At 45.6% G+C, this 71,630-nt stretch overlaps 5 protein-coding genes across 5 annotated transcripts; all 5 read left to right on the top strand.

Annotated features, from left to right (window-relative positions):
• The first annotated feature begins 17,687 nt into the window (after positions 1-17,687).
• On the top strand, positions 17,688-23,371 carry LOC144175535 (uncharacterized). Its single transcript, XM_077704609.1, has 3 exons — positions 17,688-17,750; positions 18,502-18,786; positions 23,010-23,371. The coding sequence occupies exons 1-3, from the start codon at positions 17,702-17,704 to the stop codon at positions 23,240-23,242; spliced, it is 567 nt and encodes a 188-aa protein (XP_077560735.1). The 5' UTR covers positions 17,688-17,701; the 3' UTR covers positions 23,243-23,371.
• Positions 23,372-37,984: 14,613 nt separating this feature from the next.
• Positions 37,985-39,247, top strand: LOC144175777 (uncharacterized). The gene is made up of 2 exons (XM_077704789.1): positions 37,985-38,126; positions 38,889-39,247. The coding sequence occupies exon 2, from the start codon at positions 38,894-38,896 to the stop codon at positions 39,119-39,121; it is 228 nt and encodes a 75-aa protein (XP_077560915.1). The 5' UTR covers positions 37,985-38,126; positions 38,889-38,893; the 3' UTR covers positions 39,122-39,247.
• Positions 39,248-45,794: 6,547 nt separating this feature from the next.
• On the top strand, positions 45,795-46,561 carry LOC144173540 (uncharacterized). The gene has a single exon (XM_077701919.1). It carries the CDS (start codon positions 45,801-45,803, stop codon positions 46,029-46,031), a length of 231 nt encoding a protein of 76 aa, XP_077558045.1. The 5' UTR covers positions 45,795-45,800; the 3' UTR covers positions 46,032-46,561.
• A 6,532-nt stretch (positions 46,562-53,093) lies between these two features.
• On the top strand, positions 53,094-55,060 carry LOC144175776 (uncharacterized). The gene is made up of 2 exons (XM_077704788.1): positions 53,094-53,226; positions 54,698-55,060. Exon 2 carries the CDS (start codon positions 54,703-54,705, stop codon positions 54,931-54,933), a length of 231 nt encoding a protein of 76 aa, XP_077560914.1. The 5' UTR covers positions 53,094-53,226; positions 54,698-54,702; the 3' UTR covers positions 54,934-55,060.
• A 5,065-nt stretch (positions 55,061-60,125) lies between these two features.
• Positions 60,126-61,708, top strand: LOC144173539 (uncharacterized). The gene is made up of 2 exons (XM_077701918.1): positions 60,126-60,296; positions 61,329-61,708. The coding sequence occupies exon 2, from the start codon at positions 61,334-61,336 to the stop codon at positions 61,574-61,576; it is 243 nt and encodes an 80-aa protein (XP_077558044.1). The 5' UTR covers positions 60,126-60,296; positions 61,329-61,333; the 3' UTR covers positions 61,577-61,708.
• Positions 61,709-71,630: the final 9,922 nt, after the last annotated feature.

The raw sequence follows: 71,630 nt of genomic DNA, 5'->3' as shown, positions 1-71,630 counted from the left end.
GTATACATTGACAGAGCCGATTACCTGAGTCGCGATGCCAAGGAACTTGCGATAGTCAATCGGCAGGATGATTTCATCATCGCCCGGCCGGTCCACATAAGCGAACCACGGGTTGGTGAAGAGGCGGTCATTGCATTGGCACTGACGCCATCCACAAAAATCCTAATCGTGGTTAGTGAGTGGAAGTCTCATATTCTAAATTACGCAAGGATGCCCATCTTCCCATAGGCGTCTTCAATTCTCAGGACTGCAAGGCAAAGTGTTCAGCGGTCTTGACAGATATGTGTAACATGGGCACTGAGCACTCCGGCCAGGCTGGAAACGAGTGCACGCACACCGCTGGACGATTTTCTGACCGAGCTGGTGACGGCCACAGGGCTCATTGACTTCGCTGTTCGGCCAGGGATCGGCTCGTGTCCTACAGGGACATCACTAATCCCTAGAGGCTATAGCAGGGCCGCCCCCTTATGACTCATTCTTCCCTAAGTCAATGGCCATCCGTGTTCGACAAGTTCTGCAAACGAACTGATAGCCCAGCCCGGTTTCGTAAAGTCACTGTTTCCAGGGCAAATGTTTTGACACGTTTTGCTGGTTTAACGACACGGAACACATATAAAATATGCTGGGGGCTCGTCCACAGGCAACGACGTTAGGGCGCAACATTGTAGTGTGGACCACTGGGAGGTCATATCGCTGAGCCCCGACCTAGGGGATCAAGTCTGGGGCATTAGGACGTTCTAAGACGATGCTAGAGCTAAAGGGCTCTTGGGCAACGCCTAGGATTTCTCGTCGTCACAGAGTAAAGTTACCTCTCTCGCCCTCTCGCTCTCTCTCTATCTCCAAAAGTTTGATATTTTGGGGCATGTAACAGTAAACTGTTACAAGATATGATTATCTAAAATCCAGTCTAACTATTCTAACCAATGTAGTGTCGCTGCAAAATTCCTATATTATCATATGGCCATACGCGTAGGCATACGTATTACCTACGCTAAAATAGAACCCCACTCATCAGGTGCATAACTTTTAAAACTAATAATTTACCTTTTCCCCCGCCAGAACAGCGCCAGTAGCCGCGAATGGAAAAATCACAATTCGTGGCTCTTTCAATCGCCATTTCCGGTAAAGCTCTTGTCAAATGCTGCTAATCGCGAGATAAGCCTGGGGTGACAGCTAAGAGGCCGGCTTTTCATGCACACTGCGCTCAGCTTTTTTAACTTCATGCGCAAAGGTCGCTCTTTGGACGCGGTGTTGACGAAGGTTAGCACGTTTTCCAATGCCACTGACTGTACGTGCAGTGACGCAGCGCCTTGGCAGTGTTAATCGAATTACAACGAGAATCTGCTTGAAATTGATCCCGGGATACCCACAGCATCCCCCAGAAGGTGCTCTTGCGATACGAGCGAGCCACCGAAAGAAGTGGCGGAGCCTGCATGCGCATGCGCAGATGTAGTTAGTAGAAAAGGTCCATTGGCATTTACGCCCCACTATAATGGTATATGAGCCGATCTATATGTTGTTGAGACACTCTGCGAGCTAAAAACGCATTGACTCAATTTGGAACTTATCGCTAAGAGCTCGACCGGTGGAAAAGGCAGTGGCTTTGCATATCAGTTTTAAGAGCCGCAGAAAAAAGAATATGATAGCCTTCCTCACCTTTTGGCTATTTGACAAACGTCGAGAGCTGCCATCAAGAGCTCGGTCTTCTGGGTTTATCTATTTCATTTCTTTCTTTGATGACCACTTTGCCAACAGCCCTAATTCAACCTACGTGCACAAACTAATGCCAGATTCCCGGTGCGTATCATTAACGACAAAAAACACGAGCACGAAAAAAATCCGCACACCAGTACAGGTAGGCGGTATGCCGAAGGACACAAGGTTAACACACAAAAGGAAACAAAACAAGGAGAAACCATTTCACACTCAGCCTAGCTTCGGTGATTGCACAATGAAGCTGTTTAAATACCAATTAAAGCAATGACAAAGGCGCTCTAAATTGTACTTTGGCGCTACTACAACGGAAGCTTTTAAAGGTATGGTTTAGTATGGTTTACACGTCCGCGAGCAAAAGCTCCTAACGGCCCACGTGTCTTTGAAGCGCGAAGCATTGTAAAACAAACATAGGGAGTGTGCGCGATTACAACACGGTCGCTTTCAAAATTTTACGCCTTTAATTTTGGCCTTAGGTTTGCCTTTCTCATCACATGAATATGCATTTCGACTGGATTATTCAATATTAAACACCATTTTCATGATTAAAAATTATTAAAATTTTATCAATTTATTCAACATTTATCAATGCTTTTATCAAGATTTATCAATGTTCACCATTTTAGAGATCAGTAGAATCGTAGGCAGATAATAATTAGTTCTGAATTGTTTGGCGCTTGCGATCCACGTCGGCCAAGTCGAAGTTTTCACCGGCCTCTCTTTATTGGGGTTCCAAGCGCTCGCTTGTCTTATTTCCCCCGTCGCCTCTTGGTATTAGCCACCTGTTCAAGACAAGTTTCCATTGTATATTTTTAATAGCAGTTCTTTTCTGTCGTAATAATGGGCACGTGCCGTATAATCTCTGCTCAAGCTTTGCTGGTCGCTTACCTTGATAGAGTGGAACCACTCATAAATTTTCTACCTGCGTATTTACCGGAAGCAGTCTAGCGAGTTCAGGAACTCATACGCAGTTGTTCCTATACCATTTTGGATTGTTCTGATTTATTTACTCCAGACATCGTTGGAAGGGCCACAGTTTCATCGCAGCAGACAAACTAAGGGCTGACTGTCGAATGCCAGCTTTGTGATGCCACTGAAATTGCTTGGTAGCGGCGGCTTCATGTTTTAATTAAACGGCGACCGCGTACCCATGATACCTGTTGATACAAACCTTCCCGTGGATATGCAGTCATTTGAGCAGTTCAATGTAACTTAATTTTTTTTCAGATAGTCGAAGTAAGCCGTTTTCTGACACTTCACCCTTTGAATACCACAAATTGACAGCACACGGTAATTCAGAATTTTTTACAACTACACGGCGAGATATGTTGTTAGGAGTACTGAATGTGAACTCGTTGTAACCATAAGCGGGCGGTTTTTTAGCATATCTACATTTCCCTTCAAGGCTGCAGACAATCATCGAGATGGTTGGTGCTGGCGTACATTGTTTTCTGCGAACGGACCCCGACACGCCATTAAAACCGAGGTGTGAGCCGTATGCTACTACACTATAAAACGCAAAGGCGTGTGTCATCGTTGTTAACTGGTGTGCTCACCTTGCGGAATAGACAGAGGGCGAGTGAAGCTAAGGTGACCTCGCTCTAGTGACTGCAAAATAAACCTACACACAAAGGCTGTGTCGTATTGAACGGATTAATTTCAAATTTACCCCTACGGCACACTTATGGACAGATAAAAAACTTGTGAACGCGATAGTATGAAAACGAACACGCAAAAGCAAACTACTACTTGTGGCAGTCCAATAATGGCACGTTATTGGTATATTTGAAAGCCACATTTCCCAATTTTGTTTTTGTAATAGAATCACAAGCCATTTTGAGTTGCATGAAAAAAGCACGCCATTTGTGTTTTCTGGGTCATATTTTCATGATCGCGTTCCATTTGTCTAGGAGAAATATTTGAACGGATATACTACCTATGGCCGCAATTTCGTTCTGACCGAGCATGTTATTCTGCTAGAAAACTAATGTGCGTGGGTACTTTTACAACCATGCCCAGTAAACGAACGCTATGCCTAAAACACAAATTAACGCAATTATTCTTTGGTTGTATCTCGCTTGTCTGCAGGATGTGGGTGAATATTTGTATACTACTTCGCTTTAGTATTGTGTCTTCCAGAATATGCATAGAAATAGGCAATTTTCGCTTATTCTTTTCATCAGTCTCCTTGTGCTTTTTTTCATGCTATCATTGGAAACACCCATAGTCCCGGTCAACGGAAAACGCTATCCGGGTAGTGCTTTCAGAGCTCTGACGACTAGTTTACACATTTCTCAAGGCCGTTTGTATAATCGAAATCTGTACGCGTGGCATTCGAATCTAACATCCGAAAAGAAATATTTCATTTCGACTGCAAACAGAGATCATCAAATCTATCTTCTTTATTTACGCTCCTACTTTTGGGTTTGAGCGAGGGAAAGGAGCGGTCCCAGGTGAAAGGAGTGACATCAACAGCTGCTAATTGAGAGCGCACACGTGGCGACTCGACGATCGTGACGGGACGTGGTAATTCGACGGTAAACCGGCATTAAGAAAACATGAGACTGATCGCAACTGTTTTTTTTTTTCTGGATGGTAGTACTGGCGGTGAAATGTCGTCAGGATACAAAAGTCTTCGAGTATTCATTTTTATACCGCGTCTCCGCCGTTCATTGTGAAAGCTTAACTGGTAGTAGCAGTAAACCGGTGCGCAATAAATGCTCCCCCATTTAGTCGGGGTATTCGTTTTTGGTGGTTGAGGAGGAATTAGAGGAAAATTTTACTGAAAGGGAGATATTGAGGGAAAGAAATAGAGGCGGTGGGGCAGCTTGAGGGGAATAATTCTTCAGTTTCGTCGGTGTGCTCAGGGAAGTAGGTGGATAAAATGAAATCAATAGGCGGAAAAATCAAAATTAAATAATTTTATTTTTCGAAAGAACATTTGGAACGAGGGCTGAAAAAAAAGTAAAAGCTTGTCCACTCTATGATAGTTCGGGCGCCCTTTTGGTTTGCTCTACTTTTTCTTGTGCGACTTCGCGGTGACCATTAAACGCGAAATTCGTATTCTTAGCGAATTCCTCCCAGCTATAAACACTGCATAACCGGACCTGTGGCAATCCACCTTCTCACGAAATACTTCATTAGCTAAGTAAAATAATCTGCAACGACGTGACGTCGGCATCGATTCGTCGCGTGTTCCTGCAGAACCTGGGCGTGATAAAGGGCAGCTCACTGCGCTGTACAACAGAGTCTACGATTGCAAGGCTCTGAGGCTTTTCTTGTGTCAGCTACTTCAACCCTTCGCTCTCCATCCCCCCCCCCCCCCCATCATTACATGTGTAGCCACCACTACACTAAAAAACACAAGAAAACTCCCCTACAAAACATAACTCCGCCTGGTTTCTTCGCATCCCTTACTTAACCACCCGATCTTCATTATCCTTATCATAAATAGATCGCCAACGCCAGCTATGCGTCTGATAGCTATGCCTCTGAAATTTTCGGCTATGGTACGCCCCTCTGCCACCAACTACGTACCTCGAATGCCTCAATTCTTTAAAAAGCGATATCGACGACGTCGTCTGCATCTGTGCGAAATTTTCTGGTTACTCTACGCATTAGTGCATTGAACTATCATCGAACTTATTGGTTTTGGCAGTGTTTAGACATGATGCTCTTGCGCCATTAAATATCATGATCAAAATTCTCCTCGTGGCCTTCACTATCACTACACATTATCACAACCTACGAATGGCTCAACGACCGCAATAAGCCCTCAAACACTCGGCGAACTGGTCCTAAGACTGATTAAACCAATCTCCATTCAAAGTGGTCTAGCCTGAGCAGCCTCGAGTTAAGAATCTTTTATTGGTAGAGCACCAGAGGCCTTGGTTTATGCTCATGTCGCCTAACGAGCCATTCGCTCAACACAGAATGAACGAACGCCTTGTTTAATCGAAGCCAACGCTAGAAGTAGGGCGAAAAATAAATTCGTTACATTTGAACATGGCCTTGAGCCCCCACCCACTGCGGTGGCTCAGTCGCTAAGGCGTTGTGCTGCTCAGCACGAGGACGCGGGTTCGATTCCCGGCCGGTGCGGCCACTTTCCTGATGGAGGCAAAAAGCAAAAACACCTGTGCGTACGAGCTTTAGGTGCACGTTAAATATCCCCAGGGGGTCAAAATTAATCCGGAGCCCTTCACTACGGGGCGCCTCATCACCTGCGTTGCGTCGGCGTGTTAAACCCTAAAATCAATCAAACCTTGAACACCTTTACTGCGGGCGTACTCGTATAGATTACAATCTTACCGCGATGTTTCCACGGACGTTCTGTCTCCCCCTTTTCTTTTCATTTTGTTTTTAAGAAGAGGATGGTTCCTTTTTTCCATCAGGGCTGTTGGTTCTAATGCGCCATTACGAAGTAAATTTCCTTCATAACAAAGGCAAGTTTTAATCAGCGTGTAGAAACAAACAAAATCTAGTTCCATTCCAGTTCGGGTGACGTAAGATTGCTCAGGTTGAATTCCAGTTTTACTAAATCATGCACCGAGCGAGTTCGCAATAGTTAAACCTGTAAGTTCTGTAAGCCGAAGCACTATTAACTAAGTTATAGTTCAACGTACTCAGGAGTAAAATTGATTTCATTGATTCAAAAGACGTCTTTGGCCCAGCAAGAATCATGGCGATCTGTACGTCCACTTAAACAATTAGCTGGATAATTGGAAAACCAATAATATGGTTGTGGTTCGCCAGCCACAACCTGCCTTGCCCCTGTAACGGTAGAGGGGCAAAAGGTTACTTTTGTCGGCGACATGCGGGCGCCGACAAAACCAACCGCTAACAACCAGAGCGGTACAATGTAATGGAGCTCCAGTCCTGTTTGCTTGTACCACTGGAATGCTGACAGGGAGTTAGCAAGCGGATGAGTCGAATCCGGGGAATTCGAAAGTTCTTTTTGAATTGTTCAGTTTTCTTCGAAAAAAAAAACGCCCTTAAGGCTACTTCTTTCAAATAAAATCGTTTGAATTTTGTCTTCATTGTTCATCTTTTCGCCGGCCCAAGCAAACCCTGTAAGAAGCCGAAGCAGATGGGTGGCACCGACCGGAATCTTAGGCGTCTGCGTAACCACGCTGTATTGAACGGCCATCATGACAGCATGCCACCTGCTACCCTATACAACTAGTTATCTACAAAAATGGCAGAGAAAGTTTGAAAACTGTCTATTTACGTGTAAACTTACTTTCCAGAAGCTCTGCTCTAAATTGAGCCTTCTTAAGCTTTACTACTCCGCTATACACACATGCATTGCTAAGAAGACAATAGACTTCGGGAAATGTACGCAGTCATATACAAGTATGAACGCCCCATGTATGCCTATGTGCACCTATGAGTTACAAAATGAAACCAGTAGCAACGTATACTGAATGGGCCGCCGAATCGAAGGGCGGCAGTCTTGAGGCCTGCTTGCTCCTGCACACTTTTAGTGTTAAACTGGCTTGTACAATAAATGCTGCTGCGGTGCGACATAACGGGTTGAAAATTGGTTCTCAAAATTTCGCACCATTCGGAAATTTGGGAAACGTGGTTTAGATGGACGTGGTGTATAGAGAACGTGGGCTTTAGAACGGTCGCATTTTTAAGCAGTATCTTTCCACTTTTAGCATTTCCCTTATGATGAGCTAACATTTCAGCAACCGGCTTCAAGCATGCGGTACAAAAAACAAACCAATCCGAACTGTTAATATATGAATCTGAATTCACGCACGACATTCTGGACCACGCAGATCGAAAAGTGAAATGGACTCTCGGCTTTATATCCGTAAATTATAACGCAAGGCTTTGCGAAGTTATGACATATCTATGATTACATAATAACTCTCTAGACATATCAAAGTTACTTCGTAGTGTCTGTCTATTCTCTCTAACGTCCGCATTTCTTTTTGAGCAACCATAGCCAATTTATGGATTACCAATATTTCCAGAATGATGACCCCAATTACTTTGTATAGGCTGATGTTTCGGTGTTGGCATGTCGTTTTCTTTGCTAGAATGTGTTCAAACGCTTCTTTTTCCGCCTTTTGATGCGTATCTGTACCCTAATCCCCGGAATGTTTGTTTCTGTAGCAGAAAGAAACCATTAACACGCCCACAACCCTACTCCTCTAAGCTCTCCGATTCTGCAGAAACCAGCAAAGGAGGCCGAAGAATTTAATGAAACTTGCAGCAACTTAGAATGAAGGACGCTACGTGTACTCTTCACCAACTTTTCCCAAAGCTTCTCTAAAAAGACGTCAGAGTAGGCGGTTCACGCCTAAAGCACGTGGAAATGCTATCAGTTTTCCCGGCCGAAGGACCTCGCGGCAGCATTACCAATGGTGCCCTTTAGTTGCACCATACGCGCCTTCTCGGAACCGCCACGCGCCACGCTTTTGCTATTTCCTACTCGCTGTCGTGTTTTCGGACACGCGCATTGCGCCTCTTTTTCACACCGCAGACACGTCCGTAATGCCAAGATAAAGAAAAGGGGGGGAGAAAAGGGCGATACTTGGGGACCGCCACTTCTAATGCATGGGCTCGAAGGCAGCGAAGGGGAAAACTGAAGGTTGCCGAGAGCGAGTAGGCGACGCTCGCTAAACACGCGGAAGCTACGGCGACTGAGTGGCCGTACCCGTGAAGACACACTACAACGCGCCCCAGGTGACGTCGTCTGCGTCGTCGTCAGCGGCTACCACCAAGGGTGCCATGACTCCCTCTCTCCGGCGTGGTGGCCGTCGGCACGTTTGTTCCCGATCGAGCAACACACACACGTCGTGACCTTCGCTCGATCAACGCTCGACCGGCCGAGCGCGAGGGGTTTGCAGGCTGCAATTTGACACGTGCCCGAGCCGTTCCGCAAGGCTATTGAGAATAGAGCGCGCGAATCCATTCTCGTTGTTTTCGCTGGCGCCGGGTGTCGCCTCGGAAATGCCCACGGTCTCATTGCCATTACAGCAAAGTGGGTGGTACGCGCCGTTTCTATTGTTTACGAACTTCACCTGCAGCACGTGCTGTTCTGAATCTCGCCGTCCACGCGCGCACAAGGAAAACTTGAACCGAGGCTAGTGTATTTCAGGCAAACAGTCACTAGCTCCGTTATCACAAACCCCAAACACAAAGTTTGACAGCCAATATAAAAATGCATAAAAAGAAACCTTCAGGTGGTTTTGGCTTGGTTTAATGGAGATAGGATGCAGCGCGGCGAACAACAACATGAGAACTAATCGGAACATGTTGCAAGAACAATTTAAAAGGTGCACTGCCGTTGTATTATTGGTGTTGTGGTCAATTTCAACCAACTTTGTTTAGTAAGGAAGTTCCCGTTATTCAAGACGATAGCGGCGAACACTTTGAAATCCGCGTATTCAAACAGCTAGGGTGGGCTCAACGTGAACCTTCAAAGCGAGGGTGATCTAACCCACATCCTGAAGCTCCTACTACTAGCCTAGGTGAAGTCCACTACAAAATAAAAAGCTTAGCACCTTACAATTGGCCCTGCGTCTTGATTAAAGATAGAGAGAGAGAGAGAGAGAGAGAGAGAGAGAGAGAGAGAGAGAGAGAGAGAGAACCTTTAATAGAAAAGGATGACCACTGGTCACGATGGGCGAAAGGAATGGGGAGGGAGGGTAAGAGAAAATAAACAAATGCTGATCGTTCTCAGTAGCCTCAATAACTGGGCTGGTTCTTGGAACCCGCTCAAACAACCCGTGCTACACCGCTTTTAATTGAATAAGCTGCTATTTCATATAATAGTTGTGCATCAGTTTGCTGTGGATCGGGATAGGGTTGGGGCGATTTGGATGTACGGTGCCTGGCGAAAGCTGGGCACCACCAAACTAGGCGTGTGAGGTCTGATGGAGTGGTGGTACGGCAGTAAAGACATCAAGGGGGCAGATGAGGGGTATAGAACTTGCGAAGTGTTTCGGGTGTGTTAGCTGAGTGCAATGTATTTGTTAATAAAAATTTCGCCTGAGCGGAGAATAGGAGGTAGGAGGCTGAGGTAGCCAGCTGCAGTTAATGCTTTTAGACGTGCGCGTCGGTCCTTCTTGTGTTGCTGAATACGCATCGCTGGGGAGGGAGAGGGGGACCGCGACGGCCTTACCCCAGGCACCAGTAAAGAACGAGAGGGAGAGCTCTCCTGAGCGGCCCATGGGTGGGTGGAATGATACGATCACAAAGATGTGAGGGCCTCGTAAGAATCGGTGGGTATGCGTATTGAGGGCGGTAGAGGTGGGTCACAGTCAACGGCGATAGCTGACACTGCACGAATAATAGCGTACAACTCCGCATCGAGGCTGGAATGTTCTCTGCCAAGTATGGTGGTGTACCCTGAGAGAACCGGGGTCTCAGGGCATGTCCAAGCAAGGCCCGCGCCGTGATGTTTTACGCTTGCATCCGTGAAAATGTCCAGTTCGTTCTGAAGGCGATCCCTTTGGAGGCGTCGGATTCGCCGCTGTCGCAATAGCGTATTACTACGCTGTATAGGTTTGCTGTGCGTAGAAGTATCAAGTGCTGGTCGCCGCCAGGGTGCTATGGGAACTGGGTAATCGGGAAGTACTGGTGGTGTTCTGGCGTCCTACGCTGCTAAGGCGTGTCCCCGGTGTGTAAAGGGTTTTTCGAAGTCCGCCTGGGCTTTCGCCTCCTGAATGATGGCTTCAATAGGAGGAAGAGGTACAGCTTGCTCCAGTTTGCGAATGGGTGTATACTTTGGTAAGCCAATGACTGTCCTGAGCGTCGCCCGATGTAGCACCTGAATGGTTTTGATGTTATTCTTGTTGAGGTCGTAAGCCCTTGCACCGTACGTGAGGGTGCTAACAGTGACAGCCCTGGCCATATTCAAGATAGCTTTCTGCAATGCTCCACCATTTTTATTAGACAATCGACGGATAGAGTGCAGTATGGCATTCCATTTCTGTTTTAATCTTTTGTGCCAAATGCCAGGACTGTTTTTGTTTCAATTGGAAGGCCTAGGAGTGTAATGTACTCAGTTTAAGGAGACACATCGCAGTTGACTATGTTGACTGCAATTTATTGGGGCGTATCAAGTGGCTTACAACCGTATACTGCCAGAAATTCGGTTTTCTCAGGTGGAGTTGTAGACCTAGCTGAGCTAGAGTGAGCTCAATGCTATTAGCCACGGCCTGTAGCTCAACAACTTGGCCCTAAAAAGAATCAAAGTCGGCCACTTCCGTACAGACCGTGATATCATCGGCGTATATGGTGAAGCGGCGCCTGATTCAATTTGAAGTTGTTTTGAAAAGTGATTCAATTTCAAGCCAGGTTGAAAAGTAGAGGGCTTAAAATTGACCCTTGGGGAACGCCGCGGTCAAGGTAGTAAGTCGTGGGTCCCATCCAGGGTGCGAACCGTGAAGGCGTACAGGCTGGCCGGCTTTGGACAATACCAAATCCAATTTTGCGTGCATAGCATAAGGGACATAGATGCGTGAAGGTCCCGCTGCCTCTTTCCTGTACTCGTATAATATCTCTGAGGACGGAGCTTTCGGCTAGGTAATCTGATGTTTTCAGGTTTATCTTGATGTTCTTTAGTTTAGTTTTATTCTCACTTGCATTAGATCGCAAATAAATAAAGAATGAAAAAGTTCTTGCCCCCGTTACTGCAAAATACCGAATTAGAGACAGTTTACAGAAATCCAACCGGGTATGTTTTGACGACCCCCCAGCTTAGTCATCTACACTTCTGACTATACTACACTACCAAGTTTGCAATTCTTGGGAAGCAAAAAGCGCTTTATTTTTAAATCAAGCATCCTTTGTAAGATATCATAAAAATATTTATTCTCAGAAGAAACAAACTGAAATGTATATTGTTTCATATTGCAGGTTATGTTTTCTCAGGAACGTTTCCTGCCAGAAAATGTCCCATTATCACAACAGGACAGCAGAGCCTGATTCGATGGCACATGAGCATGTCAAACCGGCACAACCAGTTCACTGCCGTATTTTGAAGCATTATACTAGCGAGATTTACAGATACGTCTTGCAAACCCAAAACAAGTGCGCTCATTATTATAATATCGCTGGGCTTCACGAAAATGGCTAGAAAGCATTTAATGATATAACTGCTACACCTTGGTGCCGCTGTGTACGATTGTTGTGCGATCGAACTCGTCCACAGGAACTATTGGCTAGAAAGCTAAAACTAGCCCCCAAACAATTAAAATATTCAATCCAAGGAGGCAATTGAGCATCGTGATGACGATGTCTGTGATGGCGTCGTTGTGATCATCAGCGGCCCCAATCCTATCAAAGGAACTTGCCTGGACGATAACTTCTGCCTACTTTGCTATCGGAAAATAAGCTCGAACTTCGTCATTATCTTCGTCATCATCATCTGTATTAGAATCAGGTTGCGAGGACCACGTCAGTTGATCTGTTTATTGTAAGGTACTCATCGCAATGAACAAGATGAAAATAATAAAGGTGTCCATGACAAGGTCTTACGCGTCTCACAATGAAAACGTTTTTGTTTGTTTTGTCATCGCGTGCATCTTCAGTGGACAGCTGTTTTAGTCGGACCGATGGAATCCTGTCAAAAAGCTAAAGCCCCGATAAGATCTCTGGACACAACGCGACTGTGTGAAACCGGGCTTCTATTGTGTCAATACAAGCATCAATCATGAAGAAGGGGTACGAACGTGTACCGTTATCTCTTAAACCACGTATCGATATACATTTCAATCATCCGTAGATGCGTTCACTCAGTGCGCGGAAAATTGTCGCATGGGTTTGTTTTTCGTTCGCGTTTGGGCCTTTTATAGTTTGGCGATCGATTGGATGCCCATTCAGGGAAGGTTTGAGGCACTTTTAGAGACATTGTTCACGCACTTTTGACGCAGTTTTGATGTTAGAAAGATTTCGCGCTTCTCTTAACTTTCTTAAGAAGGTGCGGTACATTTTTTGCAAACAGTAGTACCACGTTTGTGTCAGCAAAAAGACTGCCCTATCAGTATTTCGCTGCTTAAAAGTAGGCACTTTAAATATACTATTTCTACTGCAAAATATTTATTTTAAGCTCTGTATATCGAAAACAATAGCAGCCCCCTGTCATGCCGCGTTATGCAATGACTCCTTTAGATGTTTCAGAAGGGATTCTACACTTGGCTTCCTACAAAATCAAAAGATCCGATCTTAATTCTTGGCAAACGACACCACTCCAGTATCAAGCACACATGTGAAAAGACGAAAAGTTGAATTTTATGTCGAGTAAGTAATTTGTTACGGGTTGTTATGTTCCAGCGACAGTTAACTTAGATCATGTTTATCGAAACCAGAATAATTGTTTGCTCTCAAATGATATGGGTATGCAACCTTTAGTTATATTACAATATCACTCAGTGAAATAGTGTGAATCGGTTTCGGTAAGCTAAATAGCATAAAAAAATTCTAGAGAGAATTAACACGAGCTAGTCCGGTTGGTTTCTTCTAGAACCGCTCCTGCAATTAGTGCGAAAATGTATTAGGTGGTGCACAAAATTTCTGAAAATTATGTTTTATAGTTAGAAAACAGGTTCAGCGGTAAATAAATGAGAAGAACGAAATTCTGGCATGAACTTTTTTTCTGTAAGCAATTTCTATAACCAGTCCTTTCAAGCAACGGTAGGAGTACCAACATGGTCTTAGGAACCTACGCGAATTACGACTCAAGCGAGGTTGAGGAAAATTAATGACGGCATCCTCAGGGTCAGTCTGAATACGTGAGGTGTGCGTCGACTAGGTGGCCAGGAATTGTAATTTGAAGGTAGCCGAAGCAGCTCTTCTTAGAGTTCAGCTCAAGTTTGGTTCGTCAAAATATTTCAAGAATATAGAAAAGTGCCCTCAATACGTCTGAACTGTTCGCGAAAAGACGGCGCCGTCATCTTACTAGGATACAGGAGTCGATTACTGAAGGCCGGACAAAAGGAAGTCCCGCATTCTCTAGGCCGCAGCTCTCTACAGACCAAATGGCCGAACCTGGACTTGACGATGACTATCAGGGGTCAGAAATGCAGGCGTTTTGCGGTATTTTTACCCGCAAGAATTTACCCGTACCAAGATCCTTGGCGGTGTTGCGACCGGGAGGGGGCGACTGCAGCCGGGAAGAGGTCCAGACGCTGATAGGCTAACGTAACTGTTTACTTCATAGCGAGAGGTGAGCCGAAGCCAAAAAAAACATACAATGCCCTGACGGGCGAGGTTGCAATACAGGACAGGAGCAGAGCGACCGCATGGATTCGCTGCTCAGACAGGAATGAATATAAGCGTTTGTGCTGCTTCTTTTATACCCAGAAAACGCCCCCAAGAGGAACACGCCACGAAATCACAGACACACACACGCCCAGTCTTTCCAAGATCGCGAGTCATCTTCGCCCCTTGTGGCGTCCGAGAGAGGGGGGAGAGTGTCCTTGAAAGGTGCCGGGGTCGCGCTATCAACTCTGATCGCGCTGATAGCGAAACGGCTAAGCCGGGAAGGTCAAGCAGGTGCCTGAAGGGTGTGGCGCTGGCAGCTGCCGGAAGCAAGTTGCCAAGCGAGGTGACTGACCCGGCATGTCGAGACACGAAAGTACGATTCACCGACACGTGGGCGCACATGGTCGATTCCCTCGTGGTCGCGGATGCGGAAAAACACGTGTTGCTGGGTGATTCGTAACAGCGGGTGGACCGAAAATATCCTGCGAATAAAAGCAGTTAAGAGTGTCGTCAATTACTGGAAGAGGGGAAAACCTTCCTTCGTAATCTTGTTTAACCACCTGCCACCCGCACAGATGCACCAGGTGCCGCCTTTCTCCAATGGTTGAATAACGTCTTCGATGAGCACTTCGAGAGCCTCTCGTAGGATGCCGAGACGCTTTGAGGTGGTACGCAGTAGAGGGCCGTCTCTGTACAAGTGTTACATAACTGGTGTTAATGCGATGTGTCACTGCGGATGTGCTACTTCACGGGCGCCTGCCTAAATAAAATACGCCTTTAGAGTATGTCAAAAGGGGGTGCAGAGCGTGGGCGCCTACTTTTGAGTGTTCAGGCATTATTATGGGTGTGATCTAATCCACTTGAGAAATTACTCCGAGGGGGTGGGGTGTTAATCCTGGAGGCGCTGTGTCGACAATGTTTGGCACGTCATTAGCGCCCAAAGGACACAGCGTGGCATGCGCCATTCCATTGCGGAAAATTTAAGTAAACGAATGAAAGTTCAAAAAAGGGAGACAGGTCTAATTCTCGGCAATACGTGCAATTAAAGGTATGACGGGAGAGGGGGAGGCCTTTCACATAAGCAAGTTCCTAATAGATGAGATGAACTATTCTTCGTCGGCCACAGATGTGCAGGGGGATTAGTCACCGTTGGCTAGTTTTGGTGGAAAACGAAGATGATCTGTCGAGCAAAAATGAGGCCGGGGATTGCCAATAGAAGTTGGGAGAGGAAATTGAAGATTAAGAATATCCGGGCAGCAGACCATGAGAGCGGCACTTCCTGAGATCAAATCAAGACCGAGGATAAGTTCGGGAGGGCATAGTTCTAGCTCGGTCAAAATAACGTCAATTTTAGTCTTATCGTTTCGGCGAACGGTGCACATTCCACCGAGTAAATGCGTGCTACAGTCGACGGCTGGTACAACAAACATTGTTGTTTGCATAAGAGGTTGGAGACGATGGCGGAGCGTTGAGTATATGGCGGCACCTGGGGAACCAGTGTCAATAACAGCGCGCACCACAACTGCGTCGACCAGGGCGTGTTGCAGATTTTGGGTGGGGTCGTTGGTGCAGCATCACCTTCTTGACTGCCAGAGCTGCTTGCCTGCGAGGGGCACATAGGTCACGGAGTCAAACACCGGCAGGCACTTAATAAGGCTGCCGTCATCGGGGAGGCAGCCCGCACTTCTGAATTCAGAGCGCTGCGATCTTGAATCGACGTGTAGTTGACTGAGGGCGCGTCCAGAAGTGATGGCACCTGTCCACGGGCTCCAGAGGGTGAAAGGGAGAGTCCGACGATGACGACGCCCAGCGGCTGCGGCCGTAATAGTCCACGTGGCCAACGTGACCGCAGTGAAAGCTGATTGGCTTGTCATCAGGGGTTTGCCCCTCTCCAGTATTATGCGGCTGAAAACGCCGCGCCAGTATTCGCGTAGGCCGACGGTGTGAGGGAAAACGTTTAAAGTGCGCGGGGGTGAGCGAAGGAAATTGGTCGAAATTCCATGGTTTGCAAGCTTTTGACGGATAACCGCTTAAACAGTGACACTAAAGGAGATGTGCATTCGGCATCAGGGTCCATTAGGGAAGCCGCAGCAAGAGCCTCCAATTCGCAGAGATCTCCCTTGGTGAGGTTTTGGCGCGGTGAAGAGGAACAAATAAGAGTAGAAGGATCCTCGGATGAGGAGGTCCAAAAAGTCAGGTTGGGTGGGCGGAGAAGCTGCGGTGCATAAAAACGAACCATGGCTCGTTCAAATTGTCGCCTGCTAGAGTTGTCCTTCGTGTAACCGTTGTAGACAACCACGTTGAAAGCCTCATTCGCAGCACATTTTATTCAGTTAGCCTCTAGACTGAAGGAAAGCACGTCGTGACTGCCAGGAACCTGGCGGTTTCTGTACGTCTATGTGTGATTTCATCGCAAACAGCCCGGCTGAACAGATCGAAAAATTTTTTTAATCGTGTTTGCGTCTTGTGTTTCCGAGAACACCCAGATGAGCCCGTTATTTAGAAAATGGCGATGGCCAGCATCAATGTTTAATTCAACTTGCTATGAACGCTGACGCCCTCATAGATACTGATCCAATTATACAGCCAAGGTAATTATGTCATCATAATGTGCCAGCATCATGGACTGGGAAATCATCACCAAGGGCGTAGCATATCTGCCCACCTCTCATGAGCCATGTTCTCACCGCGAACTTCACGTACGCTGAAGAATGTCTTGTGGCTTTCAGTCACAGCTGCAACTCCATCAAAGATGATAAGTTGCACGGAGAGTTTATTTAAGATTATGTACGAACAGGATAACCTCAAAGACGAATAACTAAATGGGACCACTGGGCGCTGATCTGAGCGTCCGCTGTCCTGTCTTCTTCCCACAGCAGCACATCCCCGATGGAATTCGTCTTTACTATTATTTGCATGGGGAACCCTACTTCGAGGTATTATAAAAAGCGATGACCCGAGAATAGAGATTCATTGAAGGTTTTTATCTGTTGGTTTGAAGCTTGGAGGGAACGTGGGAAAAATAACTGCTTCCCGTACGCGAGGTAAGTTGGCCTGAATTAGCGACAAATTTGGCATGGCGAAATCGACCGTGTCAAGTTTGGGTGATATGTAAAGAAATTAGTTATTGAAACAGTTAAGCTCCAACCGTTTAGTGTGAACCTTCCTTCAGTATGTGTTTGCGTGTTATTGTTATTACGTACCTACAATTACGTGCGCTTTCCGCAATGGAGTCATGTAACTCCTAAATAATCCGGTTTTTGACGCAATGTAATAGACATCTCAGTACCTAATATTTGATGTAAAAACAGTATGCGAAAAATTAGTCGAAAACTGTTGCTCTGATACCTTATAATACGTGGCTATGGTCACTTTTTTCAATGACCATAGAAGAGATACGTCGTTTCTCGAATTAGATTGCGCTGCTTATGAATACATTCTATCAACAGAATATGGGCTCCTTCGGAATTACTAGAAATGTTCGGAGAGACAGTGCGCATTAAAGATACGCTTCAGCGTCGGAAAAACATATCGTTATCAGCCAAACGATTCCCATGCCGTTAGTGTTGGCGGAAATCTGATGGATTGGATTCTGCCATTGCAATGTGTGTGGATTGGGGCCTAAGAACCACCTGCTTCTGCTCAAAAGAATTTCCTGCCTGAGACCTTGAACAAATGACCACGTTTACGAGAGGGGGCCCGCACTAGTGTGACACGTGTCTGTAGGCGTAGATATATAAATATGCGTCCAGGAGAAGTGTGGAACATGACACACACATCTGTGAACTGCCATCGCTACCACCAAGTACAGAGAGGTGAGTGTCTCCCGGTCAAACCTCTGTACGTGATTAGTCTTCGTTTCTGTACGACTTTCTACTGGTTAAAGGGGAAACAACAAACCTCATAAGCTGTGGGCTTTCTCACTGTATTTATGCAGAGATGTTTCGGAGCTGCACAAGCAAGGAGTTGTGATCAAATGCCATGCAGACGTAAAGCATGCAAACCTTGATGCCGCATTTTCATAATTTCGCGAACGACTGCACTTTTTTGGAGAGAATCTGCATCAGGATATTTTCAAGCTTTAAACCTAAATGTTTTCGAAGGCTCTATTGGCTATACTCAATTTCGCGTTCCTATAACGAGCTAAGTAACTACGCTTTTTTTCTGTGAATTCAAATACTTTTCTGTGAATTAACTGATTCGTGAATACACGCCCACGTTTTCGCATTTAATCCGATGGACCATTTCCCCAGAACGTCTGAAACAGGAATTCCGCACCGTAATTTCCTATTTTGAGTCTTTGCGCGTGAAGACAAAACTCTCAATTAAACGCGGCAGTTACAGGAAACGGCAGCCGGCCTACCTTTTTTCGTTTTGAAGAAACGGCGGTTGATGTACGTCTGTTGAAAACCCCAAAACCTTGAGCTTCAGCGGAGAAATGTTTTGTTGCAGCACTTCTACATTTGTAAAAATTGCTGGTGTTACTCTTGAAGGCAGAAAAAGAAACAGCCAGTGATGCCTCTGCAACCGATATTTCATCTGCTTTTCTCGTAATAATTTACGCAGCTAACATGATCGCCGTGAGCAGCAAGTCCCTCCTCATCGCCCTCGGAGTGCTGGCCGTCCTGTGTAGCCTGGCAGCCGCCCAGTTCGGCTACGGAGGATACGGAGGATACGGCGGCTACGGAGGATATGGAGGCTACGGAGGTTACGGAGGCTACGGAAAAGGAGGCTACGGAGGTTACGGAGGCTACGGAAAAGGTGGCTACGGTGGCTACGGTGGCTATGGTGGCTACGGTGGCTATCCTGGCTACGGGGGCTACGGAGGCTACGGTGGCTACAAAGGTGGCTACTAGGGCTAAACTCGACGTGTCAAGATTACAACAGTGTGACACGCTTACAGTAAGCTGTATGACAAAGCTCAGGATGATTCCCCACAACGGAGTGCTTTCTATATAAATTTTACACAAATAAATTATTTCACCCTGAAACGCTCTCCTTGGTTTCTATTTCTTTCTCACCTTCACCACTTTTACACCCTCGTAGCAGGAGGCGGGACACCTAGCGCATAGCTAAAGTAAGTGGTTCTACAGAAAAACACGGCCAGACCGAACACAGCACCGATTTCCCAAAGCCCATCGTTACTTTATGCATTACCGCCGCGGTGGATAAGTGGATAAGAGTTGTGCTTTGAACCCTTCGGGAAGTATTCAATGCCGCTCCTGGCAGCCGTTTTTTTTGTGTGTGGAGGCGAATGAATAAAATGACCCTGTAAAGATTTCGGCGCACATTACACATGTACAAAAGATCCAAACTGATCTGCACTCCTATCCCGACCACATAACTCACAGCCCAGGTGAAACATCGGTATTTCAGCGCCAGAATGTATTCTTTTTATAACTGACAAAATAACTAACCGGGTCGCTGCGCCGGTGTCTCTTGGGGGTTGGGGGGGGACACTTTCAGCCAAATAAGGATAACGGGCACGCTGAGTGTATTTAGTAAAAAAATGCCAGCATTAAAGCATTCACGGCTATAAACCACTATCACGACAACGGCTCCGACTCACCTAATACGCACCATGAGATCTGAGGTAGTGCACATAGATGTTCCCTCACAACGACTCTAATCCAGCTGCTTATAAATACTACATCGAGCACTTAATATTGCCGTCATAACAGGCACTAAAACACACCGGTATACCACCGCGGTGGCTCAACGCCTAGGGCATTGTGCTGCTGAGTTACAGGACGCGGGTTCGATCCCGCAAGCAGTGGTCGCTATTCAGTTGGAGGCGAAAAGCAAAACCCAACAGTCGGTGTGCAAGCAACGCCACTTACAAGTCAAACCAAACAGGCCATGACGTTAACCCGAATACTACATGGCGGCGCACGCAATACCGGCATGCCTGTTCAAAAATTCAACATTTATGTTTCCCAGTCACTGCGTCATAAGTTGTTATTAATAGGGACCGGGTTTTATGTCAATGCTTATATTATTCCTCGCACTCCTATCACCCCACTTTGATATTTGAGCATGAACTAGGGGTTAAGAAGGTCTTGTGTGGTGTTTTTATAGTGCCTATAAATACCCATTTTGGCGTTCGTGCCCAAATACCTACAAATGCCTATAAATGCCTATTTTCAAAAGGAGTGCCTATAGAAACACTAGCTTTCCCGTTCGAGTGGCATTTGAGATCGTTATTCATGTCAGAGGGCAGCTAGCATTGACCGTAAGGAATTATGTGGCGGTCAGCCTAGTCCTCTAGTTCAGCCTACTCCAAGACACACCTTTAGCAGCAGTGAAGTTGCATGCTCATTCTCAGTGCAAATAGACAATTTTGAATTCACAATATTGAGATTGTGGCACTTTACTTTTGTTTCAAAAATTTTGACGGCGTTTCTTAGGCTACGTTCCGTGTTATCCCCGAACAGATTTCTTCAAACATGTGCAGTCGCATCCTCGTTTCTCGGAGCATACTCAAACCAAGCTCCTTTTTCAACGCCCCGGTTTAGCATCCAACACGCCTTTGTTAGTAGGTCATTCCTATATCGAAAAGCCAACGAAGAAACAACACTGCGCAACTGCATTTCCTTTTGCCTTAAAATTCACAAGCCGACGCGCTCTCTTTTCATTAAAAATCTGTACAACTGCTAAAGGTGTTTTGAAAAATGCTCTTCACATGTTTGGAAGTGTATTTGGGTGTGTTGGGACGTCTTGCATGAATAATTGTCATGGTATCATTGCAGATTGGAAAATTGTTATAGTTGTACTAACAGTCCTCAAGTAAGAGAATGTTAATTTCTTGGTAAATGATTGCTTGTCAAGATTAATTTTTCGTGTTTCTGTGGCGCCGTAATTAAATTCCGTCAGGCAGAAATAAAGTAGAGCTTTTTTAAGCACTATTCTAAGGTAATAAGTATTTTTTTTTGTCATTCTCGTTTCCTATATGCAACGCTCGAGCAAGCGACAGTGTCGATTGAACATGAACGTAAGCATTGCGCTTGTTGAATGAAGCCAATGGTGCGCCATTAGTTCGGAACCTTTATAGGACAGTTGAACTGCTACTGTTCAACTGTTGTTGCCTGTGTGCGTCATAAACAGTAATATTTCAAAATTTCCTGTGTCGCGCAGGTCTCTGTTTAAAACTATTGGCAGTCGTGTAGAAATTTGTTGTGGCTGTATTTACGGTTTTGGAGGCCTAAAGCCTTGTTTTTCCTGCGTTTTTTGGTGCCCAAAACACTTATTTTTATTATCTGAAAATCCGGCCTCCAGTTATTAAGTGTCCTTGAATGTTTTTTTGCGACATATATTAAAATACAGGAGCCAGCAACGCCCAAAAATTTTAATTTTGCATGTGCTCACTGAAACCGCATATCAGATACTCGTAGCAGGAACATGGATTATCGGTTCGTCTTGGTTTAAAAAGTTGCATCTTCCTGAAGAACAACTCATAACTGGCGCTTTTTATCAAACCCAGCAGTTTTCTTTTCGCTTTAAAAACAATAATTTTGTAACATTAAAAAAAGTGAAAATCCGGGCGGTTTACTCGCTTCAAATTAGAGAATCTCTTTCCATATAATTACACTCAACATTAAGCGGCTCATACAACGATTTCTCTTTGGGGTTTTGTCTACATTTGCGCCGCTCACACAAAAGGAACGCATAGGTCTTAGCAGGATGAGACTTTTGTTTTTGTTTTAAGGAAAATGTACTAGAATAGTATTCATTAGGTTGCTTGCTGCATAGTGAGAAACAGGATAGAATTTTTATTCCTCTTCATTGTACCGAAATCGCTGTTTCAGTGTCTGATGCCGAGATAAGCAATTCGCACGGCAGATTGTACTTAGTTGCCCGATTTGGCTAGCTACCTATAAAAAACGACGCCGGAAAGATCACAAAATGTTCGTGCATTGTCAGCAGCGAAAAAATCACCGAGTCGGCATTGAAGGTATTGCACAAAGTTGCAAATGTATTGCGTTAACCACAACACCATTCGTGTGCCACAAGCGTTTGACACCAACAAGATGAAGTGCGCCCGCAATTCGTGCCCTCTCCATGGTCCGTTGACTAAGAACCCTCCGCTTTGGCTCAATGGGCTTTCCCGGCCAGGCGACCTTGAACAAACGGCGACGTCAGCGAGAACGGGCTTGCAGTACGGTGCACAGGTTGGTCGGCCGGGCTATATAAGCACGGGGCTTCGAAAGGGTAGACCATAACAGACTGACGTCTCCGAGCAGCCACAGCATCTACCAAGCAGCAGTAGGTGAGTGTCATCAAGCCGAATAGCATATCCCTGAAAGGGGATCTACGTTTGACCAATTAATAGTGTATTGTCAGAATAATAGCTGCTTCTAGGGATAAAAATAGACAGAGTAAATTAAAGATTCCTTGTAGTGTTTTTATTGGGAACTGTGTAGGATCTGTACGGACAGTAACACCTCTTCGACAGTTTAGAAGCTACAAAATGGCAAACAGCTATGCCGCAGTTCCTTGCAATTAGTCCATTCACCGTGTAGGTTTTACGAGGTTATTTATAGGAGGATTCGGAAGCTTGCAATGAGTGAAATCACCGTGGAGGTTTTACGAATTTATTTAATAAGAGTATTTGCAAGCTATATAACAGCTAACACTTAGAGCATTACGTGGCATATTACTTGGTGTGGACAGAAAAATGTAATAAGAAAACCACACCTTTATTTTCGGGAATTTTCTCAGCTTGATGATAACGAACATTGGGGCGAATTGTTTGCGTTTTAATTACGTGTTCAATCAGAGCCCAGTTACTCCACAACTTTAGAGGGCCTAGGCACCGTAGTTCATAATTTTTTACGGGTGCACTTTTTGGTGAAGCAAACATTCGAACAAAAAGTTTTTATCGGAAAGCAAAGCTTTCAAACGTGTTGAAAAATATATTGCGCTGCATTGTGCGCATACTTTTATATAGAGCTCAAATGTTTCTCAAAATAAAACCACTTTTTTAATTACTGTACTGTATAAGACAGAATAAAAACGCCCGGTGGTTGCTTTGAAACGGCCATTCAATGTGCTTTGCTTCGATGTGACTGACGCAGCAAACATGATCGCCGTGAGCAGCAAGTCCCTCCTCGTCGCCCTCGTGGTGCTGGCCGCCCTGTGCAGCCTGGCAGCTGCCCAGTTCGGCTACGGAGGATTCGGACGCGGATACGGAGGCTACGGCCGGGGATACGGCGGCTACGGAGGCTACGGACGCGGCTTCGGAGGCTACGGCGGCTATGGCCGGGGCTTCGGAGGCTATGGTGGCTACGGACGTGGCTTCTACGGCTAATTTCTGTTTGCCAAGATACCAACTGCGTGATATGTGTTTGCCAAGAAGCGATGAACAAAGTTCTGAATGATGCCGACAATTCTCTGCTACGGATGACGATTTTAGAGAAATAAATTATTTCACGTATTAGCCTGCTCCTCAATTTCAATTCCTGCAAAATGCATTGAGCATATTTAAGCACTTCTGGCAGCATACTGCAATACAGTTACAGTGAAGAGAAGCGACATCGTGGAAACCAGGAATAACGGCCGCACATCAACGGATTCCAAACAGGCCTCTGCTGTTGTAGCGACAACAGAATATTTAGGGCCTACCCGGGAAAATTGAACCTCCCTCGGAGTTTAAAAACAATAATATTTTACGTTTGTAGAAGCAACACCGAAGTCTGGAGAGAGCAGTCTACCCCGATTCACATCGGGGCATGCATTTACGCGTACTAGCTCCAGCACATTACGGAAAAACAGACTTGTAATAACCATGCGCGATATAAATGCTCAAAACTAAATTACGTGTAGGCATAATATCAGAGGAAAAACATTGAGAAGAACTCGAGCAATACATCAAGCTAAGCAGGGGAAAATGCCAGGGACAGAATTTCGAGAATGTGGCGTGATTCAGGCAGTTGCGTTTGTTTGTGAACATTGCAAAGGCATATGTTTAAGGATAAATATGCTAAACGAAAGAGATGACAGAAAAGTCAATTGAAAATATCAAGAGCGCGAAAACACAATTTCGGCTTTTCTGGCAAGAATTCGATCACTTAAACAGCTGAGGTTGTAGTTCGCCGTTACAGTGATCAAAAGTTGGCATTCTATTTCTGATAACAAGGCCCCTATTTTGCATGTCAGTGCCTAGTTGGTTAAGTAGCTCTGGACTTCACCAAAGATTCTTATGCCAGTATTCCCTTCAAATTAGTCACAAAATAGCAAAAGTATAGACCTTCTTCTAACTTTTCTTCAACTGTCTATCAATAGGGAATGCGTTGTGTACTCGGCTGGGGCGTTTTAGTGTACAAAACCATTTAATTGAGCCACGCCTCTGGGGTGGGTACTTGTTTTCTTCCCGTTTGTTATCTACATCAGCAATCCTGCAGATTGCGTTTATTTGACCCCTTTTTCCAGCCCAATTGTACGCGTCAAGCTCCCGTCTACCAGCTTGTTCTGACAAACGCGTCCACATTTACGAAGGATCGTAGTATTTCCTGGTGCTGTAACCACTCCAGCCGTAAAAAAAGAAGTGAATGGAAATATTTGAGACGTCGGCACAAGGTCTTCTCCTTGCTTCAACAAGATCACGTATGAGATATTCTCACATCTACCCGAGTCCCGACACTCCTGAGCGCGTCTTCCAGATAATTGTGACTAGAAGTGGCTGCTTGGCGCCATCCCTTATCGTTGTAATTAAGCAAAGATTACCACCATCTTAAAGCCTTCAAAGCCACTACACTTAACTACTCTTTTAGACCGACATCCTTAGTCAGTTACGTTGTCAAAGTCACCAAGAAAATTACCGTCATAGAATGACTAGGACTATCAAAGCAAAAAGCGCTCGCCGGAATAGAAGGAGTGCTTTCACAAAACCGAACGACTATTCTCGTTGTTTGTCTCGTACCCTCTTTAAAAGTATAGCGTTAAAACTCGGTTTAACGACGTTGAGGGGAGTTGTGAATTATTTTGTTCAATTTAGAACTTCGGTATATCGAGTTAGGCATTTCTCCTTTACTTAATTCGGTACATTCGATTACATTCTGTAACAACACACAGCAAGGTTATGGGTTTCGTATTTGCGAAGCGTATACGTGCTTCTCAAATAAAATTGCGACCCGCGCGTATGAAAAGACACCACGAAAATTGTTCCCAGGGCGAGAGCAGCCCCCGGAGACTACAAATTTATTTTCTACCAAAGAAGTAATTGATGTTTTCTTGCCTGCGCGCTGTAAGGAACGGCCGGACGGATTTCCCGTAAGTTTGTAGTGCGTCCGGTGCGTCGTCCGTATCCTCGTGCGTTCCGGCAAACATCCGCAGCAGACCAAAGCCATCCATCAGTCTACCCGGTGTCTGGTAGACGTTTTTTAACATTCATTTTAGGTTGGAAACAACGGCAGTGCCATCTATGACTTGATCATGAAACTCCTTTTCCAACCGCTCGTGCCATCTGGTGAATTCAGCTTAAAACTCCCGTTATGAGCAGCGCAGTTTCGTAAAAGCCAGACAAAGGTACTCGTGATGTTTTCTTTGGCACGCAATGAATAAAGATTCAGGCGTTTTCTACGAAATAGGCAAAAGTAACACTTTTTGGGCTGAATTTTTTAGAAAATGTTCGTTAAACCGGCACAGCTCATGTTATCTGTTTCGTTATTTCGATTCTTTCAAAGCATGGGGCTCTATGGCGTGTAAGGAGGGATCGGGATATCATCGCTAAATGGGGACTTTCGTTAAATCGGGATCCGTAAATCAAGTGTTGACTGTATATAAACTGCTGGAAACCCTTTGCGTTTGGAATGCGTCGAGATGAGATAACCTGACAAGACTGAAGCTACAATCGGCGCTCGCAAAACACATTCACACACACAGGCTTAACGACTTCGTCTGTACGCAGAAAAAGCGTCGCATTGTTTTTACCCTCAATAGCATAAGTCAATATGCATGAATCCTAACCGGCAATCGTTCTATTTACAGAATACAACACGTCTTCGCAACATAACAGACAGAAACCGGTTCGTCAAGAGGTTCGTAAGCGCGTTTTTCCCACAATGCACCGAAATGGGCGATCGAAGTGGCCTAGTGTGCAAATTGTGCAAATGACGTGGCGGAGCATTCAATTTGAGTGAAACAGGCCGTCTGCACTGGGACATTGCACAATGCAAAACGCCATTTACTTCTTGTGCTTGTGTGTTGTCCCTGCTAACGTGCACATTCTTAGAAAAATATGTTTGGCTTCGCCCATCGCCGAATTTTCACACTTGGTCCCTTTAATTGGTCATTCTGGAACGTTGTAACGAAGACGACCTACGGTGACATCTTAGCCCTCATTCACACCGCCGTTTTTCACCCCGTCCCGACACAGTCTTCCGTCATGGTCGGCGGTTTCTCTGGCGATTTCGCGCCAAAAACGGTGCGACGGTGACGGGAAGCCGAGGTCTACGTTTCCGTTCCCTCAACGCGATGGGACCACGCCGAAGTAAACCAGCCAATCAGAGAACAAATTTTTACGGCTAAATTTAGCGAAAAGTGAGCGCACGTTAAAATCTAAGCCATTTTCTTTACTTTTCAGATTAAACACGCTCAATTCTAGGCTAAATTTATCCCTACGCAGACGAACCTGTACTCTGACGGAGAGCTCCAGTACCTATGCTACTCCGTTTACGTCTCCGTCGCGGTTTTTTGACGTGACGATGCCGTGACGGTGAAGGTGACGGGTGTGTGAATAAGGGCTTGGAGTGCGGGCTCAGACAGCGAAGAAAGTACGCGCGACGTTTCCACAGCATCGCCAAATTTTGGATATCCCGCTGGCACCTGCTAAGGCAGTGAATATTGCTACACGGGGCTGGTCTGCTACGCGTGCTTTATAGGTGTGTTGCCTTTCAGCCTACCCGTCCTACAACAGCTGTCGTCGAGAAGCAAGAAGCGGCGAAACGCGTCGAGGTACAATTACCTCAGCAGTGGCTCACCTTTCTTGAAACGCTCTCCCTGTTCCGGGAGTACTGCCCAGACTGGCTGTGCGCCCTCGGACGTGCCACGATTTCAGTAAGCGCTACTCATTAATTTGATGCAGAATTTGCGTGCAACAAATTTCCTAGCTTCAATCGCAAATCGAAGGGCAGTTTTACGTATGGAAAATCAGGAAGAAATATTAATGCCTCAGTTCAAGCTCTACCAACTCAGAAAAAGCCGCTGGACTCACCATCCTCGACTTCATCGTCCCTGAGCATTATAAACAGTTCCCAAGTAGGAGTGATTCGAAAAAACAACAAGCACCAATTCGCTCCATTTCAGATGACACGTGCATTCATTATGTTATTATAATCAGCTACTCTCCCAATTTATCCCCATGAACTGGCAGCAAGTGAATGCACACTTTAAGAACCTTTTATTCGGTCACCAACGACGGTCCTGTCATGCCAGCTTTAGCGAGCGATGTTGTCCCCGTTAGGTGAGTTTCGTAGCATCAAAGACTCGATCTTGAGCACTCTTCCCTTTCCAGGAGCTATACAGGACATTCAATGCACTAACAACTTCATCATTCATGAACATGCACAATACGACGTGAAGCCCCCCCTCCCGCTCCCCCCCCCCCCCCTTACCCTATGTAGCATTCGCCGCTGCCTACCATAAAACAACTGGGACATTTCGGTATGGCTGGAAACCAGAAAGCGAAAATGGCACCCCTGGTCGACCCCCCCCCGTCCGTAGAAGCCTACAAATGTCAATTGAAATGACCATTTTCTGAACAAAAAACACCCCTCAGCCGTGACTCAGGAGGGTCAGGAGCCTTCGTCAGGCCCTCTATGCCTTTAGCTCCTGCCTTCTGAAAAAAAGTCTTCTTGTTCTAAATAACAAAGAATCATTGCTGGCTGCTGGAACCTCTTCAGGCGTTCTTAATAGTACAGACCAGCATTTCGGGACGAGGCTTTCAAAACCTAGATAGCCTAGCTTTCAAGCCCATGTTGTTGAGTGCTACACTTCCCCGAAGGGAGATGTCGTTTTTTATCGAACATAGAATGCCTCTACCCTAATCCGGTTACACTAGGACAGACCATGTACTTTTACTTTTCTCAAAGTAAAGCCCCAGCCGCATTTCGTTGTTGCCTCATGACAGTAGCGTTACTACGACTCTACAGATATCAATGGCCCTGTGCGAGTCAAGCTCATGCTTTATACCATGCCCTAAAACAAGACGCTACAATGAGGTATCGTTTTATTTTTCAGCCCCTTTTTCCAACTCTGTTTCCCGCTTCCTGGTCTCCCCGTTTTCTTTCTGTGCCCTTCCCCCAGAGCAGCATTTCCGAAAACACATGTCACCGAAACGCTGTCTTCCTCTATAATAGAGTCTCTCTCTACGTCTCCCTCCCTCCCTCTCCCTCCCTAGCATCGTTTACGTACGTACGCAGTATTGCGTACTGATATATGAAGCCGTCAGTGCAAAAACGTTTTTCATGTCATAATTTTGGGTACAAATACTCCAGGAAATCACAGAACGGTGAATCAACGCTCTCAGACTTTAATACAGAGAATAGATACTTTTTTAAATAAAGAAACAGTGTTCCCCCGGTTTCTTTAATTTTTAGAATGCGTCTTTTGAGATAACAAGGCGGGAACAACGCATTTTCTACAAGGACAGCTGCCGTATCGAAGACTAGCAGCAGTAAGAGGCTTAAAACAAGCAGACAAACTTGCCAATAAACAAAAGAGATTTTTACGTCGTTCGTTTTTTGTTCAGCACTTTAGCGCAGGCCAGCGGCCACTCAGAACGTTAAGAGAAAAGAGTAGAAAGAAAAACGGCTGGTTTTGAAAAATCTTTATTTACGAAAGCTTTCTATGCACACTTTGCAATAATTAGTTGGCGGCATGTCTACGAGATGGTCCCCAACATTTGTGGTGTCAAAACGCTTTTCATTAGATAATGTAGCTATGCGAAGTCTAATGTTCCAATGCATTGTGACGGGAGATGGCCGATAACGATTATTCTCCGGCCTAGGCGTTCCCATTTGGCCGTGAACGGAGTTATCACCGGCCCGAAGCACACGCTGACTGCGACAGGTCTCGTAGCTGAGAGCGCAGAGATGCTCTGGCCTGTTGTCGTTGCCTCATACAATCGGTCTCCATCGGGTATTCGGCGGCCAGACGGTAGGCCTAATGTTACGCTTTGGGATATAGCGCCGTCAACCCGCGCCTACAGGTTGACATACAATGAGTTTGAAATGGTGCAACTCAACGGGTTAGGCTCGACGTTAAGAAATTCTCATACAGCATTCAAGGGATTAGCCAATTACGATGGCAGCTACCACCAAACGCTCGCGTGATATTCACTAGTTTTGCTTTGCCACTGACGTCAAGATACCAAACCAACATCTACAATTCCCACACGGAGCGATTGGCCAGTGATGATAAGAGCAGGTGCCATCATGACCGATTACACAATTTCCATAGGCAGTGACGTCGACATGCCCCTCCACACATACGCTTCCACAGCTCAATAAGAATCAGGCTCACAGGTTCTTACGCCAAAACAGAAACCCCAACTGCCCCGCTACATTTTTAGACTCGTAGGTAAAACTTCGATACGGAATATTTTTTTCCGTACCCATTTCTCTGTATTTAGCCGCTCACACGAAGTGCGTTGAAGCTTTCTTAAAAAGTAAAAACTTTTGCTTTTACCAGAATATGGAGCTCTTTATTTACGACATCTTTGCAGAGAAACCAGCCGTGGTGGCTCAGTAGATGAGTCGTTGGGCTGATGAGCAGAAGCCTCTTGTTGCGACACCTGCAGCGATGGCTGTTTCATGGATAGACGAAAAAAACAAGAACACCCATTGTACCAATATTTCGGTGGACGTGAGAGATTTCTAATGGGGCAAAATAATCCCTAGCCCTCCACTAGGCCATACCTCATAGCCGACATAGTGTGCCCGCACGTCAAAACCAGAAAATATTTGAATCTTAATCAACATAACCGGGTTATTTTATTTTATTCGGCTAAACTGATTCCATCGCTCACCTATGCTGAGTTTGTCTTATTGCATAGGAGATCGTCCTTCACATTCCTCCTGGCCACAGCTGCTTATAAAAGTGTGCCTGAATGGCACCTTCAGAACTGGCAGTAGCCATTGGAGGTGGCCTTCAATGTTAACAGGCATTTTGTTATCTGGTACACCCTATCCGGGCAGTAAGGGATTGAAGCAAGCGTGACGGATTGAGTCTGCAATCCTCGCCCTCTCTTTTGGTCCGTGACTGATTGAACTCCCTCTTCACTCAGAGGGGGCTTTCCCGGCCTCGCGGCCTTGAACAAACGATCACGTACGCGAGAGCGGAATAGCAGTGGCACGTGTTGGTCGGCCGGGCTGAATAACTACGCGGCCGTGGAAACTTTTCATCACAACACACTGACATCTCTGAGCAGCACCAGCTCCCACCAGGATGAAAGAGGTGAATGTTTACAAGTCGCATAACTTCTTTGGAGGGTGACCTTTTCTCTGAAAAATTTCCTATCACGAAATACTAGCCGGTTGTAAGTACAAAACGAAGCCTTGTGAAATACAAACTTTTCTTAGTTCTTTACAAACCCTACATTTTCAAAACTTCCTATGGGCACTCTCATGTAAAAATGTCGCAGTTCCTCGCCATGTCGGGAACCAACCTACAAGTTGTTAAGAATTTAATATGAAGACCTCAAAGCTTTAGAACTGTAGCCACTTCGAACACTTTTGTCCTATATGACTTCCTATGGCCCCCAACGGCAATAACAAGATCCCAAATATCACGTTCGGTATTTGCTCAGCTTCACGCACACTAAGAGCGAGGTATTGCTACACGTTGCAATTTGCACTGCCGTTTCTATATTTCCTATTTCCGCTGCTATAAACGTTTCACGCTGACCGTGTATTCTCTAAAATTGTACTCTGCGTGTTCCCCAGTCTTGTTGGTTATTGTTCTCGCGCAGACTAGGGGATGAGGTAATCATTTATTGCTGGAGCCATCCTTGGAACAATATTTTCTAGGAAACGATGACTATCTAACTCTTTTCTAAACAATAATTTAGCCTTGCATCGCATAAATCTTCACGAAGCACATAGGTGTTCGTAAAATTTATTTTTCATACTTTAAACAACAAGCAGTCGGTATATTGCTTCAATAGCGGTCATTTCATATGATTTCTTTCGATGTGACTGACGCAGTCAACATGATCACCGTGAGCAGCAATTGCCTCCTCGTCACCCTCGTCTTGCTGGCTGCCCTGTGCAGCCTGGCACCTGCCCAGTTCGGCTACGGCGGATTCGGGAGGCGATACGGAGGATTTGGTCAGATACGTTGGCTTCGGCCGTGGCTTCGGAGGCTACGGACGCGGCTTCTACTGCTAAACCGGACCTCCCATCCGATGATATGCATGAGAGACATGTGTGCAGAAACTGCCAAATAAAGCTCCGAATGTAGCCGACAACTGATTGCTCTTGATCCTTGTTTCACCCAAATAAATTATTTCGTCTTTAAGCTTGCTCCTTGACTTTTTTACCTTAATGCAAAGCATTTCGAAAACTTCACACATTTGCGACAGGTTGCTGCAAAACAAAATATAGATTAACAGAACTTGTGTCATGGGAACCATGGTCAGTTATAGAGCTGTCCCAAATCCCCAAACTGGATCTTCATCTTTTACCACTACCCATATAATTACAGCGAAACCGTTCATCCCTTGCGGTGTCGTGACACAATTATCTTTGAAGTGTAACGAAGTATTGATTCTAGGGTTTAACGCGCCGACGCAACGCAGGCGATGAGGCGCGCCGTAGTGGAGGACTCCGGATTAATTTTGACCACCTGGGGATCTTTAACGTGCGCCAAAATCTCCTACACACGGGCGTTTTTGCTTTTCACCTCCATCAGAAAAGCGGCCGCCGCGGCCGGGAATCGAGCCCGCGACCTCGTGCTCAGCAGCGCAACGCCTTAGCCACTGAGCCACCGCGGCGGGTAAGTGTGTCGAAGTAAACCGAGGCCTTACAAGAGCACCCGTTGACATAAAGGTTGACAATGTATCCGTTTCAGCTTCGGAATGTCAGGAGGAAGATGAATAAAACTTTTACTTGAGCAAAGGTGCTTATGTACGAGAATTAGTTCAGAGTCCAGTGTCCAGTAGGCTAGGAGCGTGCGCTGAATCCATGGTGTACTTTACCAGTGCTTGTTGAAGCTTCCGTGTCGATCTAGTCATCGCAAAGCCGATTCACCATGTTCAAAGGGGGCGGGGGGTTGATATGGAAGTGGATGTAATGTGTTCAGGCAAAAACGAGATGGTATGTTGTCAGGTGTGATTTGTAGTGTGACCTGACGATGTAGGCGAGGGGTGGGGCGGTATGCCAGATTATTGCATGATTGCAAAATGCCTGCTTGCAGCGGGTAGAGAACATATGCTTTGTAATTTGGTATCGAAGGGTGTTAGGGTAGCATGAGGTCTTCCGGCACCAGCAGTTTAGCTTTCTCGCTCAAACGTCTGACCTCTAAGGAACGTAATAAAACAAGTGCTCGAAAGTGATATTTCACATATAGTCGACTTGTACATAAACACTATGAAAACGCCTTGCGAATGGTTAATAGTTTTAGTGTAATTCGCGCAAGAAATGTACTAATACATGTCAATAGGATAGTTTCAATGGCTGACGAACGTGTAAGAGTACCAAGCTAAATTTGAAACTAAACACAAGTCAAGCTGTTCCCCTTTGAAATTAGCGGTTGAAAAATGGTCTGCACAACACTGTTTCGCAAAATCTTAGGCTTGACAGAATCTCGCCTCATCGGGTAAAGTATGTTTAGTTGAAAAATGTGGGATCGTCAAAAAAATGTTTATAAAGAAGGCGTTTTGATTTCTATAGAAAAACGTCGTTCAGCACGCGCAAAAGCCCGAAGCTTCGAGTTTCACTCTCGGAAGCTTTGGGCGTTGATCTTTTTCGCAAAGGAAAAAGTCTTCCGTATGGAAGATGAAACGTCTTTTTAATAAAAAGTCGGTCGGCGGTTCCATTTTTTTTGCCTATGAATGCAACTGACCTTGGAACATGTACGCAAATGTCCCACTCAGCAGTAATTTCACTGCGCGTACGGCACTTATGCTCTACCAGTATCATCCAGGAACGCTAAGCGGATTGCATTCCCGCACATGCTTCGAAGTGCTAGTATGATCTGCAACATGGCTTAAGCAGTACCTATTGCAGCTCTGCGACTCTTTTTAGTTATTTTCTCTGTTGGTTAACGATCACCGCAGTAGTGTGTACTGATGGTAAGTTCACTTTTTGCGACACGTTTTCGACAACGTATGAACCCGAGCTTTTAATGCTTGTAAGTATGTGCTAGTATCCTTTCCGTTTTCAGCTTTACTATCCAAGCATCTCGAATTTTTTTTACATTTTGGGAAATGATGAAAGGTTACATTGTTTTCAGTCGCATACGTCTGACACTACGGCACCGAACAATATACCGCAATACTCAGGTTATTTGCAGCTTACTACACAGTCCCCTTGCAAGTAGTGAGATTATGTTTCCCACAATGAAAATTAACTTCAAGTGCCGATAGTTAACATGAAAATGCATTTAGAAAGCGGGTCTTGACCGAAGCGCCGCGCACTGGAAGTTCACTATGCAGAAGGCTATTAACGGGGATCTTATGAGCGACGTCAAAACGATCACAGCGCCAGTCTCCCCTTGTGGCCAATATGAGTCTTTAAACCCTCGAGGATTCACGAGATTCAGTTGCGCTGAGCGCACTCGGCGCTCAGCGACAAGGTGCAATTGAAGCAGGTGCCACTTTCCTCGACGAAATTCCGGGGAAGGGAAACTACAGTCAAACACGGTTATAGGGTACTGCAATGTGCGCCACGATTATTGTTGCGAGTTTGCAATATGCGGGAATCCCCCCGCCATCCCCGTATGCAGAAACGAACAAAATAAAGTACGTCATTACCATGCACAAAACAATCGATTTATTACAAATAATAAAGCTACTTTCCGCCTTAACGGCCTACTTCCAAAAAGACACGGTGATTTTTGTTTTCCCTTTCTTTTTGGCAGCGTCAACTAGCGCAGCATTTTTTACGCGAGACATTGTTTGCAACAGTTCGTGTCCGTGTCCTTCAATACCGAAAAAATATTGGCGAAGGACATCGACTGCCGGAAGCACTTCATTAAGCGTCGGACGGCTTTCACTCGCAACATCCTCTGCCTCCTCGGTGCTTTTCATCAGCATTACGACGGTGATGCTAACGGTGTCTGCATCCGAGGTGCTTACAGTGACGGCAACGTCGTCGTCGACACTCAGGGAATCTTCGAAGGGCACTCCTTTCGGCACAGCATCGGAAACGTTGGCGAGCTGCCGTCTTGGTGCGGACTCAGTGACTTGGCGGGTTCCGTCGTGATTCCCGCGCGTCGGAAACAGTTAAGGAAAGTGTCGGGCGTCATGTCGCTCCATGCGCGGCGTATTGTCTCAGTCGCGGTCGCGGCCTTTGCACAGTGGTCGCGGTCAATCAACACCTCAATCGCCGCTCCGAGAACATGCATTTGGCGCCCATTCTAGGCACGCCGAGTTGGATATATCAGTTGTGAACTTCGTTATAAGGAATATGTTTTGTGTGTATTTCCGTAACTGATTTTTTTGCTAGATATGTAGCATAATTCGCTGTATCCGGGTTCATTATACTCGCGTTTGACTGTATAAGAAAGGCGCAGCCTGCGTGCCGGCAGCTGAAGGGCAATGCGGCACGATGAACGACCTTGGTAGTAGAGCCTTTGGCTTTACAAAACGCAGGTGTTAGCAGAAGCATTCACGTTTTCTTCGTTTCAAGCCGTGACAGTCCTAAATTTCTTTCGGTCACCGACATGGAAACCATCGGTAACTACCACAAGCAAAAATTTCCTGTCCCATTTCGATGAAGATGACCCCGACTTTAATTATACGTTGAGTGCATTCACTTGTCAAAAAGATCGTGGGCGGAGAGATTAATGCAGCAACTACAGATGATATATAGTTGTAAAATAATTACTGGCATCCTTCGAGAATCATTGTTCATCGTAAAAGGCGTTCAAATTTTAACACTGATGGAAAGTGAGACAGCTGACCAAATCAGAAGCCGCGACGGACGAAAACTTTTGATGGTTTGTCACGGGCTCTCAGGAAGCAAATACTCTGTAAGGCGGCGCCACTTGCAATGTTTTGATAACGTTATAACTATCTGCCATAGCAACGGTTCGATTAGTCCCCCGAATAGATAACGTCGTCAAGGCCACAGGTAAAAATACAGAGACGATTTCAAGGATCGTAATTTCACCTTGCAACCTGAATTTGTTGAATCCTCTTTACAGAACAACAAGATGTGTGCAGGAAGTATTTTTAGATAGCCGTGTCACGACATTGCTAGTTTAAAAATTGGACTATTCGTACTCTGCTGAAGAAAAATGATCCTAAATTTTATTCTATCCCGGTCGTTATAAAATATTTTATAAAAACATACAACGTAAACAATCCTATCACCTTGCAAAATTTCCAAGATTTTGATGGCAGGATAAATGACCTTACTATCATCTTTAGTAAGGCATACGCTTCCACGGTAGCAAACACTGTCTCCAAACATGTTGTCTGAAAGCAGAGGTACAAGCCAAGCGCGCAAGAACAGTCTACGGGAGCCGCACCACACTAAGTAACTTTGTTGGAGGTGGAAGAAATACAGTGCGTCCTGGAGATGCCTTCCACGCTATTCGGCCAGTATATGTTCGTCTCCCTTCAGGCACACTCGTAGGGACCTATTTATTTTTCACAAAGAAGTGTTCGGTATGAGTGAAGGTAAAAAGACCGGTGTATATGGCACACGAAATAGCCAGGCCCTCGAGATCAAAAAACACATCCCTGAATGCTCGGAACAACGTCACATCTCCCCGAAAGCCTTTGAAACGAAGTAACTAATCGAGTTAAAACAAAAACTAGAGCAAATTGGCTCTGGGTTGGGTTCGAATCAAGCATACTCCGGGATACAATCATAGAACTCTAGACCACTACAACTCAAGAATAGTAATTTGTAAAGGTGTACATATATATCTGCAGGTTTGGTTGTTGGGGGCTTAGAATTAGAAACGCGTGCTGAGACACGTACTCCCTCCTAATGAACTAATGCCAGAGGTAAGTAACACAAGCACTAATCAGGCGACCAGGAGAACAGGTTTTCGCTAACAACGGTGAGATGCCAAGGCATTGAGGTGTAGTAACTAAGTCCGGCAGGAAAACACATACAAAAGAATGATAGTTATGATGAGAGGAAACGGCCGCACCACTGCAGACGTGCGGTCAAAGCCAATGTGAAAAATGTGGCGCTGCTTTAGGTGTAATCTCATGGCTGAACATAAAATGAGTGCGCTTGTGTCCGTGCGACACTTGTTCCAATTTCATTGGTGAGGTATATACGGCGAGGCCATTTCATCTACAGCAAGTCTAGGTGTGAAACATGGTCACACACGACCAAACAAGCGGCCAGTCGAGCGCCGAAGGACGTAAAGACACCCTCCACGGAGAAGACCAAGAGCGAATTCAGAGGTGTAGGGAAAGGAGAACCAGCAGGTAAGACAGCGAAGAAGCTGAAGCTACTGCGATGGACAACGAGGCATCACCGTCAACACTAGCTCTGAAGGAAATGCTATCGTACGGTACTGCCTCAATAAACGCTGCGCGAGCAGTGCCACGTACTAGAAAAATGAAACACACCACGACGTTATCCCCAATAAAACATGGCGAGACACACAATACCATCATGTCTCTTCGACCATCAAACACTAATACTTCTGTGCTAGTGACATCATGAGAAGAACTTAGGTGTCGGAGAATTTTTTTGTTGTCGCCTGTTTAAAAAAACAGTAGCCTAACGCAAAACAAAGCTACCACATCTACATTTGAGCTACGTATAACAATAGCATGGCCCACCCACATGTCTTGGTGTACACACTAAAAAAAAGGTTGTGGCATTCACTATCTGAACTCCAACAAGTTGCTTGTCCCAGTATACACTAGGTACTTAGTAACTAGCGGTTGTAAATGCAGCACTAGTCAGGATTACTGACTGAAGCAGCCAGTAAGTACTACTAGCTTCACTAGTAAAGTCCTAGCTATAACACTCTTCTCAGCTACATGCGTTTACTAACTGGCTATGCATAACCTAGTCATAAGCACGACCCTAATGTAGTGTATACTACTGCCTACGCCCAGTTAATGTTCTAACCGTGCAGTTGCTAGTGACAGAGCCTATGTACCGTACCGCGGGGTAGTCAGGTTCGAAAGGAGTTAGGTAATGCTGCCGCACTACTTTTTTACGACTTTTCGTTTTGTTAAGAGTGAAGAATGCAGCTCCATTACTTGCGGATTTTGCATACTCACAGCGTTTCTTTTTTTAGGGAACATTTTCGAAGTGTTGATATTGCCACACATTGCAAGAGAAATATTCTCCGTGTGTTTTACACAGCAACAAATTTTCAGCATTGAGGTTAACAATGCGTGAGAAATATTTAGACGCAACGTTAAAACCGTCCAATGCAGCGTTGTTTGTCTGTGCGAATTCGGCTACAACAACGACGACCACCCAAAGTATATGATATTTGTTAGTACGTGAAATTGTTTTGTATTGATGAAAATATGGTTCAGCGAGAAATACCACCGCTTTTCTTTGACGTTGATTGCGCACAGGAGACATCACATCCTGATACTGCGTTACTCAATTGGCATGACCGGTCGTATTTCGTTCTCCGTATTTGCCGGGCTAATAATAAAAATGGGTTACGTAAAGATACAAAATGTTATTCATCACCAGCAGCGTAAAATCACCGAGGCGGCATTGAAGGTATTGTACAAAGTTGCAAAAACGTTGGGTTATCCGCAGCACCATTTGTGTGCAGCAAGAGTTGAACGCCAACAAAATGAATTGCACGTGCATTTCATGCCCTCTCCGTGTTCTGTTGACGAAGAACCCCCCGCCTCAATGGGCTTTCCCGGCCAGGCGACCTTGAACAAACGACCACGTTCGCGAGAACAGGCTTGCAGTAAAGCGGCGCCAGTTGTTCGGCCGGGCTATATAAGCACGGGGGCGTGGAAACTGTAGTTTATAGCCCCCTGACATCTCGAAGCAGCCGCAGCTTCTACCAAGTCGAAGGAGGTGAGTGTCGTCAAGTCGAATAGCATATCTTCAAAAGGGGCTTTGTTTTTTTTACCGTTATCTCTGCATCGTGGGAACAATAACTGCTTTTTGGTTTAATAACAAACATTCAAAATTACGACGTTTTCACAGTTCTTCTTGTGCGAACTCTTTAGGAGTTTCAGGGACCGTAATTTTTTGTTAACAAGTTAGGGGCTTCCAAAAGGAAAACAGTATTATCCTCGTACTTCAGGGAGGTGACCATACGGGATTTTTGAAGCAATTTGACTTGAGTATTTTCAAGCTAGATCAGAGGCAACACCTTCTCAGTTCTGTCGTATATAACTTGGTGTGAGCGTAAAATGGTACCCAAGCAACCACACAAAAGACTGTTCGGTAAATGTACTCAGCTTGCTGCAGGCTGGAGACAGGACCAACTGTTCGCCCTTTCATTATTGTTTTATTAGAGCGCAGTAACTAGTGAGTGCGTGTTACGAATTTAGTTCATTATGCTTTCCTCGTGCTCTAGCAGATGAATAAAATGTTTTAACTTTGTGAACCCAGGCAGGACAATGCTTCTACCGGAAGTATTGCTTTGAAACATGTGTTTAAACGATAAACTTTGCACTGCATTGGGGAACTGATTTCTTGGAAAACCTATCCGTTCACTAAATTACTCTATCCAGACCCTTAACCATGGAAAAACGATACATCCGATGATCACTCGTGCAACTGAGCGGTGACGTTCATTTCATGCGCATTTCTTCAATGTGATTCACGCAGCCAACATGATCGCCGTGAGCAGCAAGTCCCTCCTCGTCGCCCTCGTGGTGCTGGCCGCCCTGTGCAGCCTGGCAGCCGCCCAGTTCGGCTACGGCGGCTTCGGCCGCGGATACGGAGGCTACGGCCGTGGATTCGGAGGCTACGGTGGCTATGGCCGCGGCTTCGGAGGCTACGGAGGCTATGGCCGCGGTTTCGGTGGCTATGGAGGCTACGGACGTGGCTTCTACGGCTAATCTCTACCTGGCAAGATACCAACTGCGTGACATACATTTTTGACAAGGGATGAACGAAGCTCTTGAAGATGCCGACAATGAACTGCTATGGATGACGATTTTATGCACATAAATTATTTGACCCATAACCCTGCTCCTTGGTCTGGATTTTTGCATTGTGCCTCCAACACATTTATACTGTTGCGCCGAACGGCCCCACACCACTAAATTTCGAACCGGCCTCTGTTCTTCTACCAATAACAACATAACTAGAACCTACCCGGGCAATGAAACCTACCTGGCCGTCGAGAAAGGGTGAACAGAAAATTTGTGCTGCAAAAACAAAGGTCTGGCACAAGCACCCCAGCCCTCTTTCACATCGGGTCATGCAATTTATGCAGGCCAGATAGAACATATTACAAAACACTGCCTTTTGTTAAAAATAATCTGCGATGTTAATAAATAAATGCAAGCTTTGCGCAAAAATATTATAAAAAAAAGGTGGAGTATAACTCGATCAACACGTGAGCTAAGCAAAAAAAAAACAGCAAGCACATGTTGGCTGATTGATTATAGGGTTTAACGCGCCGGTGCAACGCAGGCGATGAGGCGCGCCGTAGTAGAGGGCTGCGGATTAATTTTGACCACCTGGGGAGCTTTAACGTGCGCCAAAATCTCGTGCACACATGTCGTTTTTGCTTTTCGCCTGCATCAAAAAGTGGCCGCCGCTTCCGGGAATCAAACCCGCGTCCTCGTGCTCAGCAGCACAATGCCTTAGTCACTGGGCCATCACGGCGGGTCAATCAAAACATTGCGAAAGGGAGTGATTTAGGCAATTGCGTTTCCTTATGAAAATCGAAAGCACCTAAGGGTGAGAATAAAGTTGTCTAAGACAGGTGATGACGCAAGTAGAAAACAGAAACACGAAATATATGAGCAGTAGAACTCTGTTATTCTTCCGAAAATTTCATCATTCAATAAAGTTCGGTTATGTTTGGACGGGATATAAATGAAGAGTTGGTGTCTGACTTCTGGCTACAAGGCCGGTAGGCACACCATCAAGTTTATCCTCCTTCGTAAAGGCTTTGCCTGTCCTGGAACCATTGCTGGGGCCGCATGGGGGCCCTCGGAGGTGATGCAGTTTCAATGGATCCTACAGATTCACTTGAGGTAAACTTTACATGCGAGGTAGACACATTTTCTTGTTACTTTCGCAAATCAAAAGGACAATTTTAGCTTTGGTCAGTTCGTATTCCAAAACTTCCGACCACAGCTCTGGGCTACCCGTCCTCGGCTCCGTCGCCCCTGCGCATAGAACAGTTTCTACGTGGAAGGGATTCGACAAAGTAAAAACATCAATTCTTCAGGTGACACTTTGAAGTTCGTCCGGTTGACGTTGGCGGCGCAGACGCCGTTCAGTTGGCGATCCGCCAAGTGTGCTTGTGGGGTAGTGATAGCGCATTGCGCGATCGTCGACTTCACTAGCCCCGCGCAAACAAAAGTACAAAAACTGAAAAGCTTGAAGGAAAACACCCGGCGTTTTTAAAGTTCCGACAGTGCGCAAGAATGAATGCCAGAAAACGCAGACGCTGTCAGAAGAGGGGGGGCCGCGAGTGGATTGCGCGGATCAACCGGATCGGTATCGCCGCAAACCATGACAAGTACCACGGTTGTTCCCGGCACTTTGTGTCAGTTACATACACCAGTTTGAGTGACCTAGTGGGCAAGCGCTAGAAATAAAACAAACACGGCGCAATGTACAGCTCCACCAGGGTGAAAATGTAGCTGTCAGGTCGCTGTCCGCGTTTGTCGCAAAAAAAAAGTGATAACAGCGAGTACTTTTGGGGATAACACCGCAAGCCGCAACATCTGCGTGTACATACGTGCAGGTAAGTTTTTGCTGTGAGCCAACGTTCAGCAATTTTCGATAATCAACCACTACACAACATGCAACCCCAAAACCTGCTTTATCTGCCTGCGCTGCTCTTACTTGTGTTCTAACTTGTATCACCGAAGGCTTGCCTTCAGGTGTTTTTGACCGGTGGAACCCAGAATGATCTCGCACCCTCCACCTTGAAGACGGTATCAACAAGAGGCACGTCGGGCGGTACAGACGAATGGAGGAGTGGCAGACGAGATGCCTACACGAGTAAATAACGGGTGAGACTGCATTCAGCCCTTAAGCTGAGATGGGTTCAAATGCCAACCAAACCTTTTACGTTTGCATGTTGAAGCTCCCAAAGACGGTGGTGTGGAGTCAGAGGTTTCAGCAAGCGAAGCAGCGTCAGACCTGCGTCATAAGCTTTCCTTTTGTACACAATTATTTGAGTTAAGGGCAGGGGAATTGTGCTTGGACAACTTCTTCTCATTCATGAGTTCTGCATGGAAACATGGTGTTGCTCAGCCCAGTAAAAGGAACCTTGCCCCCTGCAGCTATTTCAGTACGATTTTGTCTTTTTATTTATTCACAGAAGTCTTGCCTCCGGCAGACATTACTGGTACAGATGTTAAGAAATTGCAAGCGGATATGATGAACCTCCAGAGAGAAGTGACCACGTCCAAGAAAAACTACGCTGCAACACGGTTTACAGAGATGACCTGAGTGACAACGAAAGACTGGAATTTCATACAGGGTTGCCTTCCTTTCTCATGGGGTTCTCCCTGTATGCGCTGTTGAATGACCGCGTCCGACGTATTCACTGCAGTGCACTCACACAGTTTTAGGAAATTCTCCTCTTCTTAATGGCAGAGGGTAAGGCCAAATTGGAAAAAAAATATTTTTAAGTTCATTTCCTTGAGCACAATTTCGATATTCACAATTTTCTTGGAAAGCCTTATTTCTGGCTCAAAAAGTTTTTCCGTAAGCAAGTAGTCAGTGACCACATCCCTTTTTAGGATGTGCTGAGGGTTTAGTATCATTTTTTACATTAGGAATCTTCCAGCTCATGATCAAAACGCTTACCTGGAATTGTATTAAGAAATTGTTGGCAACTATGGCATAGCTTATTTTTCAGCCAAGGCAATCTAAAGAAGCTGTGCACGTTTTTTCCGCAGTTGTCCTTCGGAGGCGCGCACCAAATAAACGTCTATTTGGGCTTCACGCTCTCATGATTCAACATTCAATGCTGTTCTTTCATTCAATGATGACAGCAACGCACGAGCCAGCATTTTGAACTTATTCGAATCGAACCCTTGGGCGCAAGGCCACCATCAAGTTACTGAAACAGGTTCGCCACAAGCGAAGATACTTAAATGCACGACAGTTCACAAAATAGACATGGCAGGACAGACGGCAGGGTGAAAAGCAAAAAAATGACTGCGAGGGTGATTACGACGCTGGTGCTTACTAAATAAGCGACTCAAGTAGTGTTCGTGGGAAAAAAAGTATTGTTTTCACTGCTTTTATTCTTTCACACTCAACTATCTCAAAAACAATGTTTCTTATTACATAGGTGCCATTATTTCCAATATCCTCCAGAATAAGCACGTTATTTTTTTCTCTGTAATATACACACGTTGCCAAATCTAAGGCGCGTGAATTGAAAACATGTGCGCAGCGGTTTGTTTTGTTACACAAGTTTTAATATGCAAATAAAGTAAAAAGTCACACAAACACTTTGTTTTAGTCTCACTTTAATATTTCTAATACAGTTCAAAAGCTTAAAATACAACAGAAAATGATTATGTATTACGTAGGTGTCTCAGCAGATGCCAAGAAAAGGCGCCCCGAAATGGCCAAACATGCATTGGAACTGTAGGGCTTACCGTGTGCCTTTAATAAAGTTGAGACATTGGTGCACACTTCAAGATCTTGCGTACCGTTTCAATATATCACAGCCCTCAACCTCGAGAATTTTTCAGAAGTGGCCCGACCTGTCCTTGGATCGTCTTAGTTCTTTTGTGCATTGGCCAGAAGAGGAGGACGGGATGCGAACAACGCCACTTGCATTCGTGGAAAATTTGGGGCTGAATGTACGCGTCATCCGTGACCGCTTTGAAATTTTCTTTGACCGGCCAACTTCAATGCAGCGACGCGCCGAGGCATGGCCCCACTACAAGCATCAGGATACCGTGAAATTACTGGTGGAAATTTGTCCCCATGGAGCTGTCACCTCCATTTTTCAGGCTTTCGGTGGACGTGCAAATGACAACTTCACCACAGAAGAGTCTGGTGTCCTTGGGCTTTTAGATAGGGGGTCATTGTGCTTGTTGGCAGAGGTTTTTTGATTAAAGAGAGTGTCGCCAGGTGTTGTGCCACATTGGCAGCGCCTAATTCTACCAAAGGTAAGAGACAACTCTCGCGCTCTGAGCTTGAGTGAACGACAGCACGTGTAGACGACTACCCCAATCGCGAAACAAAGGCGAATCATTCTTGCCGGAGTCACTTCGCACGCGACCGTCCTGACAACACCGCGATGTGTTTACACAGTCCTACGTCGTTGTCAAGGGGGCTGTCTCTCCGCATCTCCAGGCTGCACATTGCCGTAGCAATCTCGCGTTGTACCGCGAAGTACACGAAGCGCTGAGAGCCGGCAACAGACGTTGCTCTCCGCAAGCCTTCTAGCAATTGCGCCTAAATTGCGCGTGCACGCTACCCATGAGCGAAAAATACAGGGTGGCGCATTCGACATGCGAATGCCCTATCCGACTACTACTGATAAAGTCTGGCGCTAAACAAAACTGCAGATCTGCAAGGGCGCGGCTTGACACTCTACATATATGGGCACACAAGATGAAAAGACTTCCTTGGCCAGTTTTTTTTTTTAATTCGTCTAGGCCTATATGACAAAAATGCAGAAAATTATGAAGTTGCCTAATCTGTAGAGTGCATTTTTCGTCCGTAAAATGGTCTAGCGACCAACAACACGGTACGTAAAATCAATCCATGTTTCAGACACCTAAATAGTGAAGCGCTCGCGTAATTTTCGATATTTTTATTGGCTCGAGTGCTTTTTTCGATAATACTAAGCAACACAAAACATTTCTCAACACGAAATTATATCGTTGATATAAAAAAGGCCCAACTTAAGCTGTACGGAACCCTCTATGCATATTGCCGAACTTGTGAAATTCCATAGCACATCGTCCTTCATTTCCAGAGAGGCGTAGCCACTTATAAAAACTGACAACGGAATAATAAGAAAGTGTTGGTCTGGATGGCAAAATCGGAACAGACAGTAGCGGTGGCAGCGTAACGTGCGCTTCGAAATCGAAAGCTTATTCCTTAGCAGTGACACCATACCCGTGTCGTAAGTTATTAAAGCAAACGTGACGGATTGTGCCTGCAATCATCGCCCTCTCCTTTGGTTCGAGACAGAACCTCCGCTTCACTCAAGGGTCTTTCCTGGTCGCGCGGCCTCGAGCAAACCACAAACGCTAGAGCGAAATAGCAGCACAGTGGCACGTGTTGGTCGGCCGAGCTCTATAAATACGCGGTATTAGAAACTTTACAGCACAACTCACTGACATCTCTGGCAGGAGCACCTCCCACCACGCAGAAAGAGGTGAGCGCTCTAAAGCAGGACAGTATTGCGTTCTAGGGACTGTATTCGTGGAATAACTTCGTATAGTCAGCGTATTAATATGTTAATGGGTTATAACGATAGTAACAAACATCATGAAATGCAAACTATTTCGTTGTGCTTTGCAAACCATAAGTATTCATCAAACCTCTTAAGAACTCTTAAATGGCAAGCAGCCATGTTGCAGTTCCTTGCGATTTTCACAGTACCACTAGAAGTTTTTAAAGAATCTCGTATGCGCACTTTGACGGTATACAACAGCAGCCAGCTCGAGCATTTTCGTCTTGTCTGAATAGGTATAGGCCCAATAGGTAATCCCAAAACCACACCTTTATTTAGGGTATTTTTTCAGCTTTATGCGCACTAACAGCAAGGTTCTGGCCTGGTTGCAACTTCTGCTGCCATTTGGAAAATTTTATGTTCCCGCTTTTTTTTACCCACCGCACTTTCCTAAAATTGACCTCTAAGTGCTCCCCACCCTCGTTGGTTATTATTCGCACACCCAGTAGTTGATAAAGTATGTATTTAAATTGACTCTGCAGCGTTTCCGATAACCGCAAGAACAGCGAAAGCTGTAGTTATCGCCAGCACAGACCTGCAATGCGGGATTTGCTTGTCGCACCACATACGCCTTCCGTTTCTGCTTTGTTTCGGTGGCTTTCTGATTAAAATGTCTATAAAATGCGTTCATTACTGCACCTAAAAGAAAAGCAGGCGAATGGCGTCTACACTTCTGTAATGACATAATTCCAGCGGTTGAAGAAGACCACGTCCGGGAAACAGAAAAAATCTTTTGAGCAAGTTGCTAAGTTATCGCATGGGCATAGAGCATTCATTTTTTTTTTGCCGATGTATTCGCTACCGCCAAATATAGGCGCTGGATGTGTTGGTGGACTGCTTTCTGCAAGCATTAAGGATTCCGCAAACAGTTTAAACAAGTGTAGCAGGGCAAATTTAATGCTAGGGAAGATGACGCAACAACGTTTTTTTTCCCTATGGAAATGACGGCTGGCTAACTTGTTTCGAAGCAATAAATATCCCATGGAATTGTAACATATCTTCAAGAAGCACATAAGTTGCCTCACACTATGCCTATCACATCAAAAACTAAACGGCCAGTTGTGGCTCGAACGGGATCATTTCACATGTATTTCTTCAATGTGATTGACGCAGCCAACATGATCGCCGTTAGCAGCAAGTCCCTCCTCGTCGCCCTTGTGGTGCTGGCCGCCCTGTGCAGCCTGGCAGCCGCCCAGTTCGGCTACGGAGGCTTTGGGCGTGGATACGGAGGCTACGGACGTGGATTCGGAGGCTACGGTGGCTTTGGACGTGGATACGGAGGATTTGGCCATGGATACGGTGGCTTCGGCCGTGGCTTCGGAGGCTACGGACGCGGCTTCTATGGCTAAGCCTGACCTGCGGCCCGGTGAAATGCATGACGAACACGTCTACAGAAACTGTCAAAGCTCCGTACGGAGCTGACAACTTATTGCTCTTCATCCTTTTTAAGTGCGAATGCACTTCTTAAGTGAGCCTGAATCGTCCGCCGCCGTAGTCCGCATAGCAACAGCTGCGGGTGCGCGCGCTCCTCGTCTTCCTCCTCGTCTTCCCTAGCAACGGGGGGAGATGGGCGAGCGCTACTCTCCTCCTCCTCTCTCCGCTCAGTGACTGCGGGTGTTGGGCGCCTCCTCTCCACTTCGGGCGGGAGAGCTCTCGCTCGCGTAGCGGGCGCTCCGCATTCCGACGCGTGAGGGCGCTCGTGTAGCCCTCGCCGTAACGGCGGGCGCTACTCTCCTCCTCCTCTCTCCGCTCAGTGACTGCGGGTGTTGGGCGCCTCCTCTCCACTCCAAGATCACGATATCCACCGTAATCGCGCAATCAACAACCGTGCATTCGAACTTACACACTCTCCCCCTCGGGGAAGTGCGAGGGAATTTTTTCACCTAAATAAATTATTTCTCCTATAATTTTGCTCCTTGGCTTTTTGTTTTGCTGCTATGTACCTCGAGAACATTTATGTTTCTGGAGAGATGCTTGAACAAAAAAATTCATTCAATAGTACCAATGTCGAAGAAACCACGGTCATAATTTGAACATCCGAATTTTTAAATAGGTTCCTGTTTTTTAGCAATACCGATGTAATTAGAGGCCAGGCAGCGCCCACGGTGTCGAGTAACCCCATAGTCTCTTAAGTGTCTCGAAGCAATATCCAGATCTGTCGAGAGCCCTGTGCCAGACGTCTATATTAGTGTGGATAATTTATACGCTTGAAATTCAGCATGCCACTGAAAAATATATTCCTTTAAAATATTCCAAATTTTTTTTAACCTTAACGACAGACTGTGCTTAACTTTAATTTTCTGCTTCTCAGATTGTATGTGCGCCTCTCTATGCCGACTTCAGCGTCTGTTTTTGCATATTGTAGTTCTTGAAACCAGATTGCGTTTTATTTTTATGTCTACGTACTTTTTTCACAGAGACCCGCCCTGCCCTTCTTTTACTCAGTCTGTAAACGCCATTTATCCTAACGAGCAGCTTCTCATCCAGTTTATGCATCCTACGTACTCTAATTACCCGGGCTATAATTTGATATTGGTTGGAGTAAAAACAATCGTTTGTACATTCTGCGTACCACTCCAACTACACTTGCAAGCGCCTCAGTATGCGGTATATCTTATACTGAACCGACAGTTCTTTAAAGGGCATTTTTACGCCCCTTGACTTGCGACGAAGAACAGAATGTTCCAGTGATTGAACTAAGGTAATATCTGGATTTGGATAATCTGCATTCTTTACAGTTGCATCCGGGATATAACATATAAGAAGCCTAATCTTTTCATCAGGTATTTTTATAAAAAAAATTTGCATTGGAGCAGCTTCTACGGTAGGTTACCGGAAAACAGGGATAATATTTATACTGCGTTATACAGTATACGCAGTAGATAGGTTGGCTAATGGTACAGGTTCAACCAGCGACACACGCTAGCCCAGTCTTGGTTGATTTGAATGAGGCGCTATAGTAAACACGTTGTTTTGCAAGTGACATACGGTAAACGCTTTGATACATGGCAGAAAAAAAAAAATGTTTTCGGTCTTCACAAATCGATGCAAGGCCTCCCTTCTGAAGACGGGCAATACTCCACCTTTGTGTAATTGAGCAGCAAAAACCAGGTTTTCGCAACCACAATGTCCATATAGTGGACAAACATGCACCTAGATTAGCGATAAATTTGACTTGAAAATAACTAATTGTGCTAATCTCAGCAGCCCTAATCTTGAGGTCCGGAGACTCTCCTCCAAAAAGAAAGGTTGTCGCACGAATCACAAAATATTAAGGAGCACCAACTGAAAAATACAGTCGCAAAAAGGGGCGAGCATGTAATCTGGCTTTGGCATCCCTACTTTGTAATTATTATGCTGGCACTATATATGCGTCTCAGCGCGAAAATTGTCATGACTTATACTGTAACATAATTGCGGGAATACTTTATAAAATAAACGTAACGAGAAATAGTCGTTAACCTTGGAAATTTTCTTGAGTCTTTTAATTGGACAGACGTTTTATGGCAATTGAAAACGATCTTGCCTCTCAAGGTTGACACCGACTCTCTTTGGATTAGCGTGGTTGTTGGTTTCAAGCGGTGGTAAAAGACGTGTTACCGGAAATAGAGTACTTTGAAGCATTCGGTGCAGGGTCAGTATAAGAAGCAAGCAAATGAAGAGTAGCCAATCTGGATGCTCTCCGCATGATTAAGCCAATAAACGTGTCTCATCCCTTCAGACACACTCGTATTATTGTCTTCAGTTTTGTCGGTGCCACGAAAAAACACTGACTATTACTACACTCCCTAATGCGAAATTTCTGCGCAGCGCGAACTGCAGTTTTCTCGGTCACCGCGCATATCTGCCGCTGCTCAAAATGTGATCGCGCGATCATCGAACGGACGGCGGCGCGCGCTGCTATCTTTCAGCGCGTCGCCGGCGAGCATGTTGTTGCAAATTGTATTTGAACCTCTCGCGCGAATGTCACGTGTTTCGGATGACCACGCAGCGAAGACGAGGACGGACCCGAAAGACCCATGAATGTGTAGCACGCAGAACTTGAAAGAACAAGACGCTTGCTATCACGGATGCCTGGTTTTGCGTTTCCTTTCTCGGGCGCCGCTTCACGTCGAAGGCGGTTTTCGCACACGCGTCTGGAGCGGGCTCGGCAACCACCCTTCCCTTCACGATTTTGGAGGAGAGACTCGCGTCGCCTCGGCAAACGGCTGTCCTCGTAAGAATTTCGCGACTCTTCTCCGTTTTCTTTCGATGTTTTAGGGTTCAGCCCTTTGGCGGCCGTGTCTCGGTTGAACCGCGTTGTCGGCGTAACCGAGTGAACGATGGCAAGACCGACAAGTGAAACAAATTAAAAAGAGCAAAGGAGGAGAATGTCGCGAGATTGGGAGGGAGGACGGTGTTTGCCGTAGCGGCGCGAGCCAGCGGTCTCCGAAATTGCGCGGTGGGAGAGGAGAGGGGGCAGTATGCTGTGCCTGCACGCGGCGCTCAAAGGCGCGCCGCTTGGCGAAAACGTGAGGGGGCCGAACGCACTTTGATGTGCGTTCGCTTAAACCGCTGTTCACGGTCTCTTCCAGAGGCCCACTTCGCGCCGCCGACGCACAGGCTCGGAATCGCTGCCATCGAGAGAACCCACGAATGAGTGCCGTCTCAGCGCACTGCTGTTGCGTCCATGTATCGCGTTAGGCCGTATCGTAATCCCCAACCAATTATTTTTATTTATGTGATTGTAGGGTTTTAACGTGCCGCTACAACGCAGGCGATGAGGCGCGCCGTAGTGGAGGGCTCCAGATTAATTTTGACCACCTGGGGATCTTTAATATGCGTCGAAATCTCGTACACACGGGCGTTTTTGCTTTTCGACTCCACCAGTAAAGCGGACGCCGCGGATTTTTATTTATTTACAAATACCGCTGTCTAAACGAGAGACAAAACACGAATTGAAGAATTACATGAAATACATATACCCGACAGGTACAAGTTATAACGGGTGTGTAAATTGTACACGCCTACCGAAAATTTTACATCACACATAAACACATGAAAAAGCACATAAAATTTATAATATCTCGGAACATGTTCTGGCAAGTCTTTCAGAGACAGTTCAGCCGCCAAACGTCAAAAGGCTGGCTCCAGGTTGTTCCATCGTTTATTTGTTTGAGGAAAAAAGAAAACTTAAAATAATCCAAGTGACCTCTAAAGGGGACAATACTCAAACAAACAGTGCATCTTGTTCTGCGCCGCCAGCAATCTACGAAAGAAATACGGCTAAGCGAGTGGAGCCATGTACAATATTGTGCACCAAAGCCATCCTGTCACACTCACACCGGTGTGATAAGGGCCGAAGTGACAGTTGCTCAGCATGAAATGTGGGGAAAAAGTTGCAGTAGTAGCGACGCAATATAAACATAATTGCCCTCTCTAGAAAAGATTCGAGCTGAGCAATATCGCATTTAAAGAAGGTGACCATACTACTGAAGCGTACTCAAGTACAGGACGCACAACGATTTTTGTCAGCAGTTATTTTACAAGGTATAGTAGAGTTTTCGAGAGCGCGTTTTAAGTAGGCAAGCTTTAGGAGCGCCTTCACACACACGAGGTAGGTGCGGTTGCTCCGTTTTAGGGTTATTGGAAAAATGACGCCGAGATATTTAAACTCGTCCGCATTAGTTAATTGTTGTCCTGCGTAAGCGTATGTGAAATGACCAGGCTGTTTTTTTCTTCTTCCCATCGCTCACTCGGTTACAACGCCACCGCAAAACCCCAGTAGCGGCCTCCAAATTGCTCGCGCACTAGAATGCGAGGGCGACCAGGGCCAAACAAATTCATTTCGACATTGGACTAATTGGCACTACACCCCACCCGTCGATAAAAAAAAATTTGTGGTTGACCCTTCTTTTATACGATTCGGTAAAACACGAAAGTGAAATGTGTCTTCACAGGAACATTTGAATGTTTATTGTGCATCGATATGTCCTCGCACATCAGTATTTACCGTAAAATCCCGAGAGATGCCCCAGCCCCGAAAGATAACCCACCCCTGTTTTTGGCACGATTTTTCATTCTTTTCAAAAACACCTAAAGATAACCCAGCCCTGACAATAGCATCATCCCAGCCGGGGACGACGCCCGCGGAAACCAGGTTAGCTAGTGTGGGTAGAGTGCGAAAACCGGTCACAGGAACCTGAAACCAAGCTGGGATAACAGATCACATGATCTAAAAATAACATGTGCACGTTTAGGCTGGCAATGCAGCCCGCACACATGTAGAACGGTAGCGAAATCCCGAACCCGAAACGCGACCACCACGCATCCTTGAACATTCCGGTCATTCGTCTTTCGTCGCAAAGCAAGAACGGAAGGATGCGGCAAAGCTTCACCGTGGCTTCGTTCTTTGGCTGCGATACATTTCTCAACTTTTTTTTTACTGCACACCGAAAGTTAGCCGATGTCATATTTTCACTCGATTTGCTCTCAATCTTAGGTGGGCCATCTCTCGCGATTTTACGGTATATTTCGTTGGTATCGCACCGTTATACGGATCAACATTATACACTGGATTACACGCGCCGGAGCATTGCGTGAACCCGATCGAAACCCCAGGTGCTCGCAAACCGTGCGAACGAAACCGGACGACTTGTCAGCGAATAGTTTTGTGACGTCACGGTCCGCTACAGCGAAAGGAGCACGATGTGCGAGTCGGCAACAGTCTTGTGGGTGTGCTTGGCGAGCTACGTCCTGTTGGCGAGCGAGTTCCTGCTGGCACGCATAGAGTTTCATACTAATATATACTAGAGGGAAATCTGGCGCTGCATTCGCGGGCCGCCGCGGGCGGCGCCATTGCAGCTAGCGACGTTCCTCGCCTCCTTGGCTTGGTTAGCCACATGGCTTCTTTTTCGTCTTGAAGCGAAAAGGGGTAACATTGTTTTTTTTGTTCATCTTCCATAAAACTTCTAAATAATCCCTGACAAATAAATCTTTCTGAAGCTTTAATTTTATAATAACAGAACAAATTCGATTATTATTTTGCAGTAACATTGTTGCATTTTTGCAGCCAAAGCCAACTTTTCAGCCCGTTCGTGAGCCATGCCAAGGACAAGTGGAACGTGCCTGCCCGGTACATGACGGCACGCTCGCTGAAGCGCTGCTCCCCTAGACCGTGGCGCCAGATTTCCCTCTAGTATATATCAGTATGAAACTCTATGCTGGCACGTCGCTTCGGCAAAGGTGCAACCACACTGGTCCGGCTCCGTGGCTGGTGCGCCAGACGCTTGCGTTGCGACGAGCTCAGCTTCTGGAACGCGGCGGTGGCGTTCCACAAGTGGAGCGGTGTTCCGCATAGGCGGCGGACGGCTAAACACAGCAGCTCCCGCTGCTATACGCTGCCCTAGTGAGCCACCAACTAGCGGCACTCATTAGTGTCATGACGCACTACGCTTCACCTCTCCTAGACGGCAGCACCATCTGAATGGAGACGTCAGAAGGACGTAAGGCGCGTTCGTAGAGCTGTCCGGGCATGACTCCATGGCTCAGTTGGCAGAGCTTTTCACACCTCCCGTTGCGGCCAAACTGATCGTGGGCTGGAATCCTAGCGCTGCCGCGGCAATGAAATGTTTTCTGGTGATGTCATTTCCGGGACTGATATGACGTCGGTGAAGTTTGCGTACCCCGGCATAAAACACTTTCGTTTTAAAATACTAACTTCCAGGGGCTTGCACTGGTTTGAGGGGGACAGCCCCATAAACCGCAGATAACTACCGAGCGCTTTTCGTATACGCATAAATGTTTCCTTGCACGGCACGTTAACGAAATGGTAATCTCCTGGCACATTACCAGACAAATGAATACCCCTGCATTTTATTCCCCCCGAAAGTGTATAATTTGAGTAGCTGTTTTCAATGTACTTAGACACATCAGCTCCAAGTTAACGTTTTCCCCGAAGTAAACTTTTGGGACTTTCACACAAACTGCATCAATATTTACTGCATTGCAATTTTTTTTGCGTTGATGACAATACTTCGGCCGGGTCTAGCAAACACCCCTACCGAAAATTTTTAAGTTCATTTTTCCAGATTCGTATAACCAGTGCCAAATTCCGCGTTACGTAAATTCACACACACGATACGTCACCTCCCCCATAAGGTTAATTACTAGTAGCAATTGTCTTGGGAACGAATGCAAAAAGTCTGTGCCTGACACCAATGTCAAAAACAGTTGGGTTTGAAGATATGCTCTAAAGTGGCGGAGGAATTCCGTTGCCAGTCACACCATTCCCGTGACGTAAGTGTATGAAGCGAACCCGATGGATTGCGGCTGCAACCCTCTCCGTCTCCGTTGTTCCGTGACTAGAAACCCCCGCTCTGCTCAAAGGGCTTTCCCCGCCGGTCGGCCTTGAACAAACGACCGCGTTCATGACAAGAGCAGGTTTGCAGTACACCGGCACGTGTTGGTCGGCCGGGATATATAAGCACGCGGGCGTGGAAGCTGCAGACCATAACACACCGACCAAGTCTGTGAGCAGCCAAAGCTTCCACCAAGCAGGAACAAGTAAGTAACGCCCTGTGGTAGCATATCATTTTAGGGGGTCTGCTTAGTCAGTTAACTTAGGATCGTCCAAATAATTGCTCCGAATTTTGCGAAAGTATGTTTTACATTAAATTATTTCTCGGTACTGTTTCGTGAACTGTTTAGGAACTGTACAAAAGATTGGTTTTCACGACTGTTTCAGGAACTTTAAAGCGGGAAACAGCAATGACCCAGACCAAGGTCTTTGCGATTTTGGCAATGATACAAGAGTTCGTGAATAATTTTGAAGGAAACCTTGCAACTTTCAGAGGAGGAGCTGCTGAGATGTTTTCTCCTTGTTATCTGATATTGTGCACTTAACCAAAGCTCACTGAGGGATGATTACCTTACGGCTAATTTACTGATCCTTATGTAGACAAAGGGCGGAACAGATGATATGCCCCCTTTTGAAGTGAACCCGGCAATACTTGTTACAAGTATTTTTTGAAACTGATAAATGCTTTCAGAACTTAGTTGATACCCACATGCAGTATTCCGAGTAGGCGACCGCAAAAGACTTTGGCAATATATTACTGATGTACTCTCAACAGACAATTAAAAAGCTCGTCAAAACACTTCTATCGCCGTCTCCGTCTGGGCGTTGTTCGCGGCATTGATTTACGTCATTAAAGGGGTATCGTGGATATTGGCGTGTTTGTTTCTGGTGCAGCACTAAGGACACATTTGAAGGAAGCAAACTAAAGAAAGCAGGAGTTTAAAGACTTATCTGTGCCGACGTGCAAATCACGCAGCGCCTCTCACTACTCACAATGACTATAACTTTTACAGTACCTCAAAGAATGAAGAGATGGGGGGCAGCTTCTTTCTGCAGTGTTTCGAGGTTCCTAAATTGTATAACTCGATGCAGAATTTCTGTAGGCCGTCGCAGCGATTGATCCGCTGAGTAAGTTATTAGCCCGAATCTCTGCCCAGGGGAATTAAGAACTGCATATGACGGAACCGCCCATTTAGAGCCCTGTAATACGTTTAATAAGACTAGAAAGTTTCTCAAGAACCATTATTTTGAGTATTTTGTTTGTAACAAGGGAATTCCAGTCATCAAATATTTCCGATTTCAATCTACCCACCTTCATTGCGGACTCAAGAAGGGTGTGCGCCGATATTTGCATTTTTTGTCGTATAAAGATCGATTCAGTTTGAAGAGGTGTTTTTCCATTACTTCACAGAGTGTACTCCGGAATTTCTTGTGGTTATTGTTCACGTGTGTACTTGCAGGTGAAGTAAATAAGGAAATGCGGGGCTTGTATACGACACCTTGATTTCCTGACCTATTTGGAAACAACTAGTTTGGAAGGATAACATTTTAGAAATGTCTTGCAGTAGTAAACAAGGTTTCTTAAAATATTTTTACCCTGTAGGGCGGACAACAAACGTCAAGTAGTTGCTCTACACCGCTCATTGCATGTGTTTTAATCCTATTTCGTTGACGCAGCCAACATGATTGCCGTGAGCAGCAAGTCCCTCCTCGTCGCCCTCGTGGTGCTCGCCGCCCTGTGCAGCTTGGCAGCAGCCCAGTTCGGCTACGGAGGATTCGGACGCGGATACGGAGGCTACGGCCGGGGATACGGTGGCTACGGAGGCTTCGGACGTGGTTACGGAGGATATGGGCGTGGATACGGAGGATTCGGTCGTGGATACGGAGGCTACGGACGCGGCTTCTATGGCTAAACTCGACCTGCCAAGCAATGATATCGAATGAACATGTGTACAGCAAGCACCAAAAAGGGCCGAATGGGTTTGGACAACGCACTCCTGTGGCTCCTTGTTTCACCCAAATAAATTATTTCACTCATAAGCTTGCTCATTGACTTTTTCGTTCACTGGAAATTATTTCAACGTGTAGGCAGGCCTCTTTGCTGAAACATTGGCGACAATCGTGGTTTCTACCTTGCTGGTAGTTTTCTTCTCTTATGTGGCAACAAGCACACCAATATTTCAGTCAACTAATGTGTTGTCATAGGAACCACGGGAAACACTGCGGCAACACTCAATTTTCAAGTGGTATGTTGTTCGTTTAGAAACGCAATATAAGCTCGCTAATTCGAACTTCAGTATTTGGCATGTATTAATAATTCGAACTGTACGATTCGGTCTCGCTAAGCTCAGTAGAAGTCGTTGTATAGATATTCTCGTTATTTTTAACGCAAGTAGTTTCCACCACGGACAACTCGAACAAAGCACCACCGCGCTGGCTGCTTGACGCTTGGCACAGGGCCGCACAAACGCACCCGCTACGTACCCACGACGCTGTGTCACCTCCGGAACAGAGAGAAGAACGTAGAGAACAGGTACAATCGTGTATAAGTCCATTAAAGCTATCATTGGGGACCTTTTGGAAAACGCAGTTTTTATTACGTCGATGTGGATGCGAGCCCCCGTGGAGTGCAGTGCGCTGCAAGAAAAGGGCGTCATTTACCAGGTCTCAAGCACCGAATATGTCACTGCCAGTGATGGCGAGTGGAGGAGGATGAAGCCAAAGTGCCCCCTCCGCTGCAAAAGCAATGACCGCAGAGTGGCAGCCGCACTTCTCATGTCCACTTTAGATAATTCGACGGAGGAAGCCTTCCACTACATTTACCTGCTAGAGCAAAAAGTTCTCGCGGACGCTTGAGTGACACAAGACAGACTGCGATCAGATTTTTTTTCAAGCAATCACTTGTTGACATTCCCTACTATTCCGCGATCACAGTTTTGTGTAGCTATTTTTCACCCTCAATACTTTAAACTCTGAGTAATTCGAACTGAGATGAGTCCCCTGAGGGGTTTGAATTGACGGGCCTCTACTGTGCCCATACAACGACATTCTACTCGGACATTGTCTTCGGTGCTAGGACACGATGGTACTGTGTCAAAGGAAACCAAAGTTTTCATAAGAGCAGTCTAGTTTATGCTAACCTTGGCTTGGATCGATGTACAGGAAAGGAATTCATATAAAAGCTTTCAGCGTGAGGAAAAATGGTTGTGTGACTTGAGCCACACATCATGCTATACAACGTGAAATACATGAAGATTTCCAGAAAACCTATTTAGGCATATGATTCATGGGCGCTGGCAGAATATCGTCTTGATGGGGGCCAAGCCATTGTACTGCGTGGGCAATTGTGCTTGTCTGGCTTGGGGGGGGGGGGCAGAGTGCCCCTTTTGAAACCCCATGCTATGAGTGGTTTTCGGAAACATTGGACACAGATACTTGTACATAAAGTAATCAAGGAGGTGGCAGAAAAAGAAAATAAAATGTGAAAAAAAGATGACGGGCCTGCTGCCATTTTTCTTGCAACAATTTTCTTGCACTTGGAAACGTGCGTGACGCCCATTTTGCGTTGCATTATTCTCTTGACAATGATGGGTGACTCAGTATGTCTTGACTGCACCCAACATCTTGACAACATTATTCAAAGCATATTTCCAACACAACGTCATAAATGGGAAATAAATAGCCCAGTAGTAACATTTAATAAGTGGTGTAATAAATGTGCCGTGCATTTGGTACCTGGCTGGTACGTTTTTCGGAGTCAGACACCTACGTGGGCGTGGCGCAGTGGTCGACAATTTGTCCCTTCCTGGTCATTGTCACCGTGGCCTCCACGAATGGGATCCCGGACTGAGGAACACCAATCACGCACAGAGGCGCAACAGTTTATCCCTCCGTTGAACTCTTTTGTGTACATTATTAAAGTTTTTCCTCCTCCTTCGTATTGTCAGCATCAGCGTCCTTCCGTATTGAATTCGTGTGATGAGTTTCTATACACAGAGGACACCATGACCCCACAATAACATCTTCGTACAAACAGATTTCAAGCGTTCATTTACGTTAAACACCAAACTGATGAAGGTGCACAAAGGACTTGCGCCATAATGGCTCCTTTTTTATTAACCTAAAGAAACTGAGTATGATGACAATGTCGAAAAAAATTATTAGGCTGGTGTTTGGTGCTGTTGTCTTCGATTGGATTGGATTGCATGAAGTTGCTCGGTAAGGAGTTCTTTATATTATGGGGTAGACTGGCCTGGGCTGTCTACTTTGGGCCTCTCCACCTGTCTATGCCACAATAGAGGTTGCAGCTGAACAGCTGTCCTCCAGCCCTGGTACATGGGTAATGGGTTAGGAATTATGAGTAATGGAATGCGTTGGAACACCTCTAGTAATGGAACACCTGCATACGATATTGCATAGAGTTGCATTGGGGGGGGGGGGGGGTAGTATTTAGAAGTGACTGGGTCCGGAATATACATATTTCCGAGTGGGGTATAGTGGAGGCGAGAGTTTGAAGTTGTATACTACCTGTAAAACAATCCAAAGATAAACAGCCTCCGTTTCCGCTGTACCACTTCGTTTTCACGTGATTGGTGTTTTTTGTTGTCTTTTGACATTTCCCACTAAATTTTAAACTAAAATGTATTTACCATAAAAATTTAGTTTAGAGAAACTGCGCTCGACATTTGGACCTTCATTAAATCTTGTTATTATCTCCTATAATGCTCTTTTATCATTTGTGTTTTCTCGCTGCAATTACGGAATTATAGCCTGGGGTAACACACATTGTTACGAGAACGATGAACAAGTCATCAGTGAATAATGCTAAAAGAAGGCAACGAAATGGACAAATCAGAAAAGCGCTGTGCTTCCCCAGTGAAGCCGGTGGAGCAAAAGCTCGCGGCGCGTCGCCTTCCTCGAACTATAAAGTTTCCTTTGTAAATACAACCATTCACCAAAAACTACCGCTGCTCGCCTCATTAGTAGTGCTGCCACTTAGCACTACCCTTATGAAATCTGTTTACCACATCATATCTGAGATTATGCCATTTGCATTATCCCTGAGGGCCGTCCTGAGTTCAGGGCCCGAGATTAGGTGTCCCAGTACAATATTTATCAATTACAGGTTGTTTTAATCGTACGTAAACATACCGCCTTTACTGGTTTCTGTTTCACAATTTATTTCAATTTGGTGAGCTCCTGCTTCTGAAAACCGCGACAACAAAAGGCGTGTGTCTAAAAGAACGTATTCAACTGCCATGCCTTAATTTCCCTGCAATGCTACTTTCTAATTGTTGCCATCTGTCGTTACATCACTTCCTTTGCATGGCGTCATTCGGTATTCAGTGTACTTTCTTACTGTTTAATCTTGACATTCTTCGTTGTGCAGCTTATGTGATTGCTGGTCATCTATCATTCATCCTAACGTATTCTGTTTGTTACTGTATCTACGTTATATGAATTCATGTCTTCAGTTGTGAACTCATTCCTTTAGTGCAATACCTCATTGTGTTGCGTAGATCAGCAACTGTGTTATTGTTGCCTGTGATGCTTTAATTACATTGCATTTATCATGCCTGTTGAGATAGAAACAAGGGTATGGTTCAGTGATCGACTTTGTTACCATTGTCTGTCAATTTATTTTGGAATTACCCATATACATTATAATGATAAACTTGCTGTACTGCTTGGTACTTCCTAAAAATTTTGCGGTTTCACAAAATTGGTTTCGGTTCATTGCGACAATGAGGGGAGTATACAAGAAGGGATATGGTATATCGTATGTTCGAGCAAGTTGGTAATACCTGTGAGTATAATTACAGCACAAGCAACACAGGAGACGGAGCAGCACACGTTACAAGGGCTGTGTCCAACAGTTCGACGTCACCGCTTGGTTCGTCTACTATCTTTTAGCCTTCGTAGACGTTGCGTTGGGAACGTTCTGTCACACGATGATATCAAGAAAGCACCAAAATAGTACAGTGCATGGATTTCAGGCCTGGTGACAAGTCATAGCGTGACTAGTTTTCGCGTGATATTTTTTTCTCCATTCACTTGGGTATGTGGCCTGTTACGTGTTGTGTCGCAACCACGAAAGACGGAGCAAGGCAATCTGATTGCGCCACGTACCGCCTTCCTTTGAACCGACAGCAGGACGGGCGCAGAGAAGGAGACCGTGTTGTTGTTACGTGTGGCTGCAAATTATTCAATATTGATTTTGAAAAATTAGTTAACGTTGTTTTACCAATAGAAATCTATAGCTTATAGAACGTTTATTTCTCAGGATTTTTAGATGTTTGATACAACATGAACAAGAAAAGGAATGTTACATTTCTTGTTTATTTCGGCGTCGGGGTGATAATGAGACACGACAAAAGCCTGGCCAAAAAAGGATGGAACGTCTCCCAATTCCCATGGCGAAATGGCAGTGAGTGGTAGTTCACCCGATTGTATATATATATAATAAAACTTCACGGCCCACAACACGTGGTTTACAAGGCAAGGCACAAATGGTAAGAAATATGAATGCCGGTGTATTTTTAGCGCTACCAGAAAGTTTTATTATCAGATTTTAAAATTGGTTTATATTGTTTTACGGTAATAGTAAAACACCTCATAGAGAATATTTTCTCCTAGGTGAATATATCTGCATGTATCTATCCTCACTTTTGTTCATACTTCTTACTTCGCAGAAAGTTTTTGTGTTTTGATCGCAGTTTTGTGCACTCTACTTCATCCGTGTTACAGGAAGAGACACGACAGGACTTCCTTTCCAATTTATTTCACTGAGCTAACACCATCACAGCCCAGTACCACGCCATTCAGTTTGTACGGTGTATCGTACATCGTTCCCCGAGATAGGCTACCTATTCACAAAAGCTCACTGCGGCAGGAATACAAATCATCATTGCACCATCAGCAACGTCAAAAAAGAGGGTAGGCATTGAAAATGTGCCCTCGAGTGGCAAAGGCATTTCGTCATCAGTCACACCATTCGTGTGACGTAAGTGTATGAAGCGAATCCGGTGGATTACGGCAGCAGTCCTCGCCCTCTCCGTTGCCCCGTGTCTAATGAAAATCCCACTCTTCTGCTCAAGGGGCATTCTCGGTCTGGCGACCTTGAATAAACGACGACGCTCACGAATGCGGGACTGCAGTACAGTGGTACGTGTTGCTCGACCGGGCTATATAACCACGCGGGCGTCGAAGCAGTAGACCATAACATACCTACTGACGAAGTCTCCAATAAGCCACAGCTTCCGCCAACTAGAAACAGGTAAGCCTCTTGAAGTCGAGTCGGCTAGTATTGTGGGGGTCCGCTTTTTCCAGGTAACCTCGCATCCTCAGGATAAAAGCTAGCAATGGTGATGAGAACTTATTTCGTAAATTACCATCTTCCTTTTCACTGCGTTTCTGTGAACCGTAAGGAGCTGCAGGAACTGTTGAGAAAATTTCATACCTGTTTTAGGAAATTGAGAAAGGCGAGCAGAAATATCGTATTTTTTCAGGATTTCCGCGATGTCTCAATAGTTCGTAACATACTTTGATTGGAAAACTTGCAAGCTTAGAAAAATCCAGCGTAAAAATTTTCCTTTCCAAACCTGACTGTTCATTCTTCCAAATCACACTTTCAATTTACGAATTCACTGGTGATTATGCTGTCAAAGGGTGGAACAACGACATTCGTTCATTTATAATGTTTAGTCCGTTTCGCCATCTCCACACAGCTTTCAAGCGCGACTGCCGCAGTGCATTTTTTATTCTTTTGGCTTGCTCTGTTAGGCTCAGTACCCAATTTAAGACGGTTTTAAGCATTAATTATACGGCTCTGGAAGTGTTTAAAGAATCATCACTTCCTTTTTCTGGCCTCTAACATGTTTAGCTGCAACAAGTGACCCCACCTGTATTTCGCGAATGCATTCAGCTTTATGTGACTCATGACGGGGTTTGCACTCTGATTTGCGCCTTGCTCTTTCTGCAATTCGTGCGGCTGACGCTACCAACTTTCAGCGCTGTTTCGTCGTAACTGCACACTTTATGATCCGCACTTCCTTTCAATATTTTTCTGTGTACCTGAGCGCATGAACGAAGCCTTGTAATCCTCGAAATGTACACAAAGCGACTTTCTCTGAAACGATGGCTTTATAACATTGTCCTAGCTATGTATTTCTCGCCACATTTTGAAAATGTCTTGCTGGAGAACCTGTTTAAATATTTTTCTCGCGTTTAAATAAGAATAAACACCAGCACTTCGTTATGGCTGTCCAACCTTCCTTTGATGTGCTTTTCTTCCATGCCGTTTGCGCAGAAAAGATGATAAGCGCGGGCAGCAAGTCGATCCTTGTCGCCATCGTGGTGCTGGCCGCGCTGTGCAGCCTGGCAGCCGCCCAGTTCGGCTACGGTGGATTCGGACGAGGATACGGAGGCTTTGGTCGCGGCTACGGAGGCTTCGGTCGTGGATACGGAGGCTTCGGTCGTGGATACGGAGGCTACGGACGCGGCTTCGGAGGCTACGGACGCGGCTTTGGTGGCTACGGACGCGGCTTCTACGGCTAAACTCTGCAAGCCAAGCAAATAAATGCATTATGGATTTGTGTACCGAAAACTCCAAGCAAAGCTCACAATGGAGCTGACAACGCACTGCTCTTTATCCTTATTTTACTGAAATAAATTATTTTCCCCTAAAGTTTCACCGTAATTCTTTTGCTTAAAGTACCTCGATCACTGCTATACATATCTTGCGAAAGGCTGAAAAACGAAGTTTGGTTAGCAGAAGTGGCGTCAATGGAGAAATGTCCGAATAGGCTGTCGGTTCGGGCGAGTTGGTAATCGGCTAATATTGTATGGGTCTGCGTTTGCCAGGTAACTTTGTATCCCCTGGATAAAATCCCCTCCCCCCCTGATTGCCTTATCCCCCGTATCCCCTTTTTTTGCGCAATCGAAGTACAGAAAGTATAGAGTAGCTTCAAATCTCCAATCCGGATCTTGTTCTTTTAGCTCCGTCCATATATTTAGAGCTAAGCTAGGCCTCCCATGCGGGGGGAAAAGACAATTATTTTTTAGGTGTGTCGAAGCGAACCGAGTGTCTGAAGAGCGACCCTTAGAATGCGGGTGGACAATTTGTGCACTGCAGTGTTGCAATGTCAGGAGAAGGAGAAATAAAAACTTCATTTGTTACGGCCAAAGGGAAAATTCTAGAATCGTTGCTTTCTGAATTCTTAAGCCACTGCATTTCGGTTCCGATACAATATTTCAAGAAAACTATTCCACTAGTGCCAACTGACTTTCTAACTATTTTGCCAATACATTTTGAAGTATTACGAACTGCTTATTATTGAACAAACTTTAACTATTTCAATATTCGATTTTTTTTACTATTACAAACAGACTTTCGAAGGTGAAATTGTTAGATGTATATGTTGCTTGAGCCCTTTGAGGTGCGAAAAATCGTTGCGTGTACACAGACACCGGCAGAAAACTGAGGCGCGATTTATATTTCATGGACCGTGTGATGTGCGAGGAATCATTGTGACGTACATTTAACTGCCCAGGAAATAAGATTGTGCGCTCAAGGCCTCACGCCAAAGAGAAATAGGTATGGAGAAGGGGTCTAAGAAACGGCGATGGTGTCCCGGCAGCTGTACCTGCAATACCGGCCGCCTTGCGAGGAAAAGGTACAGAAAGGTGAACAGGATGCTCCTGGCTATGGCGAGTGACCGGAACAGGCTTCGGAGGCTGCCGTTATGGCAGCTGCTGAAGTGGTGGCGGGCGCGGTCGCAAAGGTATTTTCCTGGTGTATGCAAAATAACGTTATCTATAAGATGCACTGCATTCTTTTGGAGCAAACACACCTTATGAGAGTACACCTGGCTGTGTTGTCCCACACCAACCATACAACGCCCTGGTTTTGCACAAAAGTATATATTTGGTGAAGGTTGCACGTTTAATCGTTCTCGTAATCAAATAGAGATAACGGGTTGGAAGAAATTTGAAAATAAAAATACGTTGCATTTTTGTCCGAATACACAACTTGCGACGTCGAGCAAACTAATCTCTACAACGCTGTAGAAGCACATCTCCGGCGAAATGAAATTGAGAAATAACCCAGCGTTTCCGGTTACTCATGACCAAACCTTGCAATTAGCAACTCACATTGAAGACCAGCATAGTAGAAATGCAATGTTCTAGCATTACTGGACAATTTCTTCGGCACATTTGCTTCCTAGTGATTAGGTCTACGGTGGTTTACAAAGGCTCATGTCGGCAGACAACGGCATAACCGGACAAACTAAAATATATAGGTGGACAAGTGGCAGAGATGTATTGGCTTAGGTGGCGGGTAGTTAAGTACCGATAATTAAAACAGCAGGAATTTTGGGCAGCCTTTTTATTAACAGTGCGCCAGTATTGTGTAGAATTGGAGGAAGTGCTTAATTTAGTACAAAGTGTTTCAACCCAACAAAATAGAACAACTCGAGAAAATTTCGATCTTCTTATTTGGCAAGTGTTTCGGAACGGTATCAAATGCGCACCAACATGTCTGGTTTTCGGGAAAAAGGCACCGTTTAATTACATTGATAATATCATGTGCTTTCAGACGGGCTTTTGGGGCACAAATGCTTTCCCGGGCTATAATTTGGACTACTAAGAAAATTGTAAATTACGCAAAAAACAATAGGCTGCGTATCGAATTAAACTTTAGACGCTTACAGCGTTCCTGGAAGAAGGAAAAACCAGTTGTCTTTCAGCATGAAAGTATGTAGAGGTCGGTGAAGGTAAGCCCCAAAAATAAGGCGTTAAGAGGTACTGGGCTCACATTGCACTTGCTCCAAACACACGTATTTACGATGACTTATTCCCAATGCGCTTACACAAATGAGCCGTTATATGTTTCGCATCCACAGAGACAGACTAGCCAGGGCGTGTTTATTTCGCTTCGTTTCTTAAAAAAATACGGAAGCCATCAACGCCAAGCAAAGCTCCTCCGACGTTTTCTTTGTTGACACACCTACTCATCTACCGATAAAAGAATTCATCGCTCAGGGGCTTCCACGGGTTTGTGTATTAGAACTCCATTAGGAAGAAGGGATAACGACTCTCTGTTTTCAACACACGCAGATTTGCGTTTTCTAGGGTGCAGTTTTCAAATGAGAATATCCTAACATGTTACAAGAAAAATTATTACAAGTACGTTTTGCAGGCACCATTTTTTGTTTTTAATTTCAAAGTAAATTTGCGTATATATCGGGTACACTGTATTGTCACCTCGGTGAACTCCTCCTTATTTACGCAACTCACAGCAAGTGCACTCGTACTCCTCACCACGGTAAGTGTTTAGGTTTTGATGACAAAATAGTGCGCGAAATAATACCCGTTTTTGCAAAAAACGTGGCAGGAGTTTTTTAGCGTATTGCGCCGACCTCATAATATAGAAGCCGGTAAGTTCGCACGGCTACTTGCGCATCTTTCCCCTCTCCTTAACTGGTCTAGCTACATCTACACAAATGCACACACACACAAAAAAGATAAATTGTCTGTACATGAACACCGACGTCGAAAAAGATTATGGGGTTTCAAAACATTCTCTAAAGTTTCACAGGCATTTTTTTATAAGCGATTCTATTAGCTTGTCATAAGTGCTTAAAGCAACGCTGATGGCTTACGTGGGCCTTCCTCACCCTCCCCTTCGTCCGTTACTGAGAAACCACCGCTTCCCCTCAACGGACTTTCCGGGCTGGGCAGCCTTGAAGAAACGATCATGCTCGCAAGAGCAGCTTTGCAGTATAGCGGCACTTACTACTTGGTCACGCTATATAAATATGTCCGCGTGGAAGGTGTAAACCTTAGCACACTGACCAAGTCTCTGAGTAGCCGCGGGCTATCCAGCTTAAGGAGGTGTATTCTTCGAAGTGGAGTAGCTAGAGTTGCGGGTTCTTCCTTTTTGTGAGGGTATTTACGGCTGTTCAATGTTATTGTTTGTGGATGTATAAATTCATTCATTGTGGAGTACAAAATAATCTGCCCTCTTTTTTCTTGCCAAGCTCTTGAAGAGCTGTAGACGCCGTAAGTTTTCATTGACCCTTTCAATAGTTTCTAATTGCAAACATAAGCCTGTTCTTTCCTGTGCCGGCAAACTCCCAGCAGTTTTATGGGTTATTTCGATAAGAATACTTGCAAGCTTCAGAGCATGAGCCCTTGCGACTATTTTATATACTTTATCTAACTTTATCTGGTTCTAAAGGCCCCCATTCTATTTTATGTTCAATGTTATGTTCAACCAACGTTCTATTTTACAGACTTACTCAGCTCTGCCTAGGGACGTGGTAAAGCAAACCACTTGCGCTCCTTCTGACGTTTGTGCAACTCTAATTACCTGAAAGTTTTACAGTGTGTGCCCGCATTTTCATTCACATTAATGGCGTTTGCATCAGAAGATGAAGTTGCAGTTTTAACAGCCTTTTTAACTGGAGTGACATTTTTATGAAAGACAATAATTTTCGAGTGAATTGTGGAACAATATATGTTGCGCTGCGCTCTGGAAAAGTGCCAAGGTAAGTGTTAGTTCCTCGAACATATTTTCTAAACATAGAAACATTAAAATGGGTTATGGCTCTTCAGTGGTCTTTTTACAGGCGTCTTTATGTGATTGACGCAGCAACCATGATAGCAGTGAGCAGCAAGTCTATCGTCGTATCTCTTGTGGTGCCGGCCACTCTGAACAGCGTGGCAGCCGCTCAGTACGGCTACAGGGCTTCGGACGTGGATACGGGGGTTGTGGCCGGACATTTGGAGGCTACGGACGCGGGTTCAGAGGCTACGGCCGGGGGCTTTAGAGGCTATGGAAGCTACGCACGTGGATTCTATGGCTGAAATCCACCTGCCGTTATGTTAACTATGTGATGTACATATGTGCAGTAAACACAGAAGAAATTACCAGAGGATGACTGGAAATCAATTCTCTAGAAGACAATGGTAGTAAAATAACTCATTTAGCCCGAAAACTCGTTTCTTGATTATATTTTCTCCTACACCCATCTACAACTTCTAAATTAGGGGCGTGCAATTGTTACAAACCAAAATTTAGTTTAACAGAAGCGCTGCAATGAACCACAATGCCCTACAAAAATCCCTGCCCACATTCAGAAACGAATGTCTTTATTCTAACTAACCAAAGTAATAAAGCCGGAATTCCTGGGCAAGTCAGGGAGTGCCTGAGAAAGCATTCATTTAGGTATGTGTGCACGTGAAGGCCTGGCAAGAGTATTCGAGCAAGCTTTGTCCTCCTCGGTGGCTCTTGTATGCGCTTCTGCTCCTCATGGCAAATTGAAAAACCGCGTTCTTTAAAAAATTCTTTGTGTGGAAAAGGGTTATATTGAATTTAAGCACTGCACACAGCAAAATAGAGGAAATTGAAGAAGCGAAGTTGCCGGAAAATACCGGGAATTAGTGCGTTTTCGATAATACCTGATTTCCGACAATACTATTAGGAATAATAAACGGCACGAAAGGAAATGGAAAAATGATGAATATTGGATCCCCTTTCTTTGTTTCGTTATAAATTAATTCCATGACTCAAAAATTTATCTTCCACATTCAAGGTAGAGTACACGATCACTTGTATTTCTAATACGACGCCTACAAAGATCTCTAATAGATTGTGCCCGTAACGACAGTAGTCTGAATTAATTTGTTCCGATGGGGAAAAGGACAGGACGTGATACAGAATGGTTTATATTGTCACGGGATTGATGAGTAGTTAACCATGCCCAAATGCACCATGTCCCGAAACAGGCGGTAACGAAGAAGTCGCTGGCACCACTTGCGAGCCGACTCCATCATGCCCGTGGACACAATCATGCAAACAGAACGCTTGACTATCAACCATCGCCCGCCTCATTTCTCCCGCCTCCACGGAACAATGCATTAAAAAAGTTGGTGATCCCGGAAGCTATAATCGAAGCCCTTGCTCGCTCCAGAGACAAAAACAGGAGGCTGGAATTTAACAGGGCTGACTTAAACGGTTTCAACGCAGCGTTTGTATAGGGTCTCTCCGTCTTCTTTGTCTCCATTGGGCCATGAATATTGTAACAAAGAGCGTTATTACTTAGACACTTAAAAGTTCTTAAGGAATTTAAAGGCGAAAGCCTGGGGAATATCACAGAATTCTCTACTGTGCATCCTGCATGCGCCCCTTTCTTCGGCTTTGTTCCATCGTCTTTTGACGCGAACTATTACTGTGGCGTTTCCTCACAACAAGAGCTCTCCTCCGCGTGGGCGTTGTCGACGCACGTACCGCCACGTTTACACATCGCAGGGCACGTAACAGGCTAATTCTTCTTCCCTTCTTGCAGGGTGCCAGGTTAGCTCAAGGTAATAAAGAAAAAGATGGAATAAGCTTACACTAACGCGTAAGACTTGAAGGTAGCGAAGCTGTACGCAACCTTCACGATAATCCCGAAGGTTTAAGTCCACCATTGCAGCCGATTTGCTTCTTCTTCGCTGCCAAAATGACCGTTACTCCATCATTGTTGCGATAAGGGCGAGCTTCTCTAATTTTTAAGTGATAATCAGTGAGCGTCACCTTGAAGGGGCGTACGCCATGACGTGTCTTTCTCGTTCCGAGAAAGTGTTGCCACGATCACGCTGAAGGCTGAAGTCTTTCTCGTTCCGAGCAAGTGTAGCCACGATGACTGCGAACGCTGGAGTTTTTTGGCCAATCTTGGCCAGTCTACCTAAGTGTCTATGCTTCGCTTGACGAACCTGCGCAGGGAACGCTGGGCGGCCATCACGAGGCCCACGTTCACGTGAACGCGTTTGGCAAGTCCTTGCTATTTCTAACTGCGGACACGAAAAATTACGATTTGCTAAACTGCTTGGCTGTTAAAAACTTGAACTTAACGGAAGTGGGGTGATGAAAACCAGGACCTAGATTAGAACAGCACTCAATTTCCGTGACTAATTTCCCTATTTAGCAATAATTAGGCATTACGGGGACCTGTCAGCATAAAGGCTACCACTCGCCACGTATATTCGCGAGACGGCGCGCATAGGGGCCGACAGCGTAAAAAGAATCAAAGTAACGTAATTAAGTTGCATAGAAATACAATCCAGAACATTCGCAATTGGAGTTCAGCTTGTATACAACGCAACTGGGATCCATGGCCCTAGCTGAATAAATCCCGCCCTATTGGCGGCGTTGTTCCCTCCGACTTAAAACACACCGATCGCCATGACACCCTGTTCAAAACATACAAAAAGGCTTACGTGGTTCATCACCTAATTAGACTCACATACCACGTTACGTTGGATTATAGACATGGCAACATCCCCACACGGGTGGATCGGCCAGTGACGATTACAGCAGAAATCACAATCTAACAGCCGCTTCACCAGTGATTGCAGCGGCTACATCAGCACACCTACCCACTGAAAGGCATTTACCAGCACGGTGCTGCCGCCGGAGGGTCATGGTCGTTTTTCTAATTGGCTTGACTACGGCTTAATATCCTCGCGCTGAGAACCATTCAGCGACGTTTAATGGGACAATAATATTAAGTCTCCGAATTCTTTTTGCATCCAAGCTGTATACAGCTACGTCCGTCTACGTCGGTGGTTGACGTCCGGGGTTTACGTGTTTCTGTCCATGCGATGCATAGATGCACAATAAAATGCGTCTCCAGTTCCTCACGAATGCTGTATCGCTCTCAACCTATGTCGGCATCTCAGGAAAAAATCATACTGAAATTGGCCGCTGAGATGACTGTATCATATTTGTGTTTCCGTTTTCTTTTTTCGGTATATTTGCATTTTTGTTCTAATCGCGGATAGGCAACACGCTACATAGGCGTGTGGTGGCGGTGGTGAAAAAAAATGGCAGCATTCCCACTCCGTGGATGATGGCGGGGATGCGGAGTTCGGGGACTCGAAATGACATCGAAGTTGCGCCCCGAGTAACATACGGTTTGCGCCCCACCGTCATTCCATTTGCGCCGTGAGTTGCACCTTGATTGTTCCCTAACTGAAACTGCCACTCACGGGTCCAATTGAATTTCGCTTGATTTTCGGTTGAAGGGGGTGTGCGCACGGATAGACGCGGACGGGCATTGGGAGTGTTGTGGATGTAGAGGAGGCCGAAGGGGGCGTGCCCTACCCTGCCCTACCCTGGCGTCCTGGTTTCTCGCGCTGCACAACTTCGGTGCCGAAATCACCCGTCTTCAATGACCCGGCATCGTCCGGACGAGCCATCGGGCCTGAAAGACGACGATGGACTGTTTGAAGCCCAAGCGAACGGCACGGCGGGTCCTTCTGACGAAACTGGTGAACGAAGCCAAGGCTGCGCTCCAATCTACGCCTCCTGACTTGGTGAGCTTGCAGTCTGTGCTCCAGCGCTTGACGACTTGCGAGGCGAAACTCCGAGTGATCAATACCGAGATGGAACCATTGATACCTGTCGAATTACTGGAAGCTGAGCTAGAGGCGGTGCTACAGTGCAAAGATGAGGCGCTTAACGCGATTTCAACCCTCAACACAGTCATAGAATCTCTAAAGAGCCCTACTGCGTCAGCTACAGCATCTGCGACTTTGTTTGACGGCTCGTCACGGGAGACGCTTCAGTGATTTAGCCGTTCAACAGGATCCAGGCATCCACAATTGGAAACCACGCGATTTCGCGGTGACATAAGCAAGTGGCTGTCATTTTGGGAGCCGTTTGAGGCAACTATCGACAAGAACCCGACATTGAGCGTAACGGAGAAATTTCACAACCTCCGGAATTACCTTTCCGGACAGGCCGCATCAGCAATTGCCAATTTAGAGACAACCAAAGCATGTTATAAGGATGCCATCGAGATGCTTCGCTCTAGGTTTGAAGATCCGTTCCGCATCGAACAGAAACATACCTACCGTCTACGATCCCTAACTGCTGTTCGGTCTTCCTCCGACATGACTGGGTTACGCCGCCTCTACGGTACCCTCCAGGGCCACGTTCGAGGTTTGAAGGCATTGAAAGTGCCCACTTCATCATACGCCTCGATGCTTATGGACATACTGATTTGGAGTCTTCCTCCTGACGTGGTTGTTCAGTACCACCGACGTTGGGCTGAAACTTCTACGTCGACTTCTGGAGAGCGTGCTCAAACAGTTTATACGAGACTGCAAGATCTCGTGGATTTCATTCGTATCGAGGTTGACAGCCGTGAGAAATCACAACCAGTGCTTGACAAAGCGTCAAGAAACTTCGACAAGACGTATGGATGGCGCAACCAGGACCCTCACAAGCCACGTCCTCCGACAGTTGCTGTATTTCACAACGCAGGAAAGCCACCGCCGAAAGAAAGTCCTTGCCTTTTCTGCAAGAACAGACATGTGACCGAGGAATGTACGGCCAAGCTGACGAGTACTGACAAAAAGGAGCTTCTTCGCATGGACGCACGCTGTTTTCGCTGCACAGCCAAAGGGCACCGCTCAAGCGAATGCCCGAGACGTATCGATTTCCCGCACTGAAAACGAAGACACGTGACGTCTCTCTGCATGCAGCGAAGTACTAACTCTGGACAGCCGAAGACTAACGCCAAAAATGAGTACTACACGTCTGCGGCGACAAGCCAAAACATGAAAGAGAGTCTCAGTGTACTTATACAGACCATCCGTGTATGGGCTGTTTCCGACCAAAGAAGGACCTTTTTGCGTGCTGTCGTTGAAGGGGGCAGTCAGAGAAGCTTTATTCGGGAAGATATATCCAAGAAGCTGAAACTTCCAGTAGTCAGAGAATTAAACTTGGCGATCAACACGTTCGGCAACACTCGGAGAACCAAAAGCCGAAAATATCGGATAGTTCGACTCAAGCTACAAAGCCAATTCGACAGCAGTGAATATGTCTTGGACGCTGTGGAAAGTCCAAAAATATGCCGAGATATCTACTCCCATGTACCTGATATTCCATTAGTCAAGAAATTTGAAAAAACAGGCAAAAACATCGCGGACAGTGACAAATTTGGGTGGAGTGTTGGAGACAACAGTATCGGATTGCTTATTGGCGCTGATCACATGTGGCTAATCATGACTCCAGAGGTGACCAGAGATTCCCACTGAAGCCTTGTTGCCATTAACACAATGTTTCGATGGACATTTCAAGGTCTAACGCAGCACCATTTGCCTTACACGCCCGCAAGCTTAGTTAGCGTTTTGCACAGCTATGCGACAACAGAAGACCATGAAGTCCCTGAAGACAAGCTTGGACGTCAGTTCTGGGAAATCAAAACCATGGAAATACTGGGAGACGACCAAGAACGCCACACAAGCACAGGAAAGACCAGTTGGGGTGTGGCTCTCCCTCCGCACATGCAGGAAGAATGGTCAAATTGGTCTAACAATGTCCGCAAGCTAGAACACATCAGAATCCACCGCTACATGTTCTATGAGCATGAGAAACCACCTGAAAACTTGGAGGTACACGTTTTTTTCTGGTGCGAGTCCTCAAGCCTGTGGCGCCGTGGCGTACCTTCGTTTTTTGAGCAACACCACATCAGCAGACTACGTTCTTGTTTTCGAAGTCGATAGTAGTGCCCAACCTTGAACTTATGGGAACTCTCGTAGCTGCAAGAATGGGTGA

The sequence above is a fragment of the Haemaphysalis longicornis genome, unplaced genomic scaffold (genome assembly GCF_048455015.1).
Source record: "Haemaphysalis longicornis isolate Haplotype H1 unplaced genomic scaffold, Haemaphysalis longicornis Haplotype H1 scaffold_3, whole genome shotgun sequence".
NCBI lineage: Eukaryota > Metazoa > Arthropoda > Arachnida > Ixodida > Ixodidae > Haemaphysalis > Haemaphysalis longicornis.
The sequence above is the reverse complement of the archived record's forward strand: the minus strand, read 5'-3'. Positions and strand labels throughout refer to the sequence as shown.

Coding starts and splice junctions, on each gene's coding strand:
- LOC144173539 (XM_077701918.1), top strand. CDS start 61,334: ATGATAAGCGCGGGCAGCAAGTCGATCCTTGTCGCCATCGTGGTGCTG.
- LOC144175776 (XM_077704788.1), top strand. CDS start 54,703: ATGATTGCCGTGAGCAGCAAGTCCCTCCTCGTCGCCCTCGTGGTGCTC.
- LOC144175777 (XM_077704789.1), top strand. CDS start 38,894: ATGATCGCCGTGAGCAGCAAGTCCCTCCTCGTCGCCCTCGTGGTGCTG.
- LOC144175535 (XM_077704609.1), top strand. CDS start 17,702: ATGACACACACATCTGTGAACTGCCATCGCTACCACCAAGTACAGAGA. Junction 17,751..18,501: donor CTACCACCAAGTACAGAGAG/GTGAGTGTCTCC, acceptor TAATTTACGCAG/CTAACATGATCGCCGTGAGC. Junction 18,787..23,009: donor CGGTGGCTACAAAGGTGGCT/ACTAGGGCTAAA, acceptor TGACTGACGCAG/CAAACATGATCGCCGTGAGC.
- LOC144173540 (XM_077701919.1), top strand. CDS start 45,801: ATGATCGCCGTTAGCAGCAAGTCCCTCCTCGTCGCCCTTGTGGTGCTG.